Below are 72,089 nucleotides of genomic sequence, written 5' to 3' on the forward strand. Positions count from 1 at the left end.
AGGGTTAGTGTGTTTTATTTTATCGCTAGAGAAGTGCAGCTGAAATTAAGTGCTAAAATCACAGGGAAGAATACCAACGACAATGATTCAAAGTGACCTAAATGCACCATTTTAGTTCTCATTTTCTTGCCCTGGATTTTTGAGGTCTTTGGTTTCCCGTAGTAACAAGATGGCATGCAATTGTCAGCTCTCTCTAAGTGATGAAAATCCTTGACCAACAAATATTTTTAAAAATGCATGTTAATATGATGTATTTTTGCTTCTTGTTTAAATCAATATTGCATCTATAAAGGAACTGTGTGTATTATTTGACCACTAGATGATGCTGCATGGTGAATTACAACCAAAAACAAGTGCTAAAAAACAGGAGGAACAGAAGGAAGAATACAGAGTACATCGACTCAAAGTGACCGAAACATAACATTTTAGTTTCCCCGGAAAAATATGTCATCATATCTCAGGTATAGTTTCATGCTAAGTAAAATAAAAACAAATGTATTGACCTACAAGTTTTGTTTAATTATTCCCGTTCATATTACAGTTCATGTAGTTTTTTTAATCATTGAAATTGTTTTTTTTTTTTTTTACACCTGACTACATTTATTTATTTTTTAAAGTAAACTCACCCCATTTGGAAATTTGAGTATTCTTTTAAGAATGAAGAAGGTTTTTTTGACTTTTTTATTTCTGTAACTGGTATGTTGATAAAAATAACTACTGAAAATATACGTATCCGTACCGGTCTGAAAAAAAATAATAGTAATTTCTACTTTATTATTTTTCATAATACATGCTATAAATCTTTTGCATAACTCGATAAATGGAGAAATGAAGCTTTACAACTTGATTATGCCCATTCCAAGATGGATTAAAAACTCCTTTGAGAACCAATCCATCTGTCCTATGAGATTAAGATGACCCCCCCCTTTCAATCTAAAGCTTCCCATGCAAGGCATCACCCAACAGACAATCAATGCAAGTCTTTAAAACTAATGAATTAGCGTTGAATGCTACTGTAGAAAAAAAAGCAATAAACAATGATGACTTGTTGTGGTTGGGGAAAAAGCAAATTTACAGCTCAAGCTGCAATTAGCACTCGTCATTTCTATCTAGCAACAAATAATCAAATTGGATGCACTGCCTCAATTTGTTTGTGAGCTAGAACAAATTTTTGTTGCTCTTTTAGCCCGTCTGACTGTCAAAAAAATTACCCGGATACAATATTAGGTGGTATGGAGGATAAGTACTTGAAAAAAAAAAAAAACAAGACAAGATGGAGGAGCACGGTGGGTAGTTGGGCAGATGTTGCTTTGTTTAAAAGCTGTTTTGTAATTAAGGGCAGAAGAACAGAAGCCTGACCCATTTTCTTCTTTTGATCAGCTGTCACAAGGACAAGCAGGGGGTCCGCTGAGGGACAACCTGTCCATTTCCTCTCCAAAAGTTTCGTATCAATTGCTGACGGAGAAAAAGGGAGTCCATGTTACGTGTTCATTCCGAAAATGAGGAGTGATAAAAATATGTTGAGGAAGCGGGAGAAATGAAAGTGATGGTAGACAAATTACCATATTTTCTGCACTATAAGACGCAACAGTTTATGAGGGGCACTCCCTAAAAATAGCTTTTTGTCAGGTATTTTTCATATATGAGGCATACTGGACTATAGGGCACATGTAACTAGAGCTACAGTAAGAGCTACCATATTTATTTGTGTATACCGGTATTTATTATCACACCTACAGTATACTGGACTGTCTCAGAAAATTAGAATATTGTGATAAAGTTCTTTATTTTCTGTAATGCAATTAAAAAAACAAAAAAGTCATACATTCTGGATTCATTACACATCAACTGAACTATTTCAAGCCTTTTATTATTTGAATATTGCTGATTTTGGCTTACAGCTGAAAAAAACTCAAAAATCCTATCTCAAAATATTAGAATACTTCCTCAGACCAAGTAAAAAAATAATTTTATAACAGCAAAACTAAATCAAACATTTGAAAATGTCCATTGATGCACTCAGTACTTGGTTGGGAATCCTTTTGCACGGATTACTGCATCAATCCGGCGTGGCATGGAGGCAATCAGCCTGTGGCATTACTGAGGTGTTATTGATGCCCAGGATGCTTCGATAGCGGCCTTCAGCTCATTTGCATTTGTAGGTCTGGTGTATTTCATCTTCTTCTTAACTATACCCCACAAATTCTCGATGGGGTTCAGGTCAGGGGAATTAGCAGGCCAATCAAGGACAGTGATGCCATGGTCAGTGCACCAGTTACTGGTGGTTTTGGCACTGTGGGCAGGTGCCAGATCATGCTGGAAAATGAAATCCTCATCTCCATAGAGCTTTTCAGCAGATGGAAGCATGTAGTGCTCTAAAATCTCTTGGTACACAGTTGCATTTACTCTGGACTTGATGAAACACAGTGGACCAACACCAGCAGCTGACATGGCTCCCCAAACCATTGCTGACTGTGGGAACTTCACACTGGATTTCAAGCAACTTGGATTTTGCTCCTCTCCAGCCTTTCTCCAGACTCTGGCGCCTTGACTCCCAAATGAAATTCAAAACTTGCTTTCGTCTGAAAAGAGGACTTTGGACCACTCTGCAACTGTCCAGTGCTTCTTCTCCATAGCCCAAGTCAGACGCTTCTTCCGTTGTCTTGAGTTCAGAAGTGGCTTGACCATGGGAATACGGCTATTGTAGCCCATTTCCCGGACACGTCTGTGAACTGTGGCTTTTGATACCTGGACTCCAGCTTCAGCCCACTGTCTTTGAAGCTCCCCCAAATTCTGGAAGCGGCTCTTCGTCACAATTTTGTTAAGGCTGCGGTCATCTCTCTTGGTTGTGCAGCGTTTCCGGCCACATTTTTCCCTTCCAACAGACTTTTTGTGGATATGCTTTGAAACTGCACTCTGTGAACAGCCTGCTCTTTGAGAAATTTCTTTTTGTGTCTTACCCTCCTGATGGAGGGTATCAATGATGGTCCTATGGACAGCAGTCTTCCCCATACTTGTGATTTAGTTTACTGAACCAAGCTGAGTGTTTTTAAGGCTCAGGAAACCCTCGCAAGGTGTTTCGAGTTAATTAGATGATTCAGGTGATTAGTTGAATAGCCTACTTGTATACTTTTTCATGATATTCTAATATTTTGAGATAGGATTTTTGAGTTTTCTTAAGCTGTAAGCCAAATTCAGCAATATTAAAATAATAAAAGGCTTGAAATAGTTCAGTTGATGTGTAATGAATCCAGAATGTATGACATTTTTGTTTTTTTAATTGCATTACAGAAAATAAAGAACTTTATCACAATATTCTAATTTTCTGAGACAGTCCAGTATATGAGTGCAATGATTGATCAGTCGAAATAAGTCACTGACCAAGTTAGCGTAACATTATACGCAACAGGAATTGAACCTGCGTCACGGCGATGAAAGGGTCAAAACCTAACCACTAGACATCCACTGATACGAAAGACTTTTGAAAAGGCATTTGATTAAAACTCATTATTGCATTTTTTTCACTAACAGTGCCATAAACATGTTAAAAAATTGATAAAACAGAAAATCGTCCTGAAAGATGTAAACAAACGCAAACATGTATGGCGAGGGGAAAAAACGTTAGTGTATTGGACTTTGCATTTATTTATATATTTCAGGACCACAATCTTTCTCCTTTTCCAACATTAATTTACCAGGAGTAAAAAAATGTGTTGGGCAGCACGGCGGCGCAGTGGTTAGCGCTTGTGCGGCACAGTTCATGTCATGGGAACCTGTCGTGGGTTCAAATCCAGCTCCAGACATCCTGTGCGGAGTTTGTATGTTCTCCCCGTGCTTGCGTGGGTTTCCTCCGGGCACTCCGGTTTCCTCCCACGTTCCAAAAACATGCATTTCAGGTGAATTGGCCGGTCCAAATTGTCCCTAGGTGTGAATGAGCGAATGAGTTGTCTGTCCCTGTGTGCCCTGCGATTGGCTGGCAACCAGTTCAGGGTGTCCCCTGCCCACTGCCCAGAGATGGCTGGGATGGGCTCCAGCCCCCCCGCGACCCTAATGAGGATAAGCGGTACGGCTGATGAGATGAGATGAAAAAATGTGTTACAATTATACAAATGCATTCTTGAATGTAACTTGTATCATTGGTGGTCAAGTGGTTAAGTGTCAGCGCTCTCACCACCACAACACAGGTTTGGCTCCCGTTGCATGGAATGCTATGTGATTGTGATCAGCAATGTTTTTCGATTGAACTATTATTGCACAAATACGGTGAAATCTCGTACAACCTCGGGTAGTGACACAATCATATAAATAATACGATTTTCAATCTTTCCAACCTGCTTTGCCGTATATAAATTGCACTGGGTTATATGGCGTACTTTACGTTACTTGCCAATTTTGTGTTTGTAGGTGTGCCCACTATTTTCTTGGCCGACCCCACTCGTCTGAATACGGCAATCTAAATATGCCATTTTGCCATTTGGTGTTGACAAATGAAGACGTCACAGCTCCTAGTTGCTCAAGGACAATGGGCAAGGACCAATCCTGTCATATGTATACTAGATGTATAAATAAATAAATATATTCTATATAAATAAATTAAACAATAGAAAAATGACATAATACATAAACATATTACTGTATTTTCTGCACTAACAACCTCCCTGTTCCGGGACTTGCACACAGGAAGCATTCTTGATGAGCTTTCTTTCTTAACTCTTAAGAAGATACCATTCCTGATTCTTTTCTGGTGTGCTTTTATAGTTCAAAGTGCAGTTTATGCCGGCAAATACGTTCTGCTGGATGTCGGAGTCATTGGATTTTCCAAGTCAATGTTTGGTGACTTTGTTGCTACTCGTAGAAACAAAAGGCCAATCGGTCTGCCCGGCTGACTGTTCGAGTAATCAATACACTGTTTATTTACATTCTTTGGAGTTATGTCCCCCAAATATCAATGCAGGAAAAAAAACAAAGACATCTGAATAATTATTTCTGATTCACTACTACCTTGTTTTGACTATCCCTTTTGCCCTGCAACTGGCTGGGAACCAGTTCAGGGTGTTCCCCGGCCACAGCCCGAAGATAGCTGGGAAGGGCTCCAGCATTCCGCGACCTTACCAAGGATAAGCGGTGCAGATAATGGATGGAATAGCCCTTCTAAATGATACCCACATGCAGCTAACTAGCACTATCTGCATCATGTTTGTCAACCTCAGCCAATTTCCCCCGCCCCTATTAATAAAATAAATTCCCCTTAACAAGAGATAATAAACCTTATAAACATATCGTGGCACCTATTTAATCACAGCTCGACAGACTAAGACAAGAAGTGTTTCAAGTACAGTCCAAACACCGACCCAGACCCCCAAAAAGAGTGCGTCTAAAGAAATCCACAAATTTGTAGGTGCCACTCAAGCAGCTTGACAAAGACCGCAATGATGATTTAAGCCAGATAATGGCATCAGCACGTAGAACATTTTCAAATTCCGGACACCATCTTTAAATAACAACAAAGAAATGACTCATATTTAGTCTACAGTTGATTTAGAGACTAAGTTGTAACCCCCGTTAAAAAGCAAGTTAGAAATAAATGATAAAAGGTTGATTCAACATTTAAATGAAATATTTGAATTTGATAGGAAACACATTATCCTAACTATTTGATCGTATAAGTTAATTATCAAATTAAATAAATAAGTTTAATTAACGGACAATAATGTGTTATTCCTGTTTCATTAAAGAATTGTAAAAAACAAAACAAAGACATCATAGGTAGAACCGCTAGCACGTCTTTCTTCATTGCTTGCTACAGGCAGAACACGCACGGCAGCGTAGATGGCAGAGAAGACTTGTATACGTATTGTGTGTTGCGCGTAAAAATAAAGTGCGCGATAAAATCTACCTCTTAATGTCAAAAGGTTGGTATATATGAGTTTGGCGTCTCACAAAACGGGAATCAAGATTGGTCATTTTATCCTCCTACTCTCTCTCTCTTTCTGTGTCCCGGGCCATCTGCTGTGTACTGAGCAGCGGTATTGATCTGCAGCTTTTGTGCTGGAGACCACATGCTAATCTATAGCGTTACTGACACACACCGCTCGCTCGGCTTTGCTTCGCATCTGTCCCACTGACTCTCTCTCTCGCTACCCCTATAACCGGTCTCATCCTCCCTGCAGAATCTCTACCTCTAAAATGACTGAGCATTTTTTGGAAGGGGTGGGGAGGAAGCCATCTGTCCGCTTGTAAACTCGTCTTTTCATCCTCCTCAAGCAGTGATTGGGTGTGTTGAGTATTTGATGGTGGTCATCTTCAGTGGCCGTCTTATCACTGCACACAAATGAGGAATAGTGGTTTAAAACTAGTGTCAGGCTGTGCATTTCAAACCTAGGCCTTTAGTAGTGCTACGTCTGAAATCAATCCAACCCTCAATAACTATTTCATGGCTTTAAAACCATTACTGCAGCTATAGCTGCAACAAGCATAAAAAGCATTAATAAAACCCCCAATGAAATTGCAATATTATTCAGGATTATAGCCATAATTTACGCACCAAAACTTATTTTTATTTGTACACATAATCCATCTTCTTTTCTTCACTTAAAATTTGAAAGGTGGTTAGTAAATCAGCATTTCTCTGAGAGAAAGAAGCTCCACATAGTTTCCTTTGTTTTTGCATCTAGCGCTTGTCCCCAAAATGAAATTTGGTTGGAATTTGGTTGTGACAGGCTTGCTAGCTTTCTAGAGTCCTTTCCTAATGATGTGTATCTTAAAAATGGCTTTGACAGTAAATCTGCAACCAAATTCCGTTACATCTTCTTAAGCCATTGTGGGTTGACAAAAACACTATTAAATAAAGAGAGTAATATATTTGCTTGTGCAGCTTGCTACAAATACAGTTTGCTTGCTCTAGCTAATACAAATCATCACTGGGCAATCACGCTTTTTCGTCCTCTCCATGTTTAACGGTGGCTGGCACCATCACTGTGGTGCATTACCGCCTCCCATCCAGTCATACTTTATGAAAACTCTAATGTTTCTCTACACCACATTAAAGGGATTGGTCTCACCACCTTGAAATCGGATTGGTTAAAGTAAAAGCTTTAGCAACATTTATTTTGTGCTAAAAGGCCCGCAGGACTCATTGTGAAGGCCTCTAGGTAGATTTCTGACCCTGGCAACAAGTAACGTCTGAAATGTAAAATCTGTGCTTGAATATGAATACACACATCTGGAAGCAGTCCAACCAGGTGAAAATTAATGAAAGAAAGATGCCCGACAATTGGAAATTATTTGATAAGTATTCATGGACCAAATTTTATTAAAATCCCATGATTTAGATATTTTAGGCCAGCAAAGAAGGGCTTGCAGGCCTTGATGACCCACCACTGCTTAAAACAGGGGGAGCTTAAATTGAAATATTCACCTCAGTTTAAAAAAGTGGCAAGGATTATGTTAATCATCTTATTGTTGTAGGGTCGCCACAGACCCGTTTTAGATTTGAAATGCATGCAAAAACCATATCCATTTATTCATTGCATCAAGGGTTCTTGATTTTTGTCTGGTGCGTCAATCAAATAAAAAACACACTATATTTTAAAATGTTCTAATTGAAATGGTTACATTGGTATTGTTAGGGTCAGTCAAATAAACAATTCACCCCTAAACATGGACTTTAAGTAATTATTTCACGTGTAATTTTTCCATGTATTTTAATTACTTTAGTGTCAAGTAAAATACTGTAACTTAGTCATGTTAAAATTAATTGAAGCAATCCAAATTTTCACATGAATACGATGTGCTTGTTTTTATTACTAAATGTACACCTAAGCTGATACTTCTAATAAGTCTTGTGTATTCATAAAACCTGTTCATGAATCTAGGTTTATCATAAACTTTATTTAAGGAAAAATAATATACAAGGATGTATTTTATTCCTTAACAATCACAAATAAACACATGCAGCACTGACCTCAAAACATCTATTTATATTTACGATACAGAAATAAAAACAATATTATAAAACATTAACCTGTCATGATCACCGATGTGAATCACCTCATTTGACGCTAACCGCTGCGGGCTCTAATTGGCTACCTGTCCCTATGTAGACCTAGTCCTGTCACTCTCCTGTGGTCGGTCTGCAGACATGGGGACTTGAGACTTAGTGACTTGGACTCGAGTCGACTCGAGTCGCTGTTTTTATGACTTGTGACTTGACTTGGACTTGGCAATCTAAGACTCGGGACTTGACTTGTGACTTGACTTGCCCAAGAAAAAAATACTTGGGACTTACTTGGGACTTGAAGGTGAAGACTTGAGACTTACTTGAGACTTGCACATGTGTGACTTGGTCCCATGTCTGTCGGTCTGTCTGCGAACCTCTGCTGATACAAGGCAAGCCTAGTTTTGACCCTGACTCCCGCCTGTCCCGTTTTTGCTCCTGTTTGTCTCCGGTTTGTCTCGGGTTACGACCTGTTTTGATCCCGACCACGTCTGCTTCAGCGTCCCGGCTTGCGACCCATTTTCCATCACAACTACCTTTAGTCTCCCTGTCCAGGCTACGAACCTATTTTTCGGTCCCTGACACCACTCCCGTATTCCGATCACAATCGGAGTGCGAGAGCGGCTTGTTTCCCGCGTCCAGCGAACACCGGATCGTGGGCGCATCCCTTCCTCTTTCAATAAAACTTGTGGTAAACCTTACGCAATTGGGTCCTGATTCCGTTCTGGTCGTGACATAAGTAAAGCAAAAACTGAAAGCATGAGTGGGATGGACATATTGCGCAATGTCTGAAAGTAATATATCTGCAAAAATACACTAAAAGTGTAATTTTCTTTGCCTCACATGTGTCACACATACTTGAGACTTTTACTCAAGATATTTATATTTTGGGGAACGAGTAATTGATCTTGATTCTCCTTGGCTGTTATTTCTTTGATCTTGCAAAATTACGTTTTCATTTTAGATTTGTATTGAGGTTCGGTTGCTGAAAAAAGGATTGTTAAAGGATTGTTAGCCTTGTTCTTGAAGTAAATATCTATAGGTCAAAACCGACCAAAACACCATAGATGTTATTATCCTTCCATTACCGCTTATCCTCAGTAGGTTCGCGGGGGTGCTGGAGCCCATCCCAGCTATCTTCAGGCAGTGGGAAGGGGACACCCTGAACGGACTGCCAGCCAGTCACAGGGCACACAGAGACAGACAACTCACTCGCTCATTCACACTTAGGGACAATTTGGACCGGCCAATTAAGCTGACATGCATGTTTTTGGAATGTGGGAGGAAACCCACGCAAGCACGGGGAGAACATGCAAACTCCACACAGGATGGTTCAATCTCATGACCTCAGAACTGTGCCCCACACGCGATAACCACTGCTACGCCGTGCGGTCCCAGATGTTATCATAGTTAATACTATGAAGATGAAAAAAAGCAATAATGAAAAATTGCAGATGTGTTGTAACACCCCAAAGTACAATATGTAATAGTCAGGTAACACAATAACCTTGTATTTATATTTCAATTTTTTTAGGTTTATTTTAACTATTTTCAAAATTTAAATTGAGGGGTATACTGGCAGAGAAAAGGCCCAGAGACCCACAACAAAACGAAGAAAGAAACAAAATTTTCATGGATTAGGAAGCCTTACAAGGTAACCAATAGATGAGTAAAAAATTGCACGATATATTATTATTTTTGGTGTATTTTATACCAGATGGTGGTGACAGGTCACCATCAATCTGCTAACATGAAGCGTTTTTCCTGAAAACCAACACAATATAGACATCTCTCCTTTTTCGTGAGGTTCCCTTCTAAAAAGGACCCGTGATAGTCAAAATCCACGAAGTAGAAACCTTTATTTATTAACTGATTTATTCATTACAACTCTATTATCCATTAAAACCAAATAATAAACGATATTTACAGGCTCAAGTATTTATTTAACATATTCCTTATAAAATAACCTTTGTTTTAGTGTTTTTATTTTTTTTACAAATGACATTTTAAAGATTATCTTGCTGCTATATTGCGTTATTGATTGAGGACATTATCCACTTGTTTTACTTCGGATTATATATTAGCCAATCAGAATGCATATCACTATGCACAATAAAAATTCGTGAAGTGGCCATATTGCAAAAAGCGATATGGCGCGGGATTACAGTACACAAACATGGATGATTGTATTAAATACAAAAACCTAACAATAACAGTAATAGTTGAGTTTTTTTGTAAATATATGTAAAAACAATATACAAATAAATACCAAAAGAATTGCTTGCACACAAACAATTTGACATTTTTTGAATTGCATATAACTTTCTGGTTATCTTTTCTTTTGCATAGTGTCATATGTTCAAGTCTAACTCGTTTGAAAGGGACAGTGTGTATTTTTAACGACTCATGGTCATGAAATGTAATTGACGAAAAAACAATATTGATTTAAATAATGAGCAGAAATGGACTAATGTATTAACATGCATTTTTTAAAATACCAATCGGTTGAAAAATTTGAATTTATTTGACATAAGCCTCACTAACGGGAAATTGACGGAATTGCCAGCCATATTGCTGCTACTGGTACCCAAACACCTCAAAAAGGATGGGCAAACAAAGAACAGTGGCGCGTTTTGGTCACTTTGAGTTGCAGTAGTTTGTGTTCTCCCTTGCGCTTTTTAGCACTGCACCATATTGTGACATCTAGTGGTTAAATAATACAACTTGTTCATTTATGTAAATATTTGGGGAACATTTTAATGTGTAAATTGCACACAAACTAAAAGTGAAAAAATATAATAATCACCAAAATCTACATTAATTAATAATACAGATTGAACATTTTTTAAATGATTATACAGTATTGAAACACTATAATCTAAGAAACATTTTAATAAAGAAATCAAAATATTACTTTATGTTTTTTTTGTATTTTTTTTAATTTTTAGTTTGATATGCAGCACGGCGGCGCAGTGGTTAGCGCTTGTGCGGCACAGTTCATGTCATGGGAACCTGTCGTGGGTTCAAATCCAGCTCCAGACATCCTGTGCGGAGTTTGTATGTTCTCCCCATGCTTGCGTGGGTTTCCTCCGGGCACTCCGGTTTCCTCCCACGTTCCAAAAACATGCATTTCAGGTGAATTGGCCGGTCCAAATTGTCCCTAGGTGTGAATGAGCAAATGAGTTGTCTGTCCCTGTGTGCCCTGCGATTGGCTGGCAACCAGTTCAGGGTGTCCCCTGCCCACTGCCCGGAGATGGCTGGGATGGGCTCCAGCCCCCCCCCGCGACCCTAATGAGGATAAGCGGTACGGCTGATGAGATGAGATGAGATGTTTATGAATTGTAGTATATTGTACTTAAGGTATATAGAAAAACATGTGGGAGAAATTTAAATATATAAAGCACACACAAATTAATGAAAAAACATGCAAACTCCACGCAGGGAGGTTTGGATCTCATGATAACTGCGCCGCCCTGCTGCCTCAATATATGTGTACCTAAATTTAAAAAAATACAACAACTGAAAAGGTGACTGACTAAAATATGCCAACGAACAAAGGTAATAATAACACAGTGATACATGAGTGATATGTCCAATATGTATCTATGTCCAAATATTTTATGTCTAACAAGGCCTTAATACTAAAATGTACGAAGAAATAAAAACAGACAGATATATAAAATGAACCTATTGTGGATTATAAATTAAATATCTTATTGGAATTTAAAAAAACGCTGTTTCTGAAGAAAAAAACTTGTAGTTGTATTCAATTATATTTAAGGTGCAAAACATTTTGAAAGTGAAAATTAACAAATTTACACTCTTAACTTTTATTTTAGACGTAGATTTAGATCATACCGTAGTAGTAATAAAAATATTTAAGAGATAAGTTTATAAGATGATTATGTTTCATGTATTGTAGTGACATGATAATTATGTTTTGTGTAATTTTAGTGTTATGATAGAATATAGTTTTACTACTACTTTAGCATTGTGATCTTTTAAAATGTTATTAAAATGGTATTCTTTTTTTTTGTGTTTAATATATTGTTTACAATGAATGCACACATATCTCTCATTATCACACACAGGCCATACAGGTAGAAAACAGGTCTTCATAAATATACATCAGTATTTCATTAGAAAATTAGACATGTGAATTTTCTTTTGTTTATCTGTTTTTTTAAGAACATTTTTTAGGTTGTCTTTGAATTGTGTTATATTGTAATTGAGGTACAGAATATAGAAAAATGCGGAAAGCAAATAAGAGAGGCCTTCTTTCTGCTCCCTTTTATCCGGATTTATTATTTTTACCGTATTTTCTTACCGTATTTCGATTGTTTTTTTAAATTTTGAACAATAGAAGTAATAAGCGATTCAGTTTGAATAAAATTAAACAGTGTAAACTAACTCACAAAAATACCAAGACCAAATAAAGTGAATGACTAAAGTATAATAACTGACATGGGTAATGATATCACAGTGATACGTAATGAGTGATATGTCCAACATGCCAAAATAAACAAATCTATATCCAGAGATTAAATGCATAAAAAGGTCTTAATGTTTTTTTAAAACTGGGAAATGTACAGAGAAAAATAAATCATGTTCCTAAAGAAAATAAAACATTTTCAGCTACCCTGTACATTCATTATTTTTCATTTTAAACTACTCAATTCATGTAGTTTTATTCATACGTTTTTAAGTGACAAATATATTGAAGTGTAAATTAACAAGTCTAAACTCTTTACTTTCAATTTAGATAAAGAAGAAAAGATAACAGGAGTGGTATAGATATTTATGAGTGAAGTATTATTGTTTATGTATTTCAGTGACATGATAATTACATTTCATGTAATGTTAGCGTTATGATAGAATGTCTTTTATATTACTCCAGTGTTGTCATCGAATAAAATGGAATCACGTGCATGTCTGTATTTAATACATCTGTTTCAATTATTGCACACACACATGCTCACAACCAGCACACAAAGGCCATCATGGTAGAAATTTTGTCTGCATGTGTATATCATCATCCTTGGTAAAAAATTGGAGAAACAACTCCCCTTTTATTCTTTCTCCATACGACGCCAACTCTCCTTTTCCTCCTCCTTCTACTCCTCCTACTCCCCACTTGCAGCACCTCCTCCCCTCTTTCTCTTTTATTCTTTTCCAATCTTTTCAAACTTTTCAGACCTGCTGCCTCTTTTGTTGAGGTTCCGTTGGCCATGAAATGAGAACACAATGGAAGTGTGCAGGGCCGCCCGCTGTATTCAAATGTGACCACACGCCATCATCTTCCTGCGTCCAACTCTAAATAAACACACGATCCGCGAGCGTTCATCCCTCTTTATGAATCGTGTTGAGCTCGGAGGGTTACAGAATTCTTTTTGAATTTTTACAATAGAGTATTTTGCAAATATAACAATGACAATGTATTCAGACATAAAGCTTAAGTTCTGTCTCCATCACTTATAACCGGGGTGTCAAACTCATTTTAACTCGGGGGCCACACGATAGAACAAACATTCTGTCAGGGGCCGGACTAGTAGATTAAAGAGAAAGAAAAAGAGAGATAAAGAAAGAAGAGAAAGAGTGAGGGAAAAGGAGAGAGGGCAGGACAAAGAAAGAAAAAGAGAGAGGGGGAGAGAGCGTGAGAAACAAAAGAGATAAAAAGTCATGAGAGAGGGGGAAAAGAAAGGGAGAGGAAGAAAGAAATCTAAAGGGAAATAGAAAGACAGAAGGAGAGAAAAGAGAAAAGAAAGCGCAAAGGGTAGAAAGAGAGAAAGTTAAAAGAGAGAAAAGGAAAAAGGAAGTTAGAGCAAAAGAAGTAAAAAAGACACAGAGAGAGAAAGAGACAAAGAGGAACAAAGGAAGAGAAAAAGAGAGACACAGAGAGTGAAAGAGACAGAGGCAGAGAGTGGGAGAAAAGGGGTGGAAAAGAGAGAGAGAGAGAGAGAGAGAGAGAGAGAGAGAGAGAGAGAGAGAGAGAGAGAGAGAGAGAGAGAGAGAGAGAGAGAGAGAGAGAGAGAGAGAGAGAGAGAGAGAGAGAGAGAGAGAGAGAGAGAGAGAGAGAGAGAGAAATACAAGTACAGTGTCTTTGTTTGAGGCACCTGGCTTTGGCAACATCAAGTTGACATATTTCAACCTGCAGCTCATTTTTCTCTTGCGCTTCTCTGAGTGTTGTCTCGCAGGCCGGATTCAATCACTTAGCGGGCCCGATCTAGCCCGTGGGCCGCCTGTTTGACACCCGTGATTTATACAGTAAATAAACATATACTACAGAAATACCTGTTGGTTGGATCCCTTAACTACTAGGGTCATAGAGGCACCAATTCCTTTGGTGTGTCTTGGGCAATTACTGCTTGGTGGCACCCATCCCTCTTCAAGCCAACATATGTTTCCACCTGGTCTCAAACAGAGGACATTTCGCGAGATAGGCGAATGCGCTAACCACTGCTCTACGGAAACATACAGAAATGCTACAAAACTAAATATCAAAGTGCTTAAACAGAGACCTAACATTGTTTTGCTTTCATTCTGAAGAGAATAAAATACACTTTACACTACAAATACTACAAAACACTACTAATCTCATCTCATCTCATCTCATTAGCCGTACCGCTTATCCTCATTAGGGTCGCGGGGGGGCTGGAGCCCATCTCAGCCATCTCCGGGCAGTGGGCAGGGGACACCCTGAACTGGTTGCCAGCCAATCGCAGGGCACACAGGGACAGACAACTCATTCGCTCATTCACACCTAGGGACAATTTGGACCGGCCAATTCACCTGAAATGCATGTTTTTGGAACGTGGGAGGAAACCGGAGTGCCTGGAGGAAACCCACGCAAGCACGGGGAGATACTATAATACAAAACATGACAATAGAGATAATACAACAGAAATACTATAGAAACACTACACTGCAGAAATAAGACTACAAAAATGCTACAAAAATCCGACTAGAGAGATACTACAAAAGTACTAATACAGCGATACTACAAAAATACTAATACAGCGATACTACAGAATCACTACAAAAAAATACTACAGAATCACTACAAAAATAATATAAAATTAAGTGCTTAAGACAGGGACCTTATACATTGTTTTGCTTTAATCACGAACAGAAGAACACCACTATAGAATTACCACTCCTGAAATGCTACAACCGAAATACTACAAAAATACTACTCCAGAAATAGTGCAAAAATAACTTTGCAGTGCTACTCCAGAAATATTCAAAAAATACTACAGACACCACAAAACTGAATATTTTACTTTGCTTTAATTATGTGTCCAGCTTAGAAGGTGCTAAAAGTATTAGATTTATGAATGCATGAAATAATTGCTCTAAAATACGATTTTACTATTTAAAATGCCTTTTGTTATTCGGTTTATGTTCTAAGAAGACTGTACGAAACAAACAGGTAATAAAACATTTAAATATTTTCCTTTTTAAAAAGATACATTTCCTCTAAGAGCACACATGTGTTAGTCCCCGCGTTCTGTCCTCCGAAGATTAACGATAATGCATTTTTATCCAAACAGGACATTTTTCACTTATATAATTTAAAACCTTGCCATTCCTCCCGAGTTAAACACACTTTGGACCGCAGCTCCATGCTTGTGTACACATACAGTACGGTATGCTCGCTCGTGCAAACATTAGGCGGAACATGACCACGGGCAGAACCAGCTCATGCTAATTCAAATCAATACTAGTGATGAATTTCCATGCGAGCTTTGTTTCCTTCCAGCCAACATGCACGCCGATCTGAGGGTAGCTTTTATTTCTCATCTGTACACATCGCATTCATCAATACCCAGCACGGACGTGCATGGCTTTGAATACTGCTCCACATTTTAGTTACATATGGCATTCTTTTTTCAACTATCTAATAATGTATTCCTTTAAAAATAGAAAAAATGTGAATACAAATGCAAAAAATAAATGAAATCCTTTACGGAACAAAGAGACTCTGAGCCTTTGATATCACCACATAGTTGGATTTTTTTCAGCAAAAATATAAAAGCCACAAGTGATGCAATGCATATTTGTACAATGTGGTACTCAAAATTTCGTAACAAAATAATTTTTTTCCCCAGTGATTAATCAATTCTGAGGTCTAGCTCATCTCTGAAGAGTGGTATGACACTTTACACCACAAAACAACAGCAACCAAATGATGAAGGTGCTGTATATAAATCAGATCAGGTGGTTTCTCCTGCCATAGTACTATGGAAACCAGTACTATCTGTTTAATGTGGGACAGCAAATCATTACCTAAATGAATGGCTTAGAGAGGGATGGGCGCCACCAGGCTGTACTTCCCCTACTCACAGCACAGGAAGTGGTGGACTATGGCGGAGAAGGTATCCGTGGAACGTGATGGGGCTCAGTATAGGGACTGACACTACCACTTTTCTCAGTAACAAAACTGTAAATTTTGTAAGTCTACTATAATGGTCTTTAGTGTGATTTTTCTGCTACTTATTACATGCATAGTGCTGGATACCATTGCTTTACTTACATTGTCACGAACAATCCTCAATCCATCAGAGGCAATTTGTGAAGGTTTGGTATGTTTACATTTTTCTACAGAGTCCAACTAAATACTGGTATGGTGGCACCCTCTCAAGCACAGAGTGCGATGAAATTCTCCTCAAGCAGATATTCTTCCAACCATATACAGTGGGACCTCGCTATTTCGCGGTTCGACGTTCGCGGATTCAGAGCTTCACGGTCTGTAATAGTAAAAAAAAAAAAAAAAAAGAAGATTTTTTTTTTTTTTTTTTTTGAAGGGGCGTCGCTACTTTGCAGATTTTCACTTTTTGCGGGCTTTTTTCCTGGTGTTGTGCCCAAATCCGACTCCCGTACAAAATTCTTCTGCGCTTCCGACAGGCTTGTCGCGGTGTCGTGCGCATCACGCCCGAAAGTACACGCGCCGCGGGTTAGGGGCTCGCTTTTTTATTTTTTTTATTTTTGAAGTGGCGTTGCTACTTAACAGATTTTCAGTTTTTGCAGGTGTTTTTGGTCCCCATTAACTGGGTCTAAAAAATAATAATTAAAAAATTTATTTTTTTTATTTTTTTTTTTTTTTAAGGTGCGCCGCTACTTAGCGGATTTTCACTTATCGCGGGTGGTTTTGGTCCCCATTAACCGCGATAACCGAGGTCTCACTGTATATTGTTACCGTAGTAGGATTTCTGCAGTATTTTTGTAGTATTTATGTTGAAGTCTTTCTGTAGTAGTGGTTTTTTATTCTAGTATTACGGTAGTGTCACGGACCACAATTGGACACAGGACCCAATAGCGCTCGTTTTCTCAGTTTTTATTATTAAAGAGGGCTTGCTTCCACGATCCGATTGCTGACGGACAAGGGGGAAGTGGCACTTCCGTGTCTAGCGAGGAATTACTAGTCGTTGGCCTGGACTAGAGAGCAAATGCGGTGTCAGGTTCGGAAACGAGGTCGGCAACTAAGATCAGGCAGAAAAAGGCAGGGCAGGAACAGAGTCGGACAAATTGGCTTACTGAGCTGGTGGCAACAGTTTGCATAACGATCTGACGGCTTCCTCTTGGAAGCCAGGGGTTTAAAAAGAGAGCATCAGCCAATCAGCTGTCCAGGCTGTTGGCGCCAATCAAGCAGTTGCAGGTGCTCTCAATCGGTAATCATGACAGTAGTAGTGTAATAGTAGTATTTTGTAGTATTTTTGAGGTATTTCTGTCATATTTCTGTAGTGATATTTCTGTAGTAGTCTTTTGTGTTCTAGTAATAAACGGGTAGTGTTTTGTAATATTTGAGTAGTACAGTATTCTTTTCCCTTCAGAATAAAAGGCAAAATCATTATTTTCAAGCCCTAAATTTAATAGTTAGTTCGAGACCGGGTGTAAACATATGTTGTCCTGGAGAGGGATAGGCCGCCATCAGGCTGTACTTGCTAAAGTCACACCACAAAAAAATTGGGTCCCTAGGACCTTGCTGGTTAAGGATCCAACTAATCAACCAGGCATTTCCTTGTATTTTCTTTATTATTTCTGTAGTAGTATTTATTTAGTATTACTATACTCTTTGTAGTATATCTGGAGTAGTACGTTTGTATTATTTCCATAGTAGTAGTGTTTCTGGAGTATTACTGTCTTTATATTTTGTAGTATTACTGTAGTCATATTTTGGTAGTATTTATGTATTTGCATTTCTGTTTTTTGAGTTATTTCTGCAGCAGTATTTCTGTAGTAGTGATTTTGTATTATAGGGTCATGGTAGTAGTGTTTTTTTAATATACAGTATATGTTTTTGTAATATTTCTTTTTTCTTTTCAGAATAAAAGCCAAATATTTAGGTCCCTCTTATCAAGCTTTAAATTTTATATTTTGTTTTGTAGTCTTTTCTAGTATTTTTGTAGTATTTATATAGTCATACTTTTGTAGTAGACACACAAGAGGGCACTGGGGACAAAGCTGGCACCCAAAAATAACAGAACATTATTTTTTTTAGTAGCACTTTATTTACTATTACATATTCTCATGATATTTTTACCCTTTTCGTCCAGCAGGCCATAATTAAAAGCCTGACAGGCAGTTTATGGTCCGTGGGCCATTACTACACTAGAGCCTGTATATCATTTAGATTGCTTTGTTATCATGATCTACTTTTGAATACTAATTCATTCTGTTGAAGATGAAATTTAGTTTATTTACACTATTATATTTAATATGTCCATAAGTGGGAACATTTGAAAATTGATAGAAGATGAATGATTGCAGAGACGTCAAAAAAACTTGCTCCCAACGTGGGGGAAAAATATCAGAGGAAGACATCATCAAGCTTGGTGCTTCATCAATTAGTTAGTTGGGAAAAAAAACGTGACAATGGAAGGAGGGGGGAATGCCTAGGCCTACTTCTTCATCAAGTTATTTTTTGCAGACATGTTATCTATTAACCAAAAACTCAAAGGTGCCGGGGTAATGGTGGGGGGCCTCTGTGTTCTGTTTGGACTCTTCCCTTGACATGATTTTTTCATGTCCTCTGGAGTGCAATTCTTTTAATCATAACATTTGATTTAACCTATTGATTTCCTCTCGGCCGGGCGAGCGAGAATAGGCGATAAGGTTGCAATCTGTGACTGTTTTCAACTTCTGATCAAAGGGTTGCATGAGAAGGAGAAGAAAAGGAGTATTAATAATTCACGGCGACTACACACGGCGGAATGAGAAATGACAGCAGATTAGTGGAGTTTATTAACGTGAACAAAGGCACTTGCAGAGATGCTCGAGATTTACTGTGATTAATATTATTACAAAAAAATCAATGACGTGATAAAAATGTCATCTGCTTGTGTGGATGTTCTATATATGACTCTTTGTGTAATTGTTTGTAATAAATGCTTGCTCAATATCTTATATCATTCACTGAACAATTGTTTTTCTCAATTATCCTCTGATTTAAACTTTCAACCATTCGTTTATATCAAATGTCTGGAACTCAGGATGATAGTTTGAGGTAGACTACAAACTATGGAGACTCAAAATGACCAAACCGTATCATATTACTTTTAAAAAGAATATAAAAAAGAAAACAAAAAAGAAAAAAAGCACGAAAAGAAGAAAGAAAAAATTGGTAAAAAGAAACTAAACGGAAATAAAAATGAAAGAGACAAGGGAAGAAAAGAGAAAAAAAGGGGGGAAATACAAATTTGGAATTTGGAATGGGACAATTTCTTAAATTTAATCCGTGAAGGGTCAACAAGAGATGGTTTATTCAAAGTTGTCTGCCCAAATTCCCACTGCAGCACCTTGTTTATAAGAACAAGATATAAATCTTATCATTTATTCTCACATTTATTGGGGAATTAAGCAAAACCGAACGGGGAAACATTTCTCTTCAACATGGACCATCCATATTCATTTATGAACATTCCTATAGCTATGTCACGATAAACATTTCTTTTAAAAATGAAACTAAACCAACTGACAAAAAAAAATTCCATCACAATCATATGTCAATAAAATAAAATAAAAAAAGGTATGCACAGAAACGGATGCACATTCGAAAATGAGAAAGCAGGAACACATTGGCAATTTAAAAAAAAAAAGGTATTATAAAAATAGTCCCATTTTTGCTTCTTGTCACCACATTGCAGCATTAAACGTAAGACGTGAGAGATCCACTTCACATTGAGTCATTTGAATACATTCAATAAGTGATTGGTGCTGGTTAACACATACAGAAGATTCAATATAACAAAGTATCATCTTCACAATTTCACAAATTGCAGATCGCTTTATATTGTATCTTATTCCATGTCCCTGCATTTCTTGTTAATCCACTTATGTAATATGTTCTTATGCAGCATAAATCTTAAACTATGAAAGGATGACCAGATCAATCAATGGAATATTAATGAAAAAATCTTCCCTCTAACTATCATTTTCCACGTAGTGCATAATGATACCAACAATTGTTTTTCCCCTACCTGACGTCTTGTCCTATTATGCAATTTAACTGGACTAATGTCGAGTGATGTGCAGTGAGCGGAAGCGCATGTGACTGTGCCTCACCTGTAATAATGGAAATATAAATGAAGGATTTATGAAATGGTCATGTTTATTCAGTCTTACAATACAATTTTTGTATTCGATTTTACCATGTTGATGAATTCTAACATTATACGATAAATATTATGAATACAATTACTATATATCGTATTACCGTGCTGAGTATCTGCAGATTCAGACTGAGACTTGCAATTCTTGTACCTCATGGCAGAGGGCGGCACCGTAACCAAGCATTCTTATTCGGCGCACATTATTGTCATGATTACTCACTACACTCACCTATGCCCGCTCGTTTGGCACCAGGTGCTTTCACTCGCCTGTTGTCATTCCGTCAGCGAACCTCTGTTTTCACAGGGCAAGCATTTTTGACTCAGACTCCCGTCGGTTCCATTTTGTCACCTGTCTTCCACGTTCCCCGTTTGTCACGACACGTTTTTTGACCCCGACCACGTTTTGATCTTCCGTCTCGGCTCCTGACCTGTTCCGGACGCCGACCACGTTCCGATCTCCCGTCCCGGGTAACAACAGTTTAACTACACTACAATCTCCCGCTCCGGAAGATCCACATTCGGAACACGCTCCGATCCTGTAAGTAGCTTGCTTTTCGCGCCCAGCGAGCCCCGAATCGCTGGCGCTGACTTTCCTCTACATTTCAATAAACTTGTGAGTAAACATTACGCGATTGGGTCTACCATTTGTGCTGGTTCTGACAATTACAGCCCCAAAAAATAGAATTATTGATAGTATTAGCAAGCTAACAACAATTCAAGCCATCAATAACGGAGGATTACCAACTATCGATTTATGCTTTTATTCAAAAGGACCTAATTTATAAGTTAAGGTAAAACAATACAACTTTTTGTAAATGCTAAAGTTTCCATTTTGCTTTCTTGCTCTGCCAATCAAATGATGAATACAATGTAGGTTCACTCACTTGAAAATTCTGACTGTGCCTCACTGGACACATCACCGCTAATGCCCAAAACATCCTAAAAAAAACATTATGCTTACAAGTGATAATACACATTGGGCAACCAAATTCCAACAGAAAAACCTTAGGGGTGAAAAATGATTAAATAGTACACACAGTAAGAGAGCTAAATGTGAACCAATATATCTTTTAATAGTAGAATAGCCTTTTTTTTATGTATTGTTTTCCGTTTTGGCCTACAAAGGTCTTTCCTCATTGAAACGAAAGGAAATTATATAAATCTTTCGAGTTTCCCCCCCAAAAATATTGTCCTGTGCTGAAAGAAGGGAAATAGCTCATTATAAAATTGTTTGTTATTAAATACCATTAACATTTTTAAATACAATCTGAAAAAAAATACGAATTATTAAGGATTCACTGGCCATCTAAGGCAGCAGCATTCAGCAATGAAACTCAAATGAAGTAAAATGCCGTTACTGTATTTTTCAGTATTTTTTCCCCCCAAAGATTGGCTACTTCAGAAACTTTTGTGAACATTTTTTTGCAGACTATGTTGTACTTAAAGGTCGCATAGCAGCGTTTGTTTTACGTCAAACTCACCTAGTGGTCAAATTGTAAATTTCCATCCTCCTTTTGAGCATTTAAAGATTCATTAATAACTTGTGTTAGCTCTATTATTACCTAAGTCACAAAAATGTTACTACAGCACGACTTGTGTGTCTTTTTTTCTACCAAATTATTCGTTTTGGGCTGAATGCAGAGTGTAATGTTATGTTTTGTTGTCAGGATAATACAATACACAACTCATAAAACAAAGTGTAGTGCACTTTTGCCGAGTAAAATCAATATATACCTAAGTATTATTCATTATCTACACTTATATGCGATGTGTTAGCGTTTTCACGGCGCAAATTATTATCCTATCTTAGATTGCATGACGTTATGCTGAAGTTCCCTTCCTGGTGCGCAATATTGCTGCAGTAACCCTGGATTATTGCAGGGGGTACCATCTGGTAGTCCACCGTCCCATCAAGGCATTCAGGTACTGCATTGCTAAATACAATTACACGTTTGCAGGAAAGACCTCTCCAAAGGTCCTCTTAAAGTGACCAAAACCAACCCTTTTTCCCATTTATTTCTGCTTAGTGGATGTAAAAGCTATGGGTGCCTCGATCCCATGTAGATATCGGATGCTGTTCGTATAGTAGCTAAAAACGAAGTATCGGATTTAATCAGATATCATACAAAATCTTCTTATTTAGCGCTCATATACATTAGCTTAATGCATGTTTAATACATAAGCTGAAATATAGGGGACAGAAAATAAAATATGGGTTGATGACGTAAACTAGAATCGACGCCTTATTTGGGTTTGAAAAAAAAAAATCACTCTAACGGATTTCCTGTATAATGCTTTCTGGTGATGGATCGGAAATTACAGTATCAGACTTTGTTCTGCGATATCCATACTATATCATGAGTAAGAAAATGGTGTCAAGACGGTGGTAGTGACATAAGAATATGATATGCACGCTTAAGATTTGACTATGGAATGTGGATATTCTTTCCTTGATTTTTAATGAAAATATTTGTAAAAGTTTCGTTGAAGCACGCCATTGGTATTTTTAAGAAGTGGCCCAAGATCCACTTTTTGATAATTGATCATTTTATTTAGTTTAATAGTTTTTACTTCCGAGCTTTTACTGTAATATGTTTCACTTTCTATTTCACATTTTTTTGTTTTAGTTTTTATGTTTAATGCAGAGGTTTACCGCACTGTCTGCTGCCAGTGAATAAGCCTCCCTCAGGTCCTTTTCCTCACATGGTTAGTCTGTGCCCTGCCATAATTGTATGTAATTACTTATTTGATGTATTTATTTCTTCATATTAATTTTATTTTTATTTTATCTTAGCATTTTGGGTTTTTAATTTTGGGGAAAAGGATTTGATTTTTTTTTATTGTTGTTAATTGTGTTTTTATACAGCACTTTGAGGTAATTCATTGCGAGCTTGCGATTCAGCAGCAGAGCCATCACTATTATAAAGGACTCTTCCCAGCCCGGCCATCACCTCGTTGACCTGTTGCTGGTAGGCGCTATGGGTCCCTTAAAACAAGGACAAACAGGCCCAGGGCCATCACCACCCTAAACAAGCACACAAAACTGTAAAAACATATCTTATTCAGGGATTTGTTTTGTTGCTAAATGTTGTTGCACTTCTTTTCATTGTACTATTGTTACGATGCACTATTCCTTTTAATTACTATTATTATAACTTCGCCAGTCTCTAAGCACGACGTTGTAAATAATTTTGCCTATTTATCCTGACAGTCGTTTATTATTTTTTTCTCTTTAATGCTCTTTACACACGTTTACCCTGGAATGCCATGTTTAATCTTGTTGCATAACGTTGATATCAATGACGATAAAGACAATTCCATGAAAAGTGCAATACAAATCAATTTGATTTGATTTGATTACATTAGGTACCACAGTCCTACCAAGTCCCCTTTTCTAAGGCTTCAGCAAAAAGCCTTCAAAGCTTGATGAAGAAAGACTTGGTAATCAGACTAAATTGGCGCAAGAGTCAATAGCAACTTATCGCCCAAACCGTGCCGTTGCGAAAACTGTGTTTGTAAGCCCTTGTCCGACTGGTACTTTTGTGACTTGGGGCCGCCAATTCTCCAGCGGGCCGGACAATTGAAATCCCACCTGCGGTTTTCCGTCTATGCGCAGTGGGAGAGGCTGAGCTTCAGCAGTCCCTCTGTGTGCATCTTGTAGAGGAGTTTGAACTCAGCAGGCAACTGATGGGATTCCTGCCACTTGGTGGTGAACTTGGTGCCCTTTTTGTCGAAGTAGTGATAAGGCAGCTCCTTGCCCGTGTTGGGGTCCCAGCCGAACGGCCAAAAGCCATAGAGGTGGATCTGGTCGCACATGGAAGACGCAAGCGTGTACATCAGGATGCCGGTGCTCAAACGCTTAGGCGACAGCTGTTTGGTTTTCCAGTAGCTAGTGAGAGGTTAAAAATAAAGGGGAAAGCTCTTTAGATATAATTGCGAAGAGTCCGGATTACAAGGAGCTACTTCTATGATATATTCTAAACACCGCATCTTAAAATACAGTGAGTTATTTTCCTTTTGTGGGGGGCCTGAGGAAAACGGCAAACTGCTCTTTTCTACAACGCATCAGTTTAAATGCAAAACACCGAAGTGATGTTTAAAAACGTGTATGACATAATTTTAGACGAGAGATTAGTACATGTTTTAATTATAACAAGAGCAAGGTTTAACAATATTTTATTGAATATTTAGAACGTACTAGAGGTAAGATCTTTAGCCGAAGCCCGATTTCAGGTTGGGCCTAAAATGTCAATCATTACGTCCGGGTTGGACGAGGCTTCTCTCTCGCTGACTTTGTCTTTCTTTCTTTCTTTTCAAGTTCCACACTGGACTCCAAAGGATGTACTATGGGTGTGGTTTATGGTCCTATTTTCAACCAGTCAAAATAATGGATGGCCTTAAGGTCTTCCAGTGAACTTGTAAAAAAATCTGTCAATGATGGAAAATTGTCGGTTAATGTAGCTCCTGCAGGCACTTAAATATAAAAGATGTACATATTCATACTGTCTTGTTTAACATAGAGTTTGTTCCAAAAGACAGGCTTTAATTCGTTATCATAAATCACCTCTCCTCTTTCCGAATCCTCAAAATGAAGTAAAGAATTTTCAAGTTCGGGCTAGGTCGGGCTTTAGTACCCATACCCATGTTAGGTCAGGCTGAATTTTTTAGAACCGATTTTACTTTCACAACGTACTTGCAATATTTCAACTTTTCCCTCAAAAATCAAAGTCTTAAACTTTTGCATTCAAATTGGACAGTGGAAGTTATTCATCAAAAACGCTTCACTCCCCCATCCGTATTGACGGCATCAATGTCAGGTCACTCATGTATCCTTTAATCCTCGAGAAATATATCAAGTCTATGCAATAGGGCTATTACTGCAACAATCCCCAATGACAAAATAAAGACCACAACCACGTCTGTGTTACAATCTGACACTATTCTCCACTGTATGGCTGCCCTGGCGCTGGATTCAAAATATACAGTATGCACACATGCATAGATAATGCCTGTAACTATATTTCTAAAAGTCTGTTTTTCTCTCAAAGAATTAGCAATGAAGCAAAACAATGTAACAAACTACATTATTATAGTCTTCATTCTTTCTTTTTCAGTCTTTCTTTTCAGTAACACGGATTTATCAAAAACCTTGCACGCTGTCACTTGTTGAACTATAATCTATTAACCATCAACGTAAAGTCATGGCAGGCAGGTAAGTCTGTACCTACATATTGTCATGGAAATATTAAATTAAATGGTATTAAATGGTGATATATTTTTTGCTTGCTTACTGTAGTTTCATATATTTGTAAATCTGACTGTGCCTCACCAGACACGAACCTCACCGCACGGTACTGCTAACAATAATCATTTATTGGGGGTCAATCATACTTGTTCATAGGATTATTTGCAGCTAAAGTCGTCTTTCTTCCTTGGCGAGAGAGTCCTAACTCTCGAAACTGGCTTCAACAAAAGGCGCTCAGCAAGCCGTTGAAGTGCAAAAAGCCCGCCTGAGCTGCTTAAACGTGCTAATACGTCCCCAGCAGGTCGATTTAATGGGCTTGCCGAAGATTAGGCTACTGTTAGAGTGGCCATTCTGTTACTACAACACTAAGAAGCAGACCTAAGCCCCTCTCTGCAGTTTCATCTCGGTGCCATACCTTTCACTAAATAGTAGTTTCTTTATAATCTGGATTTGGAGTTTAAATCTCCTTTTTGCCCTCCACACACAAGTACCTGCATTCACTCACACATACTCGGTGTAAACATCTAATGACAGCATGTGGTCTGACATTACATTCATAGCAATGATCATTATATACATTTTTTTCAAGTTTACAAATGTTTTTACACCTACAAACCAAATGCCCCAGCGTTTCCATGCCAATACATTAATTCGGCTACTTGAAGAGATCAGTTGTTGGGAGTTGCAGTACCCAATCTGGCCGCCATCAGGCGATAGAGACCCCACAAAAGCAAACAACAACAAAGAATTTGTTTTGGGGGGATAATTATTCGGGCTGCGTTGACACAAAATCTAGCTAAACACACTCACGGAGTGCTAAAGTACAACTGTAAATTCTCCCCCCAAAAAAATGTTGAGCCGTTTTGGAGCCTATAAGTCACATACAAACACACACACAAAATGGGATTCATAAATAAATGTCTCAGAAATATTGAATATTGTTATGAATTTCTTTATCTTTTGTCATGCAATTGAAAAAACAAAAATGTCACACATAATGGATTTATTGCTAATCAACGGAAATATTAAGTCTTGTTTTTTTTAATGTGGCTGATAATGGCAAAAACTAAAATATCCCATGTCAAAATTTTAAAATATCCTGATAAAGTATACTGTTAGGCAACAATTAGCAATATTAAAATAAATAAAGATTTGAAATATTTCAGCTGATTTATAATGAACCCAGAATGTATAGAAATTTAGTTTTTATCGGTATTAAAGAAAATGAATAACTTTATCACAACAGCCAAAACAGTCCTGCACATATATTTCTTAAAATCATAGTTTTATCATGCAGTTTGGTTATTGTCGTTGTAATGTAATATTTCTATTTTTTCATGACACAGTTTTTCACATGCACAAGATATTAAAAAAAAAGAAAATAATTTTGATTATTATTAGTTGTGTCCTTTTTCAAAGTATGAGTATGATCTAAGCCTTTTTTTCTAACTTTTTGAATGCACAAATAAATAGCCCATTGCATCAGGGGGAAAAACTAAACATTTTAAAAATATAAAATGTCTTCCGAGGCATGATGTAAAAATGCAAACCGCAAAATAAACTCATTTTGATCATTTATTTAGTTTTGGTTTGTCTGTTTGTTTGATTGTTTATCGTGTTTTAATGTGTTTATAAAATAGTTTACTTAGTTTTCAGAGCGGATTCATTTGTTTTTCATGGTTTACTTTTTTTCCCTAATGGCATACCGGTGTTTTTTGTTTAGAATGCATGTGTTGTATACCTACAAATAAATGCCATGTGAATAAATGAACACATACATAATTCATGTAATACCTAAAATATGAGATACAATTTTTTTCATCTATCTATTCTATCATTGTGCCATGTATTTTGTCATGGAATTTTTTTGTCGTATTTTGTCGTTGTATTTTGCTGTCGTTCCATTTTGTGGTCATTGAATTTTGTCACAAAAAACGTTTTTCAAATGACGGGCAGGTTCAAACTGGCTGAGCTTTTCACTCATTGGTTGATCATCACTGATCCGCCCAACTCATTTGAAAAACATTTTGATGTGCTATAATCTAACAAAATACGACAGCAATAGGACAAAATACAATGACAATTCACAATGACAAAATACAACAACATTCATGACCAAGTAAATAGGGAAACGAATGACAAAATGCAAAAATAAATGAATGAATAAATGCTTTTTTTTCTTAAATGTAGGTAGTACATGATGTATTGATGGGTTCATTTAGTTGTATGGCATTAGTAGGTATTTATTTAGAGTGTTGGGCATGTTACTTTAAAAAAGTAATTGGTAATAATTACTCACTACTTCATCCAAAAAGTAAAAACAAAAGTTAATAACTGAATTACTGAATTAACTAGTTACCAGGGAAAGTAACTATTTATTTTACTTGAAAAAGAAGTGGTTTACTGTCAAACAATTTAACAATGTTCGAGTATTCGTGATAGAGAAGAACAGACACTTAATTGTGTAATTGAACCTTGTAATATTTATTGCACCTCACCAGCAAAAGTTTGATCCTACACGTGAAGTGCAACAAATATAAACAGCAAACAATGTAATCAAATATAAATCAGCAGTAAACAGCATAAAATGAGTTTAATAGATTATATGGAAAAAAGAATAGGAAAAAACACAATAACAAAAGTAAAAAATAGCGATAAAAGAAGAAAAAATATAAATTTTACATTTTTATACTAACACACTGAAAAACACAGGAAATTAAATTTAAATAATAATAAATCAACAAGAAAAATATACAATACAAACCAGATTTAACGCTTTTTATGCCCAACACAATTCACCAACACAGAATCACCCAAAAATGGATATTGACCAATCATAAGATTGGTCAATAACGTAACGATGTTATTCATAATGGCGTTATTCCCAACACTTTTTCTTTACTTATACATTTATTCCTACTTATGGCATGATTAGTTTTTAGGAGTGAAAAGAGCAGCTTGCCGTTTTCCTCTGAGGTGTGCACACTTGAGGAATTTGTGACTGATAGCAACAATTGTGATTTATCATATAATTTAATTGGAAATCTGTAAACTACTTATTTATATTACTGTTTTAATGTTGTACCTTTAACAAAAAAAGAATAAGCCACACTGTATTTAAAGCCACAATGTTTAAAAAGTAGCATCTTGCAGTCCGAAGTTTACAATATTTTCATATGACTATGTGCATGTCTTACTTGTTGATGTACTGCATGATGTTCCCGGGCCAGGCAAGCTGGACGTTGAGCTGTCCACGATGTTCCACGAAGAAGTCCACCAGCGTCCTGGTCACTGTGGCCGAAGTGTGGAAGAAGAACGCCGGAATCCACAGAATGGCGCCGTCCAGCTTCTTCAAGCTCAGGAAGAAGTTATTCCTGTCCTGCACCGTCAACAAATTGTTATAGTATTTCTCTAAGATGCTGGGGTTAAAGGTCGTCATGTTTGTACGCCGCCCGACATCTTTTTTGAAGACCTCCGTTGGCGCAAAGTTGCAGCGGAAGACAAAGTCAAACTTCTCGATCTGATCACCGCAACGCGAGCCGGTCAGGATGCCGCTGTTGCCGACCACGGCGCAGACGTTGTAGTGTTTGTTGAGAACGGGCGAGACCTCGGGAAGGAGGGAGCGGAAGTTTTCTCCGATGGAGTAGACGTACTTGTGGCTGGAGTAGGCGTAGTGCATCAGCTGCCCGTTGCGGACTATGCTTCGCCTCAACGTGAAATTGTGAGGTATGTCGATGTATTGAGAGATTTCCTTCCTGAAATAATAGAAGATTGTTTAATTGAAATAATCACTTCACTTCTCTATGGAGGACCAAGCCTACCATATGTCCTATCATTAGTAGAATGTTTTTTATAAATATAGAAAGGAAGGCTTTTGACTACGATAAGAAATATGATCATATCACCCCACTTTCAGCTGACCTGTACAGGCTCTCTGTCCCTTAATATGTGACTTTAAGGTTCCGTTATTCGCATGGACTTTCTGGTTTAGTCGTGCCCTGTGTACCTGCTCAGAGCGACCGCTCGGAAAATGATGGAATAATTGTGACTCCAAGAGCCATGAAGAAATCCACTGGCTGAAAAGCGTTCTCCATTCAGGCCCCGGTACTGTAATATATTCTGAAACCCGACATAAAATCTGCAACCTCAGTGGAAGTGTTTAAATCTAGACTTAAGACAAACTTGTATACTATATCATTAGATTAATGTAGACCTCATACTTTTGTCTTCCTGTCTTTTCCTGCTGCTTGGCTGTTGGCTGAGTGAGGGAGATATATTGAATAAACATGCAATATTTTTCAATATTTAGAATAAACCATAAAACTGTGTTTTCTTAAAATCATTTTTTAGTTATTTTGGATGCATATTTAGCAAAATAGGAAATTTGATGCTTCAAAAGAACTAAATATTTTTCAAACGGAATTAGAACATAAAAAAATCACGAAATGCTGAACATACCTCAGTTGAATAAAAGCTGTGCTGTTGTACCTCCATCTAGAAGAATTCTTCAGGTCTTCGCTAAGAGCATTCGTCAGTGGTGTGAATGCTGGATCCAAATATTTCAATGCCAACTGGGAACTATACAGGAACATAGGGTCCATCAGCTGCGATATTAAACTGGGTTTAGGTACTTTAAAGTACAGTAAATGGTTTCAAATTGTTTTGTATTTATCTTTATTGTCTGTATTTAAATTGTTATTATCCACACATTTAAATAATTCTCGTTGTTTAGTTGTAAGTTTTATTCATATTTTCAGCACTTATTTATTTTAGTATCTGGCTATTTAAAAGCCGTTTTATGGGATCTTCATATATGAGACGCAGGGATTTATGTAATTATATGCGGTAGTTTTTTGTTCCAAAAACACTTGGCTAAAACAGAACGTCTCATAAGAATACACAGAATAACCTCAATGTACCAAGAGAGTAATATAATAACAAAAACCTGGACCGATGAATCAGTACATCAAAATATAAAAATTGCAATGTGTGTTGTCACATTGGACCGCTCAGATATAAGAAGACCTGAGCTGTGACTGTCCTTGCTAGGTACCTTCCTATCTAAGGGCCCGGTCACACAGCCGTTTGCGTCTGTATCGCGGGTAAAATTTTGCGATTTTTTTTTTGCCCGTGGTTGCCTGCGGTAGAAAATGCGCAAAATTGGCCAACCCGCTGTTCATAAGTGGTATGCCCGCAAAACAGACGTCGGCGACTGCTCCGCTTCCTCATCGCATCAGTTCCACGTCATTATGGTATAAAAGCTGCCGAGCCGGGCTGTAGAAATCATAACCGCTCAAGACACAGTCCCGTGAAGATAAAGATTTCAAGCTATGGCACCGAAGAAGAAGCCAATATGTTATTTTTGTAATAGTTTTTCTTTTTTATTTTATTAACTTGTTATGAAATGAAATGAAATGTCAAGAAATAAAAATGGATTAAAACGAGGTCACTACGGTGACGGGGATCCATGTTCACCCCTTGACGTCTCGAGCACAACTGTGTGCTCGGCAAATCGCGCTGAATATACGCGGAGAAAGGCATTTGACCGTCACACGCGTTACACACGCTAATTCACGTGATAACGCCGCGATACAGGCGTAGAACAAAAGTGCTATGACCGTGCTCCACCCGCGATTACCCGCTAAAATTCCGCGTCCTACCCGCGTGTAACCACGCCCTGGCCGCGGCCGTAGCACGTCGTTCCGCGTCCGTACCGCGTCATATCCGCATGTGTACCACGTGTGCCGCCCGCGGTTGCCCGTGTTCTAAAGTTTTGAGCAGCGCAAAACTTTTTCGCGTGGCCAACCGCGTGTGAATTTCTTGCCGCGTGTAAAGCACGGCTGTATCTCGTCTGTATCGCGATCTCAAAGCGTCCAACAGCGTCTGCTTCACGGGCAGAAATTTCTGGTCGTGATTCTGCCGCGATACAGACGCAAACGGCTGTGTGACCGGGCCCTAAAAGCACTCTGGCACACTTTATCCATTTTGAATCATTTAAGACTCCCACTGGGTCACACTAGGGCACAGTGGGGAGACTGAATAGTGCCCACTTGCATTGGCGGGCAGCCAAGACAGAGTAAGACTGGAACCTGTTTTAAATAAAACAGACTTATTTCTCGTCATGCCAAAAAAGGCTTCACAGCTGTGTATTCAATCTTTCTGGCATCTAGTACCTAGTTAGATGAGGATATGCCTTCTCATGAGATAAAAGAACCGGGCGGAGGTTTAAGCCGTATCTTACAGTGTCACTGGGTTCACCATCAAAGTGTGTAATTGTACTCACTTGAATTCAGGTTTGCGAGGTGGTCTCTCGCTGCAGAAGGATTGGGAAACAGAGACACAGAAAAATAAGTTAGACTCATGCAGCATTTTTTCCTCAAGATCTAATGCTAAGCATTCAAACAAATGAGTATCAACAAATTGTTACCATGAGTAGCAGAAAACCAGTTGCAAAAATAGCTCTCTGTCCCCTTGGTTCTTTGCTAGTTTGTTGCTGAACGCAGAACTGACCTCTCGGACTACTACTTTTGGACTACGCTGCTCAGACTCAAAGGATCTTCGAACCTCTCACCTGTCTATTTAGTTACAAATGTTTGCCTCTGGTGCTCTGATCAATGTTTCCTCGCTGCCTGACTTTCCATGTGATGAACACTGCCCTATCAAAAGGACAACTCTTTTATTGAACTAATATTTGCTTCTTCGTTGTGCGTTGTGCAATATAATTTTTTACATGTACAGCACATAATTTTCTCTCCAAAACCTACAGATTAGTCCTGAAAATGTGTTGTCTTGAGCACTACAGAAAACCCCTCAAACTTTATCCAACCACCCATCACAAAAAACAGAATGTCACTACTTCTTGGGAAATGGGCAATATGGCAACAGGAAATGTGAGCGTTTGTTCAACATCCACCAAAAGGACAATCGAGTCAAACTCACTCAAAGCATAACCTTGCGCCATCGTGACAACTGAGCCTGAAGGAAAATGATTACAGCAGGGGGGAAATGAATGGAGCGCTTGTGCTGTAAATCAGAGTCAAGGGCAGTTTGCTGACTTCCAGAACCTTTGCTAGCTTCACTGCTCTTTAGCATCACACACAGAGAATCCCCATGGAGGCACGCACTAAAAACTCCACACAGAAATAGCAATCCTTCTGCAGGAAGTTGTCAAATTATTTTGTGAAGAAGATCAGGATGATTAAGGGGGATGTGCATCATCAAAATCCCATATATGAGATTATATGACGGATGTTTTCCTTTGAGCTAAGCCATACAAACCATTGGGAATAATCTAGTGTATTGGTGTGAATATGATTAAAATAGACCTGATAATTATAAGATTAAATATATGCTCATCACAATGCGCATAGACTATACTGTATACAGTGACGTGCAGTCAGGGGAGGTAGGTGAGGCTGTGCCTCAACTGTCATCATGAATATGTAAAAATATTTATTTAACAGTGATATTTGTTCAGTGTTAGTTTATTCTCATATAAACTTATAAACTATTTGTTTTGTTTTTTTATTGCTGAACATTAACGTTGTATTATGAACATTATTAATACGATTAGAATGTAACCTTTTATTGTGCTGGGCATCTGCAGATGCAGAGTGAGTCATGCAATTCTCTAGCCTCATGGCAGAGGGCGATAGTGAGGCCAATGATTCTGATTTGACGTATACCTCACCCACAAAGAACAGAATTAGTGAAGTATTAGCAGGCTAACAGCAAGTCAAGCCATCTTGTAATTGTTTTTTCTCATTGCATGGACTTTTTTTTCATAATGGAATATTACTTATCTGTTGATGCTTCTATTCAAAAAGAGAAGTACATAGAGTTTATTTATAAGTTAAGGATACACAATAAAAGGTATCCCTGGTCACAGTTTTTATATTGCTTTCTTGCTCTTTCAATCAAATGATATAAAGATTTAGGTTAATTAATTAATTAAATTATTGTTCAATACCACTTTTTTCCCAGCTCAATAATGATATTCAAACTTTTCAGTTGTAATTGAAAACAATGCTATATACTGATACGACCAGGACATAAAATGTCCAATATTTTAATTAATACCTTGAAATTCTCATAAACATGAAACAGACTGGGGTAATCATGTGGCGCGCTGGAATGTGCTTCCTGATTGGTTAATGCTCCCTTTTTAAACGCGTTACGCGGAGAACTCTTTGTCGGAGGATTACTTTTTACCCCGTTTGACTCGCCTGATTTTCCTGTGTCTTTTTACTTGTTTACCTGATTCTGCATGCCTCCGATCCGACCTGCTTCCGTTCCACGCTACGATCTTCTCTTCAGTCCCGGTAAACTCGACCTGCTTCCGTCCCACGCTACGATTGGCTACGTGTCCCGAAGCTGTCTTCACGGCGTTGCTGCTGACGTTCGACGGTCATCGCGTCTCCCGCTAACCCTGTACGCTTCCCCAAATAAAAGACTTGTAACGAACGCTCTGGGGTCTCCTGCTCTGTTCTGGTCCTCCCTGACACGTACGTTTTGTGATTTAGGTTTCCCGTTTGCTTTTGTTGATATTTTGGTGATGAGACTAGTCCTATGACCTGAGGCTTGGGCACCTTCTCCAGGATTTGGAGTTCACAGGTTCGAGCCTTGGCCAGGTCATACCTAAGACTTACAACATTGGTACCCATTGACTCCCTGCTTGGCACTTGGCATTAGGGGTTGGAATTGGAGGATTTGATTATGTAATGACTAGTAAAATTCAGAAAGCAATAATCATATTTTGTTCTTGTTTGCTTCTTCTATAGGGGCCCTGGTTGGCTGCTTTTACCAGTTTTTGCTACCCGCTTGTTATCTTAAATCCTGTTGTGTGTTTTGCCATTTTGGTCAGCAAAGTTTATCAATGAATTTCTCATTGCCCAAATACGGTAGTAGGGATAGGAATAGACCTTTAAATATGTTTGCTTTTCTGATCGTATCCACCATATTTTACGGGTTATATGGCGCACTTTCTCATTTCTGGCCAATTTGGGATTTGCAAATGCTCGTTATAGTCTGGAAAATACAGTATTTGAACCTTAAAGGTAATGACTTAACACTTACTTGTGACTTGAACATTTGTTACCTGACCCTAATCAATTCACATTTAATGGTGACTATAACATAATGAAAAACAGTGACTGCAGCTGGGCCCAAGTTAGGGGCTTCACTGGGCCCCTCACCATTGACCACCGTGCTTAATAAATTAGCATCTGCAGTAGCAACTGCTAAGAATGCAATGACGCAAATAAAAAACGCACAAAAAAAGCAATCACATCCTTGCCACAACTCACTGATACCCTGCGTGGAACATATACATCCTTGGTCCCCCGTTGGGTCCATATCGAGGGCTTCCGAGGAGGAAGTCCTTCTTAATGGACACGTAGCTGATGAGAGAGAGGATGAGCAGCGCCACGCTGAACATGACGAGCCCCAGGGCGCTAGCGATGCGCACCATCCTGCCTCCCCGTCAGCGGGTGGCCAAGATCAGCACCAGGATGCGGCCGAGGCGGGTCCGGAGCGGGGGAGACGCGGACATCAAAAACATAGCTGCGACAGAAGATGTGGGGGGGATGGGGATGTTAGCGACAAGGACGTTGCAGGAGAAGCGGAGTGGCACGATTTCATAAGCTAAACGGAAGAAGAGAATGCGGCATCGCAGATCCAGGGAGAAGTGGGTTGAATTGAGGGCTGCAATGTCCCCTCAGAAGCATCTTCACTGTCTCTTTCCATTCCTCATCCCCGTTGTTAATTAAGCCGGCGTTAGCTTGAAGTGATGCGGATGTATTGCTCTACAGCAGCATCCTTAAGCTAGGCGGAGCTCTGTCTTCTGCGCGGTAGAGATGCAAGAACACACATTCAGCACTGGACACTACATTAGGAACAGCTGATGCTTGAGATATTCTGCGTTTTTATCAAGTAAAAATAAAATTATTACAGGTGGCAAAAGTAGCATTTGTAACAAAAGAAATGTGCACGAAAGTACATTTGAAAACAATTTTTTGTTGTAATTTGACTATTAAAACAAGAATGCCTGACTCATTTTTGAAGGCCTACTGAAAATGTAGTTTTGGAGGCTTATCGGCATTGGAAATAAAAATAATTCAAAACCCTAATCTTTAATTTAAAAAAAAACACGTGTTTTGAGCTTTTACCAGTGTTTAGTAAACAACAGTTGAGCATTGCTAAGTTTCTTAAAAATATTCATTTCCATTTCTCATCACACTGATTCACTATGCCTACTTGCCATAAGGGTCCGCAAACACACATTCATTTGCCAGAAAAGGGAAGCAACACTATGAAGAAGGGCTTCCTCGATTTGTGGGCAAATATCTGATCAAAGCCACTCCTGCCATCTAATTTGATTTATCATAATGAAATCAATCCTGGAAGCAGAGGTCCAGAGTTTGATTCCAGCTACTGCGGCTTACCTGTGCATAGTTTGCATCTTCTCCCTGTGGCTGCATGGGTTTCCTCTGGACACTTCAGTTTCCTTCCATATTCCAAAAAACATGTATGTCAGTTTGATTGGCAAGACCAAATTGTCCGTTGGTGTGAATGAGCGAGTGAGTTCTATGACTGTCTGTCAACCGGTTCAGGGTGTCCCCTGCCCACTGCACTAAGATAGCTGGGATGGGCTCCAGCAGCCTCCATGAACCTAGTGAGGATAAGCGGCACAGAATGGATGGATGGATGGATGGATAGAAAAAATACATAAAAAAATATTTCTACAATGCCTCTGAAAACGTATTCATACGTTATGGCATTGAATGAATTAAGTATTGTTAAAGGTTTTTCCAAATTCTAAAAAATCAAATTCCAGAACTGTGACGTCATGTGAAGAACACCCACACCTAAACAAGCCATTCATCATATTGGTTTACGTATCAATTAGATGAAGAGGTAACGAGTGTTTTAAGCCATGTTTTGGTAACTTTGTGGGGAATGCCTAGGCATTGTGTCGCAGTTGGATGCAGTAACAGTAAAACAAAGGGCGAGAAACCAAAAATGGGATAACTGGCACAAATAACACACAGAGAGCTAACAGGGGCCAACCTGGACCGATCAAGGAAAGGCCGGCCAAAAAACATGCAGTAAGAAGCCAGGCTAACCGGGAACCATAAGTGGCTACAGTGACAAACATAAACCCGGCTGGGAATAAGCCAGTGGACAAGCTAGCCGGCCACACAACACAGTGTGCAGCTAACCTCTGATGCTAATGCGAAGCTAACCGGACAATATTATGCCAAACGTGACACACAAAATGAAAACACAAACAAAAATCTAAAAGGGGGCGAAGGCAAAGAAGGAAAGCACGCCTTAATGGCGGCATGTGAACTTACCTCACAGCTTTTGGAGGTCGAAGCATGCACCTCGGACAAAACATTCAGAAGTCCCCCGGTGACAAGGTAAGCCTAGTTCCAATTTCTCCAACGGGAAGTGATCAGTATGCAATCGCTGTTCACTACTGCTGGTTGTTTCGGAGCTGGCCTTACATGTTGTAAAATGGGATTCGCCATTTTGAAAGTGATGTGTTCTTTCAATGACGTCACAGCTCTAGGGGAAACAAGCCGAATGGGTGAACTTCGAGACTAAATTTGTAGAGTCCCCCGGCGCGTGGAATATTTTGAAACTTATCTGCATAGTTGTGGGGAGGAACACTACACACCCTGTGCCTGACTGAAAAAAATTGTCTTTTACACCCCTTTCCAGATCACCTCAGAAGGCGTGCACATTGTTGACCCAAAACAGCGGGAGTAGCAGTACTAATGAAGCGAGGGATGATTTTTATGTTGAGTTCCGTTTTAGAGTCCCAATTTACAATAACAACAGGCCTAGCCGTTGTCTGTACGAACGCACACACTGCAATTTTGAAAACCACATTTCTTTTCAATTCCCAGAGGAAACATGAATTTTCAAAAGGACCTTATGATTCTGTAGCTGTTAGCCATTAAAATGACTGACTGGACCGAGGACATCATTGCCCGTGCCCGCGTTTGCGTTGTTCATTTCATATCTGGTAAGTAGATTTGCTTGAATGCAGAATGCCTTAGTAAGTGTAAGTAGGCTAAGTGCCCGGGAAAAGTGTTTGCTACCAATGCCTACAATAGATTGTACGTTTACTACTACTGATGCTAGCTAGTAAATCTTTTATTTTACAATTAGTAATAATAATTCTAAAAATTCTACTAACGATATTCGTAATGCATACTTCATGATACAGTATTATATTATTATTAATTATTATAATTGAATAATTGTCATTATTATTATCATTGATCCTACTAACACTAATGCTGCCAAGTAAAGTCAATTATTCTATAGTTTAACTTATGTGTGAACTAAGCTATTGTATTTATGAACTAGTCAGTAGTCATGAACTAGAGCCACCCTTTTCATCCATTCAAATTGCTGGTATAAAAAAAAAGGTTACTTATTAGATTTTGACTCAAGAAAAAACTTCACAAAATGGCTTGCACAATCTATGTATAAGTGACGCTCAAAAGAACTGTGTCTTATTGTTGTTGACTTTGATTTCTAAAATAAAGTTGCCATGTTGCTGCTTGCACATATTTTTTTTTTTAATTTGAAATGGGGATTAGATTAAAGTCCGATACAGTCCGAACTGATGCAAAATGTATGTGTCAAGCCATACAGTCTACTTATATTTATTGTGCTATTACTCTTTGAAAGAGGAAAACTTTTGTTTTTTACTCAGCATGTTTGTTTAACATCCGGCATTTGAGACAAGACTGGTAAACAAACGTTGGAGTTGAGCGGTATTTTATTAAACAATATTAAACTGAATATATTCCAGGTATGTAAGTATAGAACTGGGCTTAATTGTTTCTCCCAACCGCAAACCAAAACATAATTTCAATGTTGTCATGATTACAGATGTGAATCACCTCTGCCCGCTCATTTGGCACCAACCGCTGCGGGTTCTGATTGGTTCCCTGTCCCTATTTAAACCCAGTCTTGTCAATCCCCTGTTGTCAGTCCGTCTGCGAACCTCTGTTTAGAGCCTTTTTCGACCCTGACTCCCACCTATCCCGTTTTTGATCCCGTTTGTCTCCGGCTACGACCTGCTTTGATCCAGACCACGTCTGCTCTCCCGTTGCAGCTACGACCTGTTTTGATCCTGACCATGCATCGCCATTGAGAGAATGCAATGTTTTTTTTTGTTTTCCAGCCATGTTACCTCAGTACCAAGTCTTGAATCTATTGTGGGAAAACAACAACAATCACGATTCTACAAATGAATGAGTGTTACTACAAAATACCACTGCCCAAATGTACTAAACACGCCTCAAGATTTTATGATGTTTACTTTGTTTTCCCAAAACTGTGATGGTTGTCAACAGACAAGAGTTAGAACGACAGTAAACGACATCAAGACGTCAGATAGACAGACTGTCACGGCTGCTGACATTTCATCAGTGACCTTTCCGCCGGTCTTAAAGCCGGATTGAGCTTTTGCACACATACACACGTCTTCAGGCTTTGTTAATCCCGTCAAACAGACACAAAGATTAAGATCCTAAAGCCTAATATCGCTCATCGAACCTGTCTTTCACTGTCCCAGTAACGGTTGTACGGCTTTCAGTGACATTTCAAATGTGGAGTGGAAAGGGAACGACCAAGAAATCAGGAAGACCGAAACCCCACGCTCTCGTATTTTATTTTTTATTGTGGCATACCTGTCAACCTCAACTAATTGCTTCCCGTAATAATTATTATACGATAATAAACAAATTCAACGTGGTGCCTATTTAGTCACAGAGAGACTGACAATATAGAATATAACAACAATATCAACAATCTACCAGGATATTTTTGACTGATACCAGTGACAGAGACCACTTGGATTAGGGTCTAAACGAGAAATATGAGATCGGATTAACAAGATAAAACACATTTTTTTCTTTACTTTTACCTGCTAATTGGCGTAAACATTTTAAAATGATAAAAAAAACACATAAAATATGAAAAAACCTATTGGTTGAGAGGTATGCTTTGGCCACTACTTTCGTGAGTAAACAATTGGGTTTTTCAGTCAAGAAAGATTTACGGTTCATGGATCCCTAAACTGCATGGGTCGTCGGTGCACCAATGAGGACGCAACTCTGGACAGTTTCCTCCACTGTTGATGGTTCCTAGCCTGTTTTTGGGTCAAGGCAATGTTGGCACCAGTCCATTCCTTTGTGTAATTGGCTCAGTTCTTTTCCGGTCTTCCTCTCCTCCTGCGCCCTCGGAACGTGCCTTGAAAAATTATCTTGGCCAGTCCTGACGATCTTGTGATGTGACCATTCCACTGATTTCCATCTGATACTGGCTGGATGCCTTGTCCAGGGGGTTGACTAAATCTCCTGTTCCTGTCCGTCTCCTGCCATTTCGGCAATACCATCACCAAAACAGACTTTAGTGATGTTGTGTCCCCCAATACTGACTGTACATTCATGTTTCTCCGGGGTTTCAGACATGATACTCTCCAGAAAGATGTTGAACAAAGTTGGAGAGAGAATGCAGCCTTGAGACATACCAAGTCAATACCAAAACCAATAAGACAATACCAAGAGACAATACTTAGCGTTTTTCCTCATTTATTGGGATTGCCATATTTCAGTTTTAATTGTTTTTGAGATGCTTTTAAGTTGGTAAGGTGATACTTATCGGACCAATAGTTAGCGGACTGATAACGGCATACTATAATGTGGCAGTTAACAGTATTTTAGAAAAAGGACCTGATAATTAGTCAGATTCTAATTTCTTCATTTTAGATAGATAGATAGATAGATAGATAGATAGATAGATAGATAGATAGATAGATAGATAGATAGATAGATAGATAGATAGATAGATAGATAGATAGATAGATAGATAGATAGATAGATAGATAGATAGATAGATAGATAGATAGATAGATAGATAGATAGATAGATAGATAGATAGATAGATAGATAGATAGATAGATAGATAGATAGATAGATAGATAGATAGATAGATAGATAGATAGATAGATAGATAGATACTTTATTCATCCCCTTAGGGGAATTCACACTTCCAGCAGTATACTTGTGTTGAAAATAAAACAATAATAAAGGAAAATGAATATAATACATAAATACCCAATGTAACATGTTGATATAGAGTATTTAAATAGTGCTACATAAAATACACACTGTAATAAAAAAGGGTAATATGCAAATGTGTGGGTGTGGTTTAATGTGGGCTTTTACTCCCCCAGGTGGAGTTAAAGAGCCTCATGGCATGAGGAAGAAATCATCTCCTCAGTATGTCTGTGGAACAAGACTGTGACAGCAGTCTGTCACTGAAGGTGCTCTTCCGTTTGGAGATGATGAATTGTCCATGATTGACCGATTTTAATATATTTCATTTTTTTACAGAAGTATAAGCACAACTTGGTCATTTGTCCTCTCCGCAATGTGCTCAAGATGTGTCGCATGGCTCAGGATGTAAGTAGCACTTTTGTGATACTATGAGTTTATAAACTTTATTGAGAACAGGGAATTTTGTATTGTTTACGGATTTTTGTGTGTGTCAAACAAATTTAATTACTATACATTGTTTTAATTTCTTTACTTGACATTCACAAAGTTTATAATGCATTATGTATGTGATATAATTGATATGTTTATGCTGTGTTTTAATATTGGACACCTGCAGACAGGGTCCATTTTTCAGCCTAGGAGTTTTATACCCAAAGCCGGCCCATTTAGCTATGGAGGAGGAATTTGAATGAATGGGACAGCTGCAAGCGTCTATGATGCATTGTTATTGGGAAGAAATTCAGTTATATGTTGATAGGTTAACAGCAAACATTAATTTAAAGGAAAGGAAAGGAAGGATTTTTCCTCTTTATTTTTCCTACTTCTTCCTTCCTTTTTCTCATTTTCCTTGTATTCTTTTGATTCTTGTACATATTCTTATACTTTTGTCTTCATTTATTATTGTTTTTTCTTTTTTTTTCTCTTTTTGCCATTATTTTAAGTTTTTATTCTGTTGTTTCTTTTTTAATTGTTGTATTTCCCCCCTTTTTAGCTTTATCAAAATAAATATTGTAGTGTCACATAAGAATTTTTAATATATGGATAAAAGCAACAAAAACAATCTGAATTCTCATTACTTCAAGCTTATTCGAGTGAGGGCAGCTACCTGGTACAGGCTGTTGACTACTTAACTCTGTAAACACATAGCACAATACACAGATAACAATGATTGTAATTATTGATCACATTATTTGAAACTTACTTCTATTAATTTAATATTCCAAATACCAATGATATGTTCCCCTCGTTATTTTTCTGCTATCAACCAACTGCTTAATTTGTAGTTTGTTATTAGTTTTTAACATGATACTTGAGTTGTTGGAGGTTTGGACTGCTGTGTGTGAGGATGAAACCTCACTCACAGTGTCTCCAAGGTCACATTGAAAACACCAGACTTCATAATTTATCATCCCAACCTCGAGATTGAGCTTGCTCCTTTCTAAAAAGCAGATATGAGTCTGAATGCCTGGATGAGAGAGTGAGAGAGGACACACACAGAAATTCAACCATCATTTGAAGCACACCTATCTAGGAACAATTTTAACACACCCGTCAACCTTCTAAGCAGGGTTTTGTACACAGGGAATAAACAGAGTGCTTGGATCAAACAACTGGCATTGGAAAATCTGCAAACTCCAATCAGGGAGGCCAGTAGTCGTGATTGATCCCAAAACCTCTGAATGCAAACATGGTAATAAGTCATCCACAGTGCTTTTGTATGAATAGTTAAATACAGTTAAACAATTAGTTAAATACAATGATGATTTTTTTTTAATAGGGACATTAGATCCTAAGATCACAGCGGCGCCGCTGCAAGCGGCAGCCTTTCCAGCAGCTCCCTGTTATGTCGCACTTTTTGTGATTTCTTGTTTTTATTGTCTGCTTCTATCTTCAGTGTTTTTCGTACCGTTTGACAACTACACTTTGGATTACTTTCTATCCTATGGACATGGGTTTTAACGCACAAAAATGCGTTTATTCAAGGAATCAACCCCTTGCCCTGAAGAATTCTCGTGCCGGCGTGACGAGGGGGCCCTGTCTTGGATGAAGAACCAGAGCTAGCTAAGCGGCTAGCTGCGTTATGAGTCTTCGGTACCGTCCGTAATCATTGTAAATGTCAACTCTCTACCAAATAAGACCGACGAACTGGCTGTGCTGGTAAAAAACATCAAAGCGCACAGGGAGTGCAGTGTGCTGTGTTTTACGGAAACTGGGCTCACGTCTAGCATCCCGGACGCTAACGTGGAGCCACCCGGAGCTACCCGGCTTCAGCGCTGTTAGACAGAGACACGAAAGCCCGCGGGAAGTGAAGAGGAGGTGGACTCGCTAACACGATGTGGTGTATCCCTGGGCACAAAGATTTCCATCTGCTGCAGGCACGTCGGACTTTCGGACCAGCGTGTGACGTCATTCACTGCGCTGTGGCTAAACTACAACAAAGCACCCCGAGGGCATCTTCCTACTCTGTTAATAAACAACAAGGGAGACTGCTGGAAGTGTGAATTTCCCTACGGGTATGAATAAAGTATCTATCTATCTAGATACGTATTTGGGACTGATAATCATATACAGCTGTTTAGTTGAAATTGAGCACAACATACCTCCACTAGTTGCCGATCACCTCAGAAGGCTTTAATACTTTTCTGTCCCTGTTAAATAGACTGTTTGCAATTTAAAATACAAGCATCAATGGTTGATATTGTGGTTTAGTTTACAAAATACAAATGCCAACTATTTTTTCCTACAAAAATATCTTTATTTACAAATTTTAATTTAAAGTGTTATTAATGGATATTTTAGTTACGCTGATAACAATTGTTCCTGATTTTATTTTTTTATTTTTTTTAAATGTTATTATTAAGAATATGTACAGGATGATATAAAGAAACACGTGTACAATATAACATGTTAAACTACATGAATAAACAGGTTTGAAAAAAAATATGGTGTAAGATTTTTTTTTGTATTTTGTAAGGGAAAATACGACAGTTTGCAAGGGCATGGAGCCGTGGAGGTTGACAGGTATGTATAAATGTGTTTTTTTATTTTTCAAAATACTCAGTTTGTATTTATTTTACATAACATGAGCCTCAGCTAAAGGGAGCTGACCTATGTTATGGGTGCCAGGAATCCCAAAAAGTCTGGGCAAAAAAATGAGAAGAAAATCGAGCATTTTCGTCACTTTGAGTATCTGTAGTTTGTGTTCTTCCGTGTGCTTTTGAGTACTTAAATTGAGTACTACACCATACACATATTCTCTCTATTTTCTTTTGTGTATGTAAATATTTAGTTGTTCCCTTTTGTTAATTAGTGGTTGATGCTTTTTTGGGTGCTGTGCATAAATAAACGTTATTGCTGTGTCTGGACCAGACGGAGACAGGACCCGCTTGCGTTGCGTTTCACACAAGTTTTATTGGAAGAGAAAAGGTTGCGCCCACGCTCTGGTGATTGCTGGACGGGGGAAGCAGGTCGCTATGAATGCGGAAGTAGATCTTCCGTGGCGAGCGATGGCGGTGTCGGGAACGGAAAAATGGGTCAGTAGCCCGGACAGGAGTGCAAACACGTGGTCGGGGTCGTAAGCGAGTTGTAAAAAGAGGTCGAAAGCCGGGACGGGAGAGTAGACGTGGTCAGGATCAAAAACGGGTCGAAGCCAGAGGACGGACAGAAGCAAAACACAGGTGGGAGTCGAAATAGGCTTGCCTAGTGTTAACTGATGTTCGCAGACAGACTGACAAAAGGGGATTGAGAGGAGTGGGTAAATAGGGACAGGGAGCCAATCAGAGTCCGAGGCAGTTGGCGCCAAAGGAGCGGGCACAGGTGATTCCCATCGGTAATCATGACATGCTGTGTATTTCTACACATGGCAGCATCAACCATTTCATAAGAAGAAACCAGAAATTAGAGAAACAATAAATTGCCATTAATTAAATGAAATGACACGGAAATTATTATAGTGTATTGAAATGTGTTTACATTGCATTTATTTTCGATTAGAAAGAATCACATTTTATTTAATAGTGGTATCTGTACCAGAAAAAGATGGCAATTGCAAGATAGTATAGTATTGGTTGAAAAAAAGTGGCATCCAACATCTCTTGTTGTTATTCATAATGCAAACAATTGTGTCTTTAATTGCTTAACAAGACAAAACTATTTAAATATAATTGAGCTATTATTAATTAATTGGTCAACCTACAGCTTACTAAATTTGGGGGATTTTCCTAATTGTAACGTATATATTCGATTAATTTGTCATGATTAAAATGTTTGTTAGAATCCTATGCTAAGAGCACCTCCAGATGGTTACAGAACAGTGACATGCAGTTAGAGAAGGCAGGGGAGGCTTTGTCCCACCCGTCATCATGGAAATATAACATTTAAAAAAAATTGGGGGATTTTCTTTTTTTTAAATCACTGATTTTCACATTATATTATGAATAATATCAATACAATTAGTATGTGCTAAGCATCTGCAAATGCAGACTGAGACACGCAATTCTCTTGCCTCAAGGCAGATGGCGATAGTGAGGGCCAAGGATTTAGATTTGGCGCACACCTTAGTCCCTAACAATAGACTTATTGATAGTATTAGCAATTTAACAGCAAGTACAGCCATCCAGTATTTATTAAGGGCTTAAACACAATTTTTTCAAAAATTCAGGGCAAGAGAGAGAGTGTGTGTGAGAGAGAGAGAGAGAGAGAGAGAGAAAGAGAGAGAAAGAAAGAGAGAGATAGAGAAAGAGAAGTACTGTAGTTGCTTTGATCGTTCTGAGTCAAATAAAGCTCTCATCTGGTTGAGAGGGAGAGAGAGAGAGAGAGAAGGACATAGTTGCTTCATGGTGCTTTGGTTGAGAGACTGAAGGACATAGGACAAGGCGTTTTTGGGCACACGTGGCATGAACTTTAGCTTTTGCAGTCCTGGTGTCCCAGGAAATAGGTTGAGGTGGTGCTCGGCGCCTGCTTATAAAGTTATCTCAGGATGTCAGTGATCCCCCGGAAGCGTTCGTTCGAACCTATAACGTGACTTCGAGCGTCCAAATAGTGAGCCGTCATTATACATCAGAAATACCTAGCTATTCTCGATTTGGGTCCCGTTGCAGAGGAGTGCTCTGCCCTCTGAGATTCGATCTGCAACCTCAGTGGAACTGTTTAAATCTAGGCTTAAAACACTTATATTCTACAGTTTATGAATGACCTATATTTTATGTTGACAATGTCTGTGTATTGTTTGTCAATGCTACATCTATTGCAACCTGTTCATCCTTTTTACATTTCCTTTTGTATTATACTTTAATTATTTTACACTTTATTTTTATTGTTTGTTAATACAACATCCATTGATGAGGTTTTTGAGTTTTTCCTTGCCCTTATGTAGGTTTTATATCTGTCAGAACCAGAACAGACAGTTGACCCAAATGCGTAATGTTTCACACAAAGCTCTATTGAGGAATCAAGGAAGTCAGGCAGGGGGGACACAACTAGAGCGATCCGGTGCTCGCTGGGCAGGAAGCCCGAGATTGGAGCGTGGTCGTAGGACGGAAACAAGTCCGGCAGCCGGGACGGGAGATCGGAGCGTGGTTGGAGGACGGAAACAAGTCAGGTAACCGGCGATGGTCGGGAAGCCAGGGAAGGACGAGCAGAAAACAGCACAGGATGGGACAGACGGGAGCCAGAGTCAAAAATGTTCTTACCTTGCATGTGCAGAGGTTTGCTGATCGACTGACAAGGCGTGAATGAGAGTGATGTGTTTAACTAGGAAGTTGGGGCTAAACGAGTGGGCACAGGGCAAATCATGACTATCAGGGGATAGTGTAGTAATATTCTGTAGTTTGTAATAGTCTATGGTCTGTGCAGCCCTTTGAGACTTCTTGTGATTAAGAGTTATACAAATAAACACAACTTGACTTTTCTTTTCATTCATTAGCTACTTCATTGTTATGCATCCTGATTGGATAAACAATCTCTCCGCCATAGTTGGGTAGAGTAGACAAGAATTGTACTCAAAAAAAGTACTGTTACTTCAGAATATTACTCAAGTAGAAGTAAAAGTAGTCGTCGAAATACTTACTTCAGTGACAGTAAAAAAGTACTTGATGAAAAAATTACTCAAGTACTGAGTAACTGTAGCAACGTCTTATTTATTGATTTTTTTAAAAACAACCAATCAGATCATCGAATCATCAAAGTCCATCCAATCAACAAAAAATACATTTAATTTAAAAGTAGATTAAAATAATCAACCAGGTCACGTGACGAGGCTGCTCCGTTTGATTGGTTAAACATGGTATAGGCTGGCGGAGGTCTCCGTCACAATAAAGATACACGCATATCTTCGTGGAGGGGATTCATTAAGTAACAAAGTAACAACTTCAATGGTGCTTAATGTAGCGAAGTAAAAGTAACGTTTTTTCTTCACAAATTTACTCAAGTAATAGGATAGCGATGTAAAGATACTCCTAGTAGTACAAAATTTGCCAAAACTTACTCAAGTATATGAAAGAGAGTAACAGAGTAAATGTACTCCGGAGTAAATGTTCTCCGGAGAAAATGTACACCGCTACTACCCACCTCTGCTAACCGCATATTAATTTTTCAAAAATATATAAATATACAAATATAAATAATAGATATATATTTTGAAAAAATGCTATTAGGTCTTAGTTAAGGCACACCACCAAGCACAAATGCCATTGTGAAGGAACTCCCAAGCAAAAGTCTGTCACACATCATGATCAACTGCAAGACATGCATGCTAACCACATAAATACCTGTGCCACAGTAACAAAAATAGAGATGTGTTACCAAGCAACCTATGCTTACGGGCAAAGAAAGACCAAGAGAAGAATTGGAGGGGATGTGGCAGGAAAACACAAAGTAAGGAATTTGTAGAAGGGGTCGACATGATGAGAGAAGAAACGCGAAGGCCGAGGCAGCGTGAAGGGACGAGGATAAAGCTCAGGTCACACCCCTCTGATTGGAGTCGGTCCGGTCAATCAATTTGAACAAGTGCGTGACCGCGGCCCTCCACCATCAATCTCGTACACGTGCAAACAGAGCGAGGCTCTCTCATTATCAAGGAATTCGGAAAAAAAGCAAAAGTAGAGCGGTGAGTGTGGCACCTATGCTATTAGGCAGAGGGAAGAAAAGATACTGGACTAGTTCTAGGTTTGATGAGCAGCAAAATGAATGGACAGAATTCCATAGCTGGCAATTCAATAAGCAATGTACAAGACAATAAAAAACATTTACTGTAGTATAAATTATGCTAAATTATGTTTTCATGATTACTCATTGCACTCACCTGTGCCCGCTAGTTTTGCGCCAGCTGCTCCTAGTTGCCTGATTGAGTCCCCTCCTATTTATATCCAGTACCCTTGTCACTTCTCGTCAGTCCGTCAGCGAACCTCTGCATACGCAAGGCAAGCACTTCGACTCTGGCTCCGGTCAGTCCCGTTTCCATCCGTATACCACTCATCTGTTCCTGATTCCCCGTTCGTCCCCGACTTTCGACCCGTTTGTCCTTTTGACCAAGCTCTGATCTCCCGCTCCGGCTAACGACCCGTTTTTGACCACCGACCAAGCTCTGATCCCCCGCTCCGGCTATCGTCCTGTTTTGCCCATTTGACGAATAGTCTGTTCAATAACCTGTGCAGCCCTTTGAGACTCTTTGTGATTAAGGGCTATACAAATAAAAATGACTTGACTTGACTTGACCACGCTCCGATCTCCCGCCCCGGGAAATCGACTTCCGCATTCCGATCACGCTCCGATCCCGTGAGCGGCTTGCTTTCTTCGTCCACCTAGCACCTGGATCGCGGTCATTTGTTTCATCAATATCCCAATAAACTTTTGAGTGAAACGTTACGCGTTTGGGTCTACCATTTCTTCTGGCTCTGACATTATGTATTAAGTTTTGGTTAATGTTTGTTTTATAACACTGTCATATTCTATTCTATTTTAAGTTTAATGATTGGCCAAAATTTCAGTTGATGATAAATCTGTTATTCGCAAGATTTACTTTTGTGTGCATCAACAGGATTTTAGTGTCAACCTAAATTGGTTTTAATGTCAAAATTTAATGTCACACAATAATAGACTTCAAATTTCAAGGTCCCTGTTCGAAACATGTGTTGGCCTGGAGAGGGATGTTGTACCACACACCCAACCACACACACACACACACACACACACACACACACACACACACACACACACACACACACACACACACACACACACAGGGCACACCAACAACACAATAACGAGTAAAATATAGAATCAGCTATTTAAGATATTTTTGTAGGAAGGGGAATATTTTCATCAAAATATGGAAAGGGTAAATATGTAACGTAAACACTTTTGTTTTTGTTATTATTTTATAGATTTGGTCAAATGATTGGAGCCCATCCCAGCTATCTTTGGGCAGCTGGCAGGGGACACCCTGAACTGGTTGCCAGCCAGTCGCACAGCACGCAGAGACGGACAACTCACTCGCTCGTTCGCACCTAGGGACAATCGGAGGATGGGAGGAAACCCACGCAAGCACGGGGAGAACATACAAACTCCGCACAGGAAGTCTGGAGCTGGATTTGAACCCACGGCAGGTTCCCATGACATGAACTGTGCCGCACAAGCGCTAACCACTGCGCCGCCGTGCTGCCCTCAGGTTAGAGTGTATCGGACCTTAATCTAATCCCCATTTCAAATACAAAAAAAAAATATGTGCAAGCAGCAACATAGCAACTTTATTTTAGAAATTAAAGTCAACAAGACACAGTTCTTTAGATCATCACTATACATAGATTGTGCAAGCCATTTTGTGAAGTTTTTTTTTGTGTCAAAATCTAATAAGTAACCTTTTTTTATACCAGCAATTTGAATGGACGAAAAGGGTGGCTCTAGTTCATGACTACTGACTAGTTCATAAATACAATAGCTTAGTTCACACATAAGTTAAACTATAGAATAATTGACTTTACTTGGCAGCATTAGTGTTAGTAGGATCAATGGTAATAATAATGACAATTATTCAATTATAATAGTTAATAATAATATAATACTGTATTATGAAGTATTCATTACGAGTGCACGGAGGAAACCCATGCAAGCATGGGGAGAACATGCAAACTCCACACAGGAAGGTTCGATCTCATGACTTCAGAACTGTGCCGCACACGTGGTAACCACTGCTCCGCCGTGCTGCCCTTTCGCTTTTATGTCTTTGGTTAAAAACCCCCCCAAAAAAACATGGTTTATATTTCACGGCTCTCTTAACCACCAGGGTTGTAGGTCGTAGGGGCATCATTTTTTGTGGTGTGTCTTGGGGAAGTAGAGCCTGGCGGCACCCAATCCCTCCAGGCCGGTCTTAGGGTTAGGGGCTTACCCCCACATGCTCCCCCACATGAAACAGATGGTACTGGTTTACATGGTTACCAATAGCAGAAGCATCCGTAACTGACTCAGATAATAATAATAATAATAATTTCCTTTGTATTGTCATTCTTTGTAAGAACGAAATGTCGATACACCTGACCCGTTGTAGCGAGCCGATGCAGCCGCAGCCAACAGAGGGCGCCGCCATTTTACCAATGATACAGCACATTCATCATCTGGTTGCCGTTGCTTCTCGGTGTAAAGCAGACTCCCGCTCTTCAAAAATAGTCGGACCTCGGCATTGACGGGCAGCTGCACGTGACAGTACTACTGCTAGATTCTAATAACAAGAGAAACAAATCAAGCAGCAACCATTTCATCACTTGTGTCTTTCATATTTTTGTTGTAAAACAAACTTTCCTTTGCTTTTGGGACAGATTAAAGACTCAAAGGCTCTTTTTTTCCAGTATAGCGCCCCTCAAAACCCCAAATTTGCCAAAAATTTGAAAGTAGGTCTCATGTTTAGTAAATGAAATTGATTACGCACAATTACCTCGAAATGCTGAAAGAGCTCATTTAAGACACATTGTCAATAATAAAAAAGAAAATGCAGCGCCCTTGTCTGTCTTTCCCCATCCCCTTCATTATTCGGCGGCTCCCAGACGTCAGAAGTCGGCTGTTTCACTTATCAGTCTGTCTCTAAACACTATTGATTTGCAATGATGCGAACTGTCATTCATCTCATCTGTTTGAAAAGAACATTACAGAATATCATATGAGGCTCACGACCCATTTTACTCTTGCTAACATTATTCATTCACGCGACATATTACTGTCAGTGTTTTATATATTTATCTTGTGTATCTGTCTACCTGTCTGTATATCTATCCAAATCTATCTCTCTATATGTAGCGTCACCACTTTTAAGAAGCCTGCAATACTCTGATTTATATATATCTTTTCATTTGTATCGAAAAATGGGTATTGTATAGAAAAATTGGGATCCATATTATTATATCTATTTACTGACTTAATTGGAAATTTCGCTGCTGCTATATGTTCTTGCACTATTTTTGATTGCACTAGTACAGTATTACGATGTACTTAGAACTTATGTCAGTCTCCGAGCACTGCCTTGCAAACAGGTTGACCTATTTATCATAACATACTTTTTACATTTTTTCTCTCTTTTAATACATTTATCATGTGTTTGCCTTAATGTGTCATGTCTAATGTAATTCTAAATGACAATAATACTATTCTAATTCTAATTTTAGCTATCTGCTGTCATGGTTGCCCATGGCGCCCAATTGGCCCCGCCCGTGTGGCGCCAGCTGCAGCTCGTTGACAGATTGGCTTCCCCTCCTATTTAAACTCAGTGCTCTCACTCACCCTTTGTCAGTCCGTCTACGAACCTCTGCACCCGCAAGATGTGGGTTTTGACTCTTTCCGGTTTCCTGCTTGTGTTTCCTGTCCGGTATAGTTCCCTTCTCTTTAATATAGATCTCTAGTTTTGTTCCCGGCTAGTTTGTTCTGTTTGTTATCGATCTCCAGTGTCTGATAACGTTCTCGTCTAGTTTGTCCTGTTTAATTTCGATCTCCAGTGTCTGGTATCGTTTCTGTCTATCTCGTCCTGCTTGTTACCGGACTCCAGCCTCCAGTGCCTGATATCTATCCCGTCTGTCCCGTCCTCTCCGGTATCGACCCCATCTTTATGATATCTGCTCGTGCAATTGGTATCGATCTTGTCGCCCTCTGGCTTCCTGTCATTCCACGCCAGGCTGCTGCCTTACGTCTTCCGCCCAACGATCGCCGAATCAGTGGCGTTTTGGGTTAACGTGCATGACTGCCCCATTTCCCGTAAAATAGAGCCTGTGTGAGAAATGTCACGCATCTGGGTCATCATCCTGTTCAGGTTCTTGACATCTGCTTGCTAGAACTTTATAAATATAATATTTATTGTTTTTTAATTGCAATCTTTTTTAAACCTATTTTTCGTCTATTTTCATCCAGCACAGCTATATCGTTATTATCATTATTATAATGATTTACTGTGGTATTTTATTTGCACTATTGAGGAATTATTGTTCTATTTTGTGTTTTATTTATTTTCTCACCCAAACTATTATTACTATTATTAATAATACTATAATACTTACTATTTAATTATCATTATTATTAATATCATTTGTTGTTGAAGGGATTGTGTGTACTATCTGAGGCCTCCAACAGGAAAACTAAACCATTCACTCATTAAAAAAAACAATATTAATTCAAATAATAAGTAAACCTATACATGAAATATCATTCATAAGTGAGATATTTTAAATACCTGTAGGTGGAGAAATGTTTATTTATTTTACATATTATGATCCTCATTTACAGGGTTTTTATATAGTGTAATTTTTGGATTCCAACCTAATCATAAGCCGCACTCAATGTTCATTTGAAAGGAAAAGCAATGCTGGACGATACAAACACTTAAGCTATAAACTAAACACTAAAGCTAAATATCTGCTCACTACCTGCAAAAGGAAAATAGTATTATTTTGGCAAAGTGTTATTTTCCAGCCAGCTCGCCGATATTATTCAGGCACCATAAATAGTATATCATTTTTATCTTGGCAAAAGTGGGCTACGGTAATTTGACTTATAAGAAAAAAAAATAATACATTTTCTGTAATTATCTCAACTGTTTTTTTTTAAATATACTTGGTTTGAAATTTAGTAAAATGAAAAACGCTATTAACAATAAACACTTTCTTCATGGAGAACTTTTGTACAGTAAAATAAATATTTGATTCCTGATATAATATCTATCTATCTATATATCTATCTATCGACCCTGGTCATATCCCTCAGGAGGGGTGACCGACAGCAGGACAAACACATACAAAAAAAGAAAATTAAAAAAAGGGAAAAAGTAGCAAAAAACACACACCAAATTTTGTGGACCATGGCCAACCCATATGCCCAAACACCCAAACAAGTTAAGCACCTCGGCACCCAAGTCGGTCATGCTTTCGTCCCTCCAGATGAAACGGTACACAAGAAAGCATCCATGTCACTCGGGTCAGGGCGACACAACACACTTTTCTGTTCAACAGCAGGGCCCGACAGCTTTCACTGGTTTACCCGTGCCGCATCATACAGGTGCCCTGCCCATCCCTTAGAACGCGTCCAAACATCCCACTATCCTTTTACAACACCTCTCCACTCATTCCTATATAATATAATGTATCAATATAATCTCAAGGGGCGTCAAAAACCACAGATTTTGACATAAGTGCTCTAGAAAGTATTTTACACACCTAAAAACCCCAAATAAACCACAATTTTGCATGTGCACCTTATAGGCACCTTATACTGGTATACTAAAAAATACAGTTGATAAATTTGGAAATGCATACAGCGTTTTTTGTGCAATACTACACAAGGTACTGGTGTCAGGGGGACCAGAACAGAGCAGGAGACCCCAGAGCGTTCGTACAATTCTTTATTTGGGGAAGCGTAAAGGGTTAGCGGGAGACGCGAGGACCGTCGAACATCAGCAGCAACGCCGGTAAGACAACTTCGGAAGACGTAGCCAATCGTAGCGTGGGACGGAAGCAGGTCGAGTTTACCGGGACTGGAGAGAAGATCGTAGCGTGGGACGGAAGCAGGTCGGATCGGAGACAGGCAGAATCAGGTAAACAGGTCAAGAAGGCACAGGTAATCGGGAGAGTCATACGGGGTACAGAAGTAATCCTCAGACCCAGAGGTCTCCACGTAGCGTGCTTAAAAAGGGAACATAAACCAGTCAGGAAGCGCATTCCAGCGCGCCAGATGATTACCCCAGGTGGCTCCACTTAGGTAATCATGACAGAACCCCCCCCCCTCAAGGGACGGCTCCAGAAGTCCCCCAGGAAAAAAATAAACCCAAGACACGTCACAGGGAAACACAGGTATATCAGGAGAGTCAACTCAGGACAGGCAGAATCAGACAGGACAGGCAGAATCAGAACCGGCAAAAACAGGACAGGCAGAATCAGAACCGGCAAAAACAGGAGAGTCGACTCAGAACAGGCAAACAGGACAGGCAGAATCAGACAGGGCAGGCAGAATCAGAACCGGCAAACAGGAGAGTCGAATCAGAACCGGCAAACAGGACAGGCAGAATCAGAACCGGCAAGACAGGAGAGTCGACTCAGAACCGGCAAACAGGACAGGCAGAATCAGACAGGACAGGCAGAATCAGAACCGGCAAGACAGGAGAGTCGACTCAGAACCGGCAAACAGGACAGGCAGAATCAGACAGGACAGGCAGAATCAGAACCGGCAAGACAGGAGAGTCGACTCAGAACCGGCAAAAACATGAGAGTCGACTCAGAACCAGCAAACAGGACCGGCAGAATCAGACAGGACAGGCAGAATCAGAACCGGCAAGACAGGACAGGCAGGCCGGGAAGTTGGACTGGCAGGGCGGGGAGTCGAACAGGCAAGCCAGAAAGTCGAACAGGCAGGCCGGAGAGTCGAACAGGCAGGCATGGGAGTCATTGCGCAGTCATAAGGCCGAAGGTGCCTTGCTTAGCCAATTTCGCCACGTCGGAAATGACTTGCCGAACTGCACATTCTAAAGGGGAATTGGGCTGCCGGTTCTGGCTTTTATAGTCGTCAGGGAGCAGATGTACGAACGCGGGGTCCATTCTGGTCTGAGGATTCTGTCAGGGGGACCAGAACAGAGCAGGAGACCCCAGAGTGTTCGTACAATTCTTTATTTGGGGAAGCGTAGAGGGTAAGCGGGAGACGCGAGGACCGTCGAACGTCAGCAGCAACGCCGTGAAGACAACTTCGGAAGACGTAGCCAATCGTAGCTTGGGACGGAAGCAGGTTGAGTTTACCGGGACTGGAGAGAAGATCGTAGCGTGGGACGGAAGCAGGTCGGATCGGAGGCAGGCAGAATCAGGTAAACAGGTCAAGAAGGCACAGGTAATCGGGAGAGTCATACGGGGTACAGAAGTAATCCTCAGGCCCAGAGGTCTCCACGTAGCGTGCTTAAAAAGGGAACATAAACCAATCAGGAAGCGCATTCCAGCGTGCCAGATGATTACCCCAGGTGGCTCCACTTAGGTAATCATGACAACTGAGGAATACTAGTTTATTTTGTGCAAGGATTGATTAATCAAAAATCATTCTGACCAAAATCACCAAATATTGTATGCAACAGGAATCACACCAGGGTCGCAGCAATGACATCGTCAAATCTTACCGCTACGCCACTAGAGGAATCAAATATCATCTCATTGACACATTATTTTTAGTTAGAGAATGGAGACTATAAAAAGTCGTCCTGATGTAAACATACGCAAAGTCCATGTTAGGGTCTGGCGCATCTCCGTTCACCAGAGGGCACCTAATTAGTTAGTAATTGGGAAAAGTGTGTCCAATCACCCCACACCTGCCCATAATTAGCCTCACCCTAATAAGGACATTTTGAGACAGCATTCAGAGTTGGCTCATTTTCATTTCCACCTTCTTTGTTAACCATTTTCCAGTACTGTCGTGATTGCCTAAGTGAAGTCACCTGGGGCAAACGTTTGCCGCGCTGGAGCGCACTTCCTGATTGGCTGATGTTCTCCACTTAAGCGGTCTGCGTCCAGAGATGGACGTCCGGGTATACTCTTTGTATCCCTGAGTGTTTCTCCAGACTAGTCTCTTGCCTGATTCATGCCTGCCTTCCATTTTTGACCTGTTTCCATTCCACATTTTGCGACCTACTCTCCCGCCCCGGCCATTGACTTACCTGCTCAGCTGTACCGTCTGTCCACCCGTCACGGAGCTGCCATTCCGCCCGAAGAGGCTGACGACCGACAAGCGCCGACGTCCCAAGCCAGCTTCAACAACTCTTTCAAATAAAAGCACTTTTGAAACTAACGCTATTGAATGCGGGAGTCTGTTCTGCTTCATGACAAGTACATTCTGCTTTCTGAGGTTTGTTTTATTGTTGTATGATTCAGACAGTTTTATTGTTGTTTTTGACAGTGCATTTGTTACTTATGAGCATTTTTGTGATTAAATACAATCATTTTCTGAGTACTTTAAGTTTCCTGCTTCCTGCATTTGGGTCCATTGAAAATTACAGCAGTCTGTTTCACCATCGGATACACCAAAGAGTTTTTTTCAATGAGTTTGTTTATATCTTTTTCTAACATTTGTTTCTGGCACTTGTAAAAATAGTGTGATCATGAAATAAAACCTAATGCCTTCTCATATGTCATCTGTCACGAGGCGAGGTGGAGTGGAAGGGGTGACCGGACCAGAACGGAGGCAGGAGGCAGGAAGGGAGAACTCAATTGCGTGACGATCCATAAGTTTTATTTAACAAAATAAAAGTTGTCCAAAACTCAGGGACAAGACAAACAAAAACATTCTTACACTCAGAACAGAACGGTACAGAGTTCCTCCGGCACGAACTCAACAGGACAGGGCATAACAGACGGAAAATGTTTAAAACTAAAACAGGACAAGGCATAACAGACCGGGGAATGTGTAATGAGCCAGCGCCCGCCAAACCCACAACCCAGCCTTAAGTAGCAGACCAGCAATCAGCTGATCTGCTACAGCTTGAGTTCGGGGGTGCGGCAGACTGGTCGCCATGGCGACCGTGACAGAGCCCCCCCTTTAAGGGACAGCTCCTGAGGTCCCCAAAAAAGGGAAAAAAAAAAAATACTACCTAACGCCCCGGAATGGTTCGACGCTCGGCAGGGTTGGGGGGGTCCGGCAGGCAAACTGGACCGGCGAACACAGAGGACAGACGGAATCAGGCCCGGCGAACACAGAGGACAGACGGAATCAGGCCCGGCGAACACAGAGGACAGACGGAATCAGGCCCGGCGAACACAGAGGACAGACGGAATCAGGCCCGGCGAACACAGAGGACAGACGGAATCAGGCCCGGCGAACACAGAGGACAGACGGAATCAGGCCCGGCGAACACAGAGGACAGACGGAATCAGGCCCGGCAAACACAGAGGACAGACGGAATCAGGCCCGGCAAACACAGAGGACAGACGGAATCAGGCCCGGCAAACACAGAGGACAGACGGAATCAGAACCGGCAAACACAGAGGACAGACGGAATCAGAACCGGCAAACACAGAGGACAGACGGAATCAGAACCGGCAAACACAGAGGACAGACGGAATCAGAACCGGCAAACAGGCGAGAGACGGAATCAGAACCGGCAAACAGGCGAGAGACAAAATCAGAACCGGCAAAACAGGCGAGAGACGGAATCAGAACCGGCAAAACAGGCGAGAGACAAAATCAGAAACGGCAAAACAGGCGAGTCAAAATCAGAACCGGCAAAACAGGCAAGTCAAAATCAGAACCGGCAAAACAGGGGCAGCAGAGTCGGACTGGCAGGCAGCAGAGTCGGACTGGCAGGCAGCAGAGTCGGACTGGAAGGCAGCAGAGTCGGACTGGCAGGTGGCCAAGTCGGAGTCGACCCGGCAGGCGGCCAAGTCGGAGTCGGCCCGGCAGGCAGCGGAGTCGGAGTCGGCCTGGCAGGCAGCGGAGTCGGCCCGGCAGGCAGCGGAGTCGGAGTCGGCCCGACGGGCAGCGGAGTCGGAGTCGGACTGGCACGCAGGGGAGACGGAATAGCAGGCAATCGGCACGGGAGTCGAGCAGGCAAGCATGAGAGTCGAACAGGCAGGTGTCAATTCTTCCCGGGACCCCATTCGAGGCACAGCAATGGCCACTATGGGCGGGGCCGTGGTTGGAACGGGCAGGGAAGGTTACCTCTGCTTGCCAAACGGCGTCCTCCAGCTCTCCCCAAATCGCGCAGGGAACGTTCGCTGAGTTCAAATGTTGGCTGGCTCATTCTGTCACGAGGCGAGGTGGAGTGGAAGGGGTGACCGGACCAGAACGGAGGCAGGAGGCAGGAAGGGAGAACTCAATTGCGTGACGATCCATAAGTTTTATTTAACAAAATAAAAGTTGTCCAAAACTCAGGGACAAGACAAACAAAAACATTCTAACACTCAGAACAGAACGGTACAGAGTTCCTCCGGCACGAACTCAACAGGACAGGGCATAACAGACGGAAAATGTTTAAAACTAAAACAGGACAAGGCATAACAGACCGGGGAATGTGTAATGAGCCAGCGCCCGCCAAACCCACAACCCAGCCTTAAGTAGCAGACCAGCAATCAGCAATCAGCTGATCTGCTACAGCTTGAGTTCGGGGGCGCGGCAGACTGGTCGCCATGGCGACCGTGACATCATCTGTATCATTAGTCTACTAGTGGTTACATTTCTGGCCTTTCGCCGCCGTGTCTCGGTTTCGATTCCTGATGCATAGAATGTTTTGTAATTTTGGTTGGCGACATTTTTAAACCGATCAAACAGTGCACTAAAATGGGCAATGGTTACACATAAATACGGTAGCTTTGACTGTAGTTTTAATTCCATTCCATTATATAATGTGTCTGTGCAGTGGTTAGCACATCTGCCTAACACGTGGAAGGTCACTGGTTTGAGACCCGGTGGAAACATATGTTGGCCTGGAGAAGGATGGGAGTCACAAGGCTATACTTGCCCAAGACACACCAAAAGAAATGGTGCCCCGAGAAGGGATCCAACCAATCTTATATATGACCAAAATAACTACTTTGGGGGTTGTGCCTTATATTCCAGTGCACCTCTGAACGGAAAATAGTGTTTTATTTTAACGACTAAAATATGTTAATTTATTTAATGTAAAAAAAAAAAAAGATGAAATCTTGTAGCAGTGTCCCCTTGTGATCAATGTTAAGTTTTCAGTCTCTCTCTCTGTAGGTCTTTCTGTCTCTCCCTTGCATCGGCTGACTCTTTTTTTTTCATCTTGTGCACAGATCATCAGTCGGAATCAACAAAGACAGACAGACACATGAGGCATCCCAGACTTCATCTCTGAAAATGAGAAACCGCAACTTTGATTATGGGTTGATGAAAGTGAAAATGAAAGTAAATGTGATCAAGGGCAAGGGGGCGTAATCGACAGCCTACGGGAGATGGAGATATATAGATAACAGCAATGAGTGGGGCAACGGAGGAGATGGTGAAAACTCATATCGCTTCATTTCCATTAACCAATCTATCACTGGGAATCCCTCTAGAAATCTACCGATATCAGAATAAATGATCAATCTTTATTCCACCTGAATATAGAACATTTCAATTAGAGTGAGTGGATTGAAAATAAATCAGGCTTTTGACAAAGAAAGATCAAGAATTATAGTAAAATGTGTCTCTCATTTGAGATATTGTAGACATACTGCACTGTAACTGACAAATGGCATTCTTCAAGGGATATATTTGAGTGCCATGAATTACAGACTACAAGCTGCAACTCTTTTCCTACATTTTAAACCATGAGGCTTTAAATACCATGCAGTTTGTTTCTTCTTTTTTTTTACGAGAATTGGGCAGTTATGCGCGTAAACACAAACGCAAGGGATGCAGCGATCGCTGGGCCGAAGAAGTGATACAGAGAAGTCAGAGGTAGACGACATCAAGGCCGGACAGAACAGATGGGATCGATACAGGACACACGGGTAAATACCAGACGGGAGAGACGGGATCGATACTGGGGCAAGATACCGGATAGGGTGAGACAAACGGGATCGATACCGGATACCGGAGAATGGAACAAGATACCGGACAGGACGAGACAGACGGGATCGATACTGGATACTGGAGACGGGAGCAAGATACCGGACAGGACGAGACAGATGGGGTCGATACCGGACCCCGGAGCAAGATACCGGACAGGACGAGAAAGGGCGGGATCGATACCGGATACTGGATACACGTGCAGGATACCGCAGAGTGCAAGTGCAGAGGTTCGTTGACGGCCTGACAAGGAGTAAATGACAGCACTGAGTTTAGATAGAAGGGAAGCTAATCAGGCAACGTGTCGCAGCTGGCGCCAAATGGGCGGGGCCAAGTGAGGGCAATTGGCAACCATGACAATTTTAGACTATAAAAATGTTCTGTTTTTCTTTTATTCAATAACTTCAATGACAACTTTAACAGTGTTTTATTTAAAAACTTTTTCAGAACATAAGTCAAGAGAGTCAAACTAAACTAAACCAGAAATGTAAAGAATGTACAGAATAACAATGTCAACATGACAGCTATCATACCTACAATTGCATAATACAAATAGTGTAAACAATACTTCATAAGACCTTAAAAAACACTATAAAAATTAAATACTCCTACCACAACATCTGTTTCCAAACCAAAGTCAAAAGAGTCAAACCAAAATAATACAAATATAAAAATGTTAACAAGACAATTAGAATACCCTCCATTGCACCATATTTTTAAAACAAAGTTAGTTGTGCAAATAAAGTGTAAACACAATTGGATAAATTTGAAAGTTATAATGTTTGCATAACCTCAAGACCCACTTACAATATTACCATTGTAACATTTGCAATGGGAACACAGTATCGGACCGAAAATAATGGTTGATCTGTTCCAAGTACTAGCTCAGTATCGATTATATCGATATTTAGATTGATCCGCCTACCCTTACTCTCCGGTTTTATCATCAAGGATTATATCCTGTTAGGTATCTGCAAAGCTAACCAGAAAAAAAGCAAGAGCAGAACACTATCTCTGTTGCTGTTGGGTAAAAGACAGGGCATATTCGTGAATTTCAGCTAATTACAAGGCGCATATACTGTAAACAACAAACCATACAATGCAATGATTCTCCATTACCAGTCATTTATTGTCTAGCTTTCAAGGCTCTGGAATTTATTCCCAGCAGGTACTTATCTCATGATCTGTCTTCCACAAACTCCACCCCTTGACATCCACTCAGAGTCCACTTGGCTTGGCTTCCTCCTCTCTCCACCCCACTTGTCTTCCTGCTATGTTGCAATATGTAGAGATGATGACCTATTGATTTCTGCTTTAGGCATGTTTGACTAGCAGGTGGCTGCTGGAATACACTCAGGGCGTCATCTTACCGGTTAACTAATTAGCACTTGACATATGATGAGACCGAGGCGTTGGCAGCTCAAAGATGACTTATGGGTGTGTTTATGCGCTGTAAATTTATTCTGGACCAGTTGAAGTAAAATGCATTTTAGAATTATCATTTTAATGGTAGTAATTGTGGTTTTAAAGGAAAGTTTGGCAGGGAATATCAGTTGGAATTGTTTTACATTGGTAAAGATGACCTCACTCAGGTCCAAAGTTGTGTTTTCAAGTCATTCACAATGTTTCAATGTATGTGACAAAACTGATTTGACGTGGAGATTTTGAAGAAAAATACCCATTTTATGTTTCGGACAAAAACACCCATTCTTCCCCCGAGTGCTTACAAATAAAATATTAAAATTCAGGTTTTCTTCGTGCTCAGTCCCTCAAATTAAGTTAATTGGTCGGACTTGGGCTAGTCCGGCCTTTAATACTTGCAGGTCAGGGCAGGCTCGATTTTTTTAGGCCGGACCTTGCCTCTAGCTTGCTTGATTTAAAAAGTGGGTTCCAAGGTTATTTTAAATGTTGGTTGGTTGGTTGGTTGGTTGGTTGGTTGGTTGGTTGGTTGGTTGGTTGGTTGGTTGGTTGGTTGGTTGGTTGGTTGGTTGGTTGGTTTGTAGGTAGGTAGGTACTGTAGGTAGGTCGGTAGGGAGGGAGGGATTTACGTAGGTAGGTAGGTTGGTCGGTCGGTTAGATAGGTGTTATTGCCACCTGACCACTGAAATTCAGCTACTCTGTCCACCTTCAAATCCGGACTCAAAACCTACCTCTTCAGTCTTACCTTTTCATGATCATCCTAACTTGCAAACCGCCCCCTTTGAACACCACAGTGTTTTTATTTGCTATTTATTACTTGCTTGTTTTATTCTTGTTATATTCTTGCTTTGTTGTTATTTGATACTCTGTGTACTGAGACCTTGAGTGTCCTGAAAGGTGCTTTGAAATAGAATGTATTATTATTATTATTATTATGATAAAGGTTTGCTTGGTGAAAAGTTAATTGCTGGTTGGTTGGTTGGTCGGTCGGTCGGTTGGTCGGTCGGTTGGTTGGTTGGTTGGTTTGCTATCCTGCATAGTTCATTTCAAAATCTTCTTGGCCATGATCTGTAGTATCTTTGACCATTGCTGTGTCAAACTAAGGCATTCACTCATAACTAATACCCACAAGCCTGGACAGGGCAAACCCAATATTCAGAAAAGGTTTTAAAAATGTCGACAATGGCTGTACTTGTCTGAAAGTGACTGCATGTAAGTAAGTTAAAATTAATTTGGAGTTCACAACAACGCTTTATAGAACGGCATATTTGTTAATAAAATACATTAGGGTTAAAGGATAGGTTTCTGTGGCGCTGGTATGGTGATGTATTCTCCGGGCATTTTTTAATGCAGCACATATCTCGATATAAGTAAGTGGGTATCCATCGATCATGCATTTCGCACCCCGACAAATATGCACATTGGACAGTAGCATAAAGTGTGGGTGTGTGCGTACGCTCTAACTAAATGGAGGGGGTCTAATCATCTCACTGGGAGGAACTTCTCCTTCCGCCGCCTTTTAACATTAACGGATATTAACGGCCCCCAATGCTCCTCTGTTTCCTACTGAGAAATGAAATACATCATTAATGGTTTATCACAAACACGGCTAATGCCCGATGCAGACAGACCTCTTACCATTAATAAATGATAGCACATGGGGTGGGGTGCTCTGAAAGCTGATGAGGACAAAAGGGGGAGTTGGATCCCTTTCCAAGATTTAACAGGAAAGGAGGAAAAAAGTGCATGATTTCCTTTTCGTTTTGCTGGGACGTGATGTCATCAGATCTGTTTAATCAGTGGCGCTCATTTAGGAAAAATTGAGGGATTCTTTAGATGAACAGCGCTAACTAACTTGCTAATTAACTGGTTGCAAATGGTCAAGGTCATATTTATTATTGATATTGTTAAAAATAATTTTCATCATTGTAAAACTAGAAATTGGTTGGTTGGTTGGTTGGTCAAATGTGGGTTGAAATCTGGGTTAGAAGGTGGGTTTATTATTCGGTCGACAGGCCGGTCGGTTGGTTGGTCAGGTCACCTGCTCAAGGACCCAGGACACTCCTCATACAGGAACCAACTCACATGTTTGAGCTTCCCCTTCCTGCCCAAACAAAGGACTGTTCGCCACAGCTCAGAATCATGTTTGGATGTATGAGTGGTGCAAATAATTATTTTCTAAAATGTAGTTGAATTTTGTGTTCTACATTTTGCTGTGTTTAAACTTGTTGAGTTAAGCTTGATACTTTGAAAGATTTTGAACTTTAGTTTATTGATTTAAATACAATTTGAAGATAAACTCTTTGGTTATGTTTCCTAAGTTTAATCAATATAATCTAAAAGGACAGTGTGTGTTATTTAGTGCTTTCTAGTGGTAACAAATTGAATTCATTAAAAAAAAAAACAATATTGATTTAAAAAATAAGCAAAAATACACTGACAATCACCAGTCATTTATTGTTTATGAAAGTAAGAAAGTAATTAAAATGGTGCAGTTTGGTCACATAGGGTCTCTGTAGTTTTTAGCACTCGTTTTGGGTTGCACAACACAATTCGGTGACATCTACATTCCAAATAATACACATTATCTCTTTCATTGTTTTTCGTAATGTATAATACGAAGTTGTGACTTTGCATTCATTAAAATAAACAACTCGGTTGTTTTTTCAGTTAGGCTTCATTATTTTTTTTTCAAGTCATGTCAAGTTCTTTGAATTAATTGATCCATGTGAAATTATTATCAGTCTTTATCTGTTATTTCATTTAAACCGATTCATATTTTTTTTGTATTTCAAGGTTAATAATCCATTATCCCATGCTGTTGCAATACCCAAACAACAAATACCTCAGAAAATATGAACTGAGGTTTTCTCTATCCTTTCAAATATTCCGCCATTTTTCAAGCTTTGACTAAGGTGTGGTGAACTTAGAACTAGTCAGTTGAAAACCATCTGAAGGTGGAGATGTGGATTTGAAGGACCAAGGTCAAGCAGCTGATGCAAAGGGGGATAATTGAAAGCCCTTTTCCATGGATAAGAAAACGTTTAGCAAGACAGTAAAGCAACTGAAAAGAGAAAACACTGGCTTGAGAAGTTTTGACTAAGCAGGCCAAGATGAAATGGTAAAATGTTAACTACAAGAGGAGTTGAGGAAGTCCCAGATAAGAAATCTCAGTGATGGTCTATTAGCAGATCCTCAAGCATACACCAAGGAGGATGAAGAAGTTAATCTTAAGATGATCATGAAAGGATGATGGACAAATGTAACATAAGACTGTCTGAACCACGGTTTCCATCTGGAGATAGTAGAAGCTGGCTTGGATCGAGGATAAGTTTGTGGCATTTTGTGTCATCATTTTTAAAGCGTGTCTATTTTAAGTGAAGAGCTAAAATGGGACAAATTTTGAGGTATAGCATTGATATATTTTTCTGTCATTGCATTTGACCTGATAGAGCATCACTACTTGTACAGGGATAGGTCGCACACATGAATAAAGGTTGTCAAATGAAATCTAACAAACGTCACTCCAGGTCATTTTCTTTTTTTTTTGCTGCATCTGTTCCTCCATTTGAACCTCCTTTAAAAAGTGACCCTCTTGTCGAGTATCCTTGCCTCTCCCCGACATGCTCATTAACCCTCCCTCGGAGGCCACCATTTATCTCTGGGCAACATCTTTGCCCCGTCGCCTCGTTTAACTTTTCCAATTAAAAGAGGGAGCTCGCTCTATTAACCCTGTGCCTCAATCTGCCATTTTTCCAGGCTAACACTGTTTCGGAGAGGGCCGTGGGGACAGGAATGTAGCTGTATTTCAATCGCAAACTGGCACTGATCCTTGCACGGTGACAGTCAACGGCAAGCATGATGCTGAGTTATGGAACATCGATGGAGAGGGCAAATCATTCGTTTGTATCTTGTCTGGAGGACGATCTGTAATGATGGACACGCATGGTCATTTTGACTCTTCTCCTTCACAACCATTTGATTTTTCTTCTTCTACCATATGAGTGCAAAAAGTAGTCCAACTTGAAAATGGGTAAATCTTTCATGTTTTTATTGTACTATGCTGTTTGTCTTGAAAATGTGAAGTGAGTCTGTCTCTGTGTGACCTGCGCCTGGCTGGCAACCAGTTCAGGGATTCCACTGCCCACCGCCCGAATGTGGAAGGAAACCGGAGTGCCTGGAAAAAACCCATGGAAGCACGGGGAGAACATGCAAACTCTACACAGGAGGTTCGATCTCATGACCTCAGAACTGTGCTGCACACGCGCTAACCACCGCGCCGCCCCTGAATGTAATTAGATTTTTTCAATAATTCCAAATTGCCTGTTAGCTTTCTTCCATTGCTTTTCCCACTGGCTGCGCTACTTCCAGATGTGTGCTTTCCTATTTCCTCATTTAACCAATCACATTTCAGCCATTACTTGTTGCCAGGCTCAGAAATTTGCCCGGATGCCATCATAAACAATTTTGGTATGACATAAGTGTTGATAACTCTGTTGGCTTGGCCAATCAGGTTTCAAATTGGCAAAATGAGAGACGTCAGTTAGGGGTGAGTAATGCAACTAAAGTCTTAAATCTTTTACGCTAATAAACTATAATAGCATTTGTTTTTTCACACTATAGTGAATTTTAAATATTTTTTTTGAGCAATTTTGATGTCAAGCAACTGAGAATCTATAAAAAACACACAACAAAATATTAATTGAAAATATTTATATATTGAATATTCCAATTATAAAATATTTATTTGTAACAACAAATAAACTTTAAATTTGTTTGGTAAAACACCAGAAAAACACAGGAAACATAACTTACATTTTTACAGATGTACATAAATAGATAAATACCAAAAAAAATGTGATTTAAAAAAATAAATAATCAAAAAATTCAAGTCCCTGAAATGCCTCGGGGAAAAAAAACATGCATACTAACCAGTTACAGGAGAAAAAAGGCGTCTCAAAGGGAATGGGCTCTCGATAGGTGGGGAAACTGCTCCTGTCGTTTACCTCCAAGATATGTATCATAGAGCAGAGAAAACTGCTCACTGATTGTGACTACATGAAGGAATCATTCATCAAGATATCAGAACACCTATTTGCAGACTTCAAGAACAAAAGTGAACTAATGCAGAAAATCAAAGACATGCCTCTCTCCACTGATACAGTGAAGGAAAAGGCTGTAAAATAGCAATGCAACATTACCAAACAACATATAAAGGACATTTAGCGGCAAAATACTTAATCGCCTGTAATGAGTCATATGAAGTGATAGATTTCTTTTTAGCAATACTTCAATTTTGTTTAAGCAATGAAACAAACTATAATTCATAAATAGTGGAAATGAATAAAGATAAACTTGAGGCGGTATCCTACAACAGAGTGGTCACGTGGTGAATAATTATCCAGAGGATGAGTTGCATCGAACTTTTTTGATCATTTTGAAAGTAGGCTAACATAGCTAAGATACTGTAGATACATACAGCATGTGTTGCATTTATTATAATGCTTAAAAAGGGCTTTGAAGTTTTTGGTGTTTCAAAACAAAAAGAAAAAAATATAATTTTTTTTGGGTCCAATATAGCTCTTTTAACATTTTGGGTTGCCTCCCTCTGCCTTGACTCTTGGTATTTACAGTAAAGAAAAATTATATTTGTAAATAACTAATGAGACTGTTTATGTTAAAAAATAAGTTTAAAAAAATCTAGAGTCAAAAAAACAAAGTAAACAAAAGTAAAAGATCAATATGATCTCTTTGGTACCGAAATTATACTAATACCATGGATTAGCACAGCCCTACCAGGAACTCATCATCCAGTTCATCTCCCTGTAATATTCATTTGCGCCATTTTTGCCATAAGCCTATGTGTTACTGACGTGCTCTCAGAGGAGGCAGGTAAGGCTGTGCCTCATCTGTCATCATGAAAACAATTTATTTAAAATACATTATATTAATGCTTTTATTCAATGTGCCTTTGAGAGATTTTGAACTTTAGTTTATTGATTGAGTGAGACTTCATTATGACGCTAAGGTAAGAAAGTATGACATTTAATCAAGCACTAAATAACTTGAGAGATCCAGTCCAATGTCGATGTTTGAAAAGGAAATAGCATAGTATTGACAAAGGTAAAATATTCGTAAAGTATTTCCAGTTTGCTTCATCCATAAATACACAGTTGAGGTTTCAAGGTTTCATTTATTGCCGTGTTTGTCTTCATCATACCCATCTTTTCAAGAGAATGCAGCTGGAACAATATCGGGGCAGGCAACAAAGATATTAGATAAGCTCTTTTAAGATCAAAATGTCACCGATTGCTCCACTCACAAATTATACCTTACATTGACACAGCCATTTTGTGTCCGCTGCAATCTAAAAGTAAAAGTCATACGCAGAAAATGTGCTTTTCCATCGAGGTGTGTTCACTTTGAATTTTGATAAATTGAATTACAAAGTAAATAAATAAAGTTCATGACCGAACTTGAAATGTTTGATACCAAATATGTTCAGAAAAATACTGTTGAGTAGTCGTCTAAATCAATACCATGAGTACATTCCCTTACCTCAGCAAAAATAGGCATTATTTAAACATTTACTGTAAATATGTTTCCTTAAACTTGCATATTTTAGTGGCAATTTTCTATCCCTTAATTTTAGGGTCCTGATTGTTACATTACAATGAGATGGCAGCTGATGGCGGCGCATGGATGCATGCATGCGGCTAGTTGCTCTCCAGCTAATCTTCTATTTATTGCCGTTCTCTTGTCTTTTTTGCTTTCACTTTTGGACACATGTGTGGCCAAAAATACTTACAGTAGGGACGAACTTATTCGGTTGGGTGGGCGTCTAAATTTCGACTTTTCGAGCACTTTTTACACCGCCTATGATATACCGAGCGAACTTCAAAGAGATCCGGCATCCTTGTGGACAGCTATTCTTCCTAATAAACGACGACAACGGCGCCGTAAGGACAGAAAACAGAAGCGTGGTTGCCGTGCAGGTAGATGTGTGAAGCGTGCGAAGTCTAAGGAGCAAGTAGGACGCGAGGATGTAACTAATTCCACCATTCATTCCTCGCCGGACAACCGAAGCTTTACACTCAGCGCACACGAAAAGCCACAACGGCGGCATCTTTTGAAGATCTCTACAAAGACTACAAAGAGTTCAGCTAAGTCAAATGATTCAGCAAAGCTAAAATTTGGTCTTTTAAATATTAGATCGCTTGCTCCTAAATCTTTACTTGTTGATAACATTATTCGTGATTATAAACTTAACTGTATGGGTCTTTGTGAAACTTGGTTACGCCCGGATGAGTATTTAGCGCTAAATTATGCTTCTCCCCCAGATTACGAGAGTAGCCATATAGCACGCACGTTGAAAAAGGGTGGCGGTGTTGCGCTCATTTCTGAAAAATCGCTCAAATTTAATCCTCGTACCTCTAATAATTACAAGGCGTTTGAGGCTCTTGTGATGCGGTCCTCTCTATTGTCAATTTATGTAATAACTATCTATCGCGCACCTGGGCCATACACAACTTTCTTAGACGAATTTGCTGAACTTTTGTCTGAACTAGTAACCTATGCAGACAAAATTATAATTATGGGGGACTTTAACATTCATATGAACTCCCCACTCAGTTCACTTACTATTGCGTTTAAGTCTCTAATTGATGCATTTGGTTTTAATCAACTGGTTGATTTGCCAACCCATAAAGATGGGAACACGCTAGACCTGATTCTGACTTGAGGAGTTTTAACCTCAAACATTATGGTGTTACCGTGTACTACCGTTATCTCGGATCATTATTTAGTTACATTTGAGGTGCTAGCTAAATGTAGTGTTAAAAAAGCTGAAGGATTTAGCGGACGCAATATAAGCACTGGCACAGTTTCTGAGCTCTTTGAACTCCTTCCTGGAGCAGTCGCGTCCTTTCCTTCATACAATGGCTCGATTGACTCACTCATGAATGAGTTCAATACCACCCTGACTAGTGTCCTGGATTCAATAGCGCCCATAAAGCTAAAATCACATCCTAAAAGATACACGCCTTGGTTTACTGACGAAACTAGAACCCTTAAACTCTTTTATATGCGGCCACTGCGCTAAAGGGAAATACATCCATAAACTTTTTGTTTACAGTTTTTTGTGACAGATTTTCAACAGAACTCTGCTTGCACCTTTTTCTGACATCATTATTTACAAAAAATAAGGAGGGTCAAAATGAGCCTCAATAATCTTGAGAACTGTGGGAGGGAGAGAATTTTATCATGGTGTATTTGTTGATATGGGACACAAACTAAATTACCGTAGTTTCCGCACTATATGGCGCACCATGTTATAAGGCGCACCTTCAATGAATGATATATTTTAAAACTTATGCCATACATAAGACGCACCCCATTATAAGGCGCTATAAGTGCATGCTGGTTTAAGATCAGGTAATTGTGCAATTTTGTAATTGTAATCCTGTGCAGTCCTTCGAGACATTTTTGGGATTAAGGGCTATTTACGGTAAATAAATGTGACGACTTGACTACTGTAGAGAATGTAGTTACGTTATGCAACCTCTAGATGTTGCCACGCTCAAGGGAATGTCAACAAAACATTCAAAAAGGTCAAACTTTATTAACAAACAAGCTTTCCACAACTCCATTCACTCCCAAAATAAATAAACAGCCGTTTTATTATTTTCTCTGAGGTAAAGCATTTTCGTGACACATCTTTAACATCTTTGAACAACATCGACATATCATTTTATTTTTTGTCCATTTAGTCAACACGCAAAGAAAAAAACGTCTGATACTGTTATTTTAAATGAAACGTTAGTGCAATCGCAATAAAGTGACACTCGTAATGTGCAAAAACAACGAGTGCAAAACAATAACAATAAAGCAATAACATAATAACTGTAAAATGTAAAACGTAAACACACAAAAGAAAAACAAAGATCACTCTATAAGCTCCTCATCGACGAATCCCTCAAATTCTTCTTCTGCTGTGTTCGAATTGACCATATCTCAGTGAATGGGCCATCCAACACGTCCGGTGTTTTTGTGCCAGCGCTGTTGCCTTCATACGTATAGTTATCGTACTGACACTTCTACTTGCCGCTCTTTGTTGAACAACCCACTATTCAAGTGTCTCCTCTAACTCTGGCTATCTTGCTTTATTGCCACGGAAACTTTGTTGAGTTTTCCTTACTTGGCGGAGCTTATCTTCATCCTTTCTCCACTTCCGTACCATCGATTCATTTAAGTTTAACTCTCTCGCTGCCGCTCTATTGCCGTGTTGTGCTGCGTGACTGATCGCTTTGAGTTTAAACTCGACGTTGTACGCGTGTCTCTTAACAGGAGCCATTTTTTTATACAAATGCACGTATGAAAGAGAATATCTCTCTCTCTCTCTCTCTCTCTCTCGCTCTCTCTCTCTCTCTCTCTCAAACGTGACATTCTGAATAATTCTGCGTTTGTTTAAGGTAAATTGTGCTTTACATCTTCACCAGTCATAACCCTGGATTCAGACAAATACTGTATTTGTTGAATATGAATTAAGCAGTTTAATGGGGTAGCCATTTTGCCACTTAGTAAACAAATACAACACGAGCCCCGGCAACTACCAATCGTTTAATATTTCCCAGTATGCACAGCGCGAAAAATGGAGTCGGCGGCTGTTTCTCGTAGTTGCGAGACCTTGCGAATTTAATATTGAGCCATATATAAGGCGCACTGTGTTATAAGGCGCATGGTCAGCTTTTGAAAAAAAATAAGACTTTTAGGTGCGCCTTATAGTGCGGAAAATACGGTATGTCTTAAAATATATAGTCTCTAAAAAAAGGAAAATATTTTTCCATTATGATTCATTGTTTCCAAAAGGTTTCCGCCCCCTTGTCTACAGGCTACTTGGCACAATGGGAGCTTGGATCTTTTTTAAACTATAAAGGGACGGTGTGTATTTTTTACTTTTTGAGCACTCGATGCAACCAAAAATAAGTCCTAAAAATCCTTACAATATTGAACATCACCAATTTACGGTCATGGTTATGTTATTGTCGTTGAAATTTTAGTAGACACTCAAAAAAAGGAGATTAAACATCAGTGGATTTTGAACTTGCAAAGACGACAGGGAGAAAAGCCTTCTGATAAAAAAAAAAAGTCCAACCTGTGTTGTGGAATGTGGATAATAACTAATGATAAGTATGTAGGCATCTGGTGAAGATCGTGGGATGACATTGTTGCAAGCTGATATGCTGAGGGAGCCGGGGTGGACGACCTTCACGAGATATCTTAACTTTATTTGAGAACACTATAAAAGCCAATGTTGAACGTCTGGAACTTTGAATGTGTCCCGAATGCAATAAAGCGCGTTCCCTTTTCGCCATATCTCCTCTCTGCGTATTTTTTGGGGCAACGCCCAACGACGTTCTCTCCAAAACCTGTTCTAAGGGCCCTTCCCTGATCCCTTTCTTTTCATTAAATGGTGTCGGTTACAAGAGCAGATTTGCCCTAAAGGTTGTCGGAATTAAAGAACAGCAACCTGATTGGCCAATAGGGAAAATCATGTAAAAGTCTAAACAACGAACAACAGTGAAGTAGTCAAAATACCGTAATGGCATCTTATGAAATCCCTAACGCTTTTCTGGTGTCCAGTATTAAAAACAGAATAAACTTTATTAATTTTAAAATACATTTTCGCCAAACTTGAGTCAAAGCACGTAAATATTAATTATGTTTGATGATTC

General features: G+C 39.6%; 1 protein-coding gene across 1 annotated transcript; it reads right to left on the minus strand.

Moving 5' to 3' along the window:
• Positions 1 to 21,432: 21,432 nt before the first annotated feature.
• On the minus strand, positions 21,433 to 36,333 carry st8sia3 (ST8 alpha-N-acetyl-neuraminide alpha-2,8-sialyltransferase 3). Its single transcript, XM_088356286.1, has 6 exons — positions 36,292 to 36,333; positions 35,155 to 35,690; positions 32,133 to 32,162; positions 30,308 to 30,427; positions 29,047 to 29,604; positions 21,433 to 24,493 (listed from the first exon to the last, which is right to left on the minus strand). Exons 2-6 carry the CDS (start codon positions 35,316 to 35,318, stop codon positions 24,211 to 24,213), a joined length of 1,155 nt encoding a protein of 384 aa, XP_088212412.1. The 5' UTR covers positions 35,319 to 35,690; positions 36,292 to 36,333; the 3' UTR covers positions 21,433 to 24,210.
• Between the last annotated feature and the right edge of the window lie 35,756 nt (positions 36,334 to 72,089).

The sequence above is a fragment of the Urocampus carinirostris genome, chromosome 16, assembly GCF_059441175.1.
Source record: "Urocampus carinirostris isolate Australia breed hairy pipefish chromosome 16, RoL_Ucar_1.0, whole genome shotgun sequence".
In the NCBI taxonomy this organism is placed as follows: Eukaryota; Metazoa; Chordata; class Actinopteri; order Syngnathiformes; family Syngnathidae; genus Urocampus; species Urocampus carinirostris.

What these genes read in the sequence shown, in the direction of transcription:
- st8sia3 (XM_088356286.1), bottom strand. Translation starts at nt 35,318, where the DNA reads ATGGTGCGCATCGCTAGCGCCCTGGGGCTCGTCATGTTCAGCGTGGCG. An exon ending in ACAGCTTTTATTCAACTGAG is followed by an intron (nt 29,605 to 30,307) that starts GTATGTTCAGCA and finishes CTATTATTTCAG; the next exon opens with GAAGGAAATCTCTCAATACA. An exon ending in ATCATGCAGTACATCAACAA is followed by an intron (nt 24,494 to 29,046) that starts GTAAGACATGCA and finishes ACCTCTCACTAG; the next exon opens with CTACTGGAAAACCAAACAGC.